General features: G+C 42.8%; 2 protein-coding genes and 2 long non-coding RNA genes across 8 annotated transcripts in view; 2 read left to right on the top strand and 2 right to left on the bottom strand.

Moving 5' to 3' along the window:
- HSBP1 (heat shock factor binding protein 1) overlaps positions 1 to 2885 on the bottom strand; it is a 4223-nt gene extending 1338 nt beyond the window's left edge. The window contains exons 1-4 of the mRNA XM_064386652.1: positions 2760 to 2885; positions 2220 to 2286; positions 852 to 971; positions 1 to 22 (exon numbers count right to left, since the gene is read on the bottom strand). The exon at positions 1 to 22 is cut by the window's left edge and continues 1338 nt beyond it. Coding sequence (XP_064242722.1) covers positions 853 to 971; positions 2220 to 2286; positions 2760 to 2804 — 231 coding nt within the window. The 5' untranslated portion in view covers positions 2805 to 2885 and the 3' untranslated portion in view covers positions 1 to 22; position 852. The remainder of the gene's footprint in view (positions 23 to 851; positions 972 to 2219; positions 2287 to 2759) is intronic.
- A 24685-nt stretch (positions 2886 to 27570) lies between these two features.
- KCNG4 (potassium voltage-gated channel modifier subfamily G member 4) lies at positions 27571 to 42431 on the bottom strand. Of its 4 annotated transcripts, none has more exons than XM_064386539.1 (4): positions 42087 to 42431; positions 41942 to 42005; positions 40444 to 41243; positions 27571 to 28356 (listed from the first exon to the last, which is right to left on the bottom strand). In XM_064386539.1, the coding sequence occupies exons 3-4, from the start codon at positions 41191 to 41193 to the stop codon at positions 27571 to 27573; spliced, it is 1536 nt and encodes a 511-aa protein (XP_064242609.1). In that variant the 5' UTR covers positions 41194 to 41243; positions 41942 to 42005; positions 42087 to 42431. The 4 variants fall into 4 exon arrangements, with proteins under 4 accessions (XP_064242609.1, XP_064242611.1, XP_064242608.1 ...); XM_064386541.1 differs by having other exon boundaries at positions 42121 to 42431; XM_064386538.1 differs by lacking the exon at positions 41942 to 42005.
- On the top strand, positions 28355 to 56153 carry LOC135279290 (uncharacterized). Of its 2 annotated transcripts, XR_010346585.1 has the most exons (3): positions 28355 to 28594; positions 54526 to 54582; positions 55154 to 56153. It is a non-coding gene; the product is annotated as an uncharacterized LOC135279290 (long non-coding RNA). The 2 variants fall into 2 exon arrangements; XR_010346586.1 differs by lacking the exons at positions 54526 to 54582; positions 55154 to 56153 and adding an exon at positions 30923 to 32076.
- Positions 56154 to 59839: 3686 nt separating this feature from the next.
- On the top strand, positions 59840 to 70823 carry LOC135279289 (uncharacterized). Its single transcript, XR_010346584.1, has 3 exons — positions 59840 to 62703; positions 68846 to 69064; positions 70672 to 70823. It is a non-coding gene; the product is annotated as an uncharacterized LOC135279289 (long non-coding RNA).
- The last annotated feature ends 217 nt before the right edge of the window (positions 70824 to 71040 follow it).

The following is a 71040-nucleotide window of genomic DNA, read 5'->3' as shown; positions in this document are numbered from 1 at the left end:
TTCATCTTGAGCTGTTGGCAACCTGTTGGGGGAAAAATAATAAGAAAGGAGATTACTGAGAATTAAGAGAATCATGCTCATCAGAGATTTTTCATTTGTGGGCCTCAGACTAATGGAAATGACACTGAGGGCAACAAAGCCAGTAATAATTTGTACAAGGTAGCACAGAAACAGATACCTTAACAAGCAAGAATGTATCTGTTCCAAACACAGGCCCACTGTAATATAGGGGCAAGTAAGAAAGGCTGCAAGAATAATATATATAAAAGATAAATTATATAAAATATATAATAGAGTGAATTGCATTCCTCCAGGGAGCCCTGCCCTGGGACAGGGATTGCCTCATGCCTGAGTGCCCTCCCAGACAGCCAGCACCTGCATCTTGCCAGCTGTGAGGGAGTCCCTGCTCCCTGCAAGCTCCCAGATGACACACAGGAGGAATTTACAGCTACTCCACCTGGGCAGTGTGCTCCAAAGCCTGAGTGCCTTTCCCATGGAGAAATCCCTCCTGGTCTCCACCCTGACCTCCCCTGACCCATCCTGAGGCCGTTCCCTCTCCTCCTGTTGTTCCCTGGAGCAGAGCCTGTCCCCCCGGCTGTCCCCTCCTGTCAGGGAGTTGTGCAGAGCCACATGGTCCCCCCTGAGCCTCCTTTTCTCCAGGCTGAGCCACCTCAGCAGCTCCTGGTGCTCTGTTCTCATCCTTGGCCATGCTCTCTCTCTCCAGCACAATCTCCCGGAGCAGCTCCCAAACCAAGGAACAGCCCCCAAAACAAGGAACAGCTCCCCCTGTGCTACATCCAGCGATTCCAAACGCCCAGGGGTTGGTTCCAAGGCCAGGAGAGCAGATTTACTTTAACCCTTGTTGGAAGCCGGGGTCTTGTTGTCCCCCTCGAGCTCCTCCACGCCCGCCTGCATCATGAGGTCGGCGATGTTGCGCTCCAGGTCGTCGATGCGGCAGCTCATGTCATCGACTGCCCGGGGGTCAAGGACAGCACGGGGCCCCTCAGCCCCCCCTGCCCAATGCCCCCTGCCCAGGCTGCTCCGAGCCCCCTGCAGCCCCGCCCTGGGCACTGCCAGGGCAGCCACGGCTGTGCCAGGCTCTGAGCACACCCACAGGGACAGCTCCCAATTCCCAAAATCCCATCTCACCCCGTTCTCTTCACAGGGACACTTCCTGATTCCTCATTCCCCAAATCCCCTCTCACCCTGCTCTCTTCACTGGGACAATTCCCAATATCCCATCTCACCCTGCTCCCATCACAGGGACACTTCCTAATTCCTAATACCCAAAATCCCATCTCACTCTGATCCCTTCCAGGGACAATTCCTCATTCCCAAAATCCCATCTCACCCTGTTCCCTTCACAGGGACAGTTCCCAATATCCCATCTCACCCTGCCCTCTTCACAGGACAATTCCTCATTCCCAATATCCCATCTCATCCCGCTCTCTTCACAGGGACACTTCCTGATTCCTCATTCCCCAAATCCCCTCTCACCCTGCTCTCTTCACTGGGACAATTCCCAATATCCCATCTCACTCTGCTCCCTTCCAGGGACAATTCCTCATTCCCAATATCCCATCTCACCCTACTCCCTTCACAGGGACAATTCCTCATTCCCAAATCCCCTCTCACCCTGCTCTCTTCACTGGGACAATTCCCAATATCCCATCTCACCCTGCTCCCTTCATAGGGACAATTCCTCATTCCCAATATCCCAAAATCCCACCTCACCCTGCTCCCTTCACAGAGACAATTCCTAATTCCCAATATCCCATCTCACCCTGCTCTCTTCACAGGGACAATTCCCAAAATCCCATCTCACCCTGCTCTCCTCATTCTGAACCCATTCTCCCCCTCCTGGCACTCCAGGCTCACATAAACAGCCCCATTCCCTCTTTCCTCTGGGCTCCCTCCAAGCCACCATTAAACCACCCTGAAATTTCTCTTTTCCAGATGAACAATCCCAGCCTTTCCTCCAGCAGAGCTGCTCTCTCCTCTGCCCACCCTGGAGCCTGCTCTGGGCTCTCTGCAGCAGCTCCAGGTCCCTTCCCAGCCCAGCACTGGAGTGATCACATTCCCCTGCAAGCGGGTAACACTGCCTTGGTTTAATTCTTTGTATCCTTTCAGCTTTGAGCCACTTCAAATTTATCACACAAACCCACTGGCCAACAGACTTCATTGTGATCCTGCCCCCATCTGAGTTTAGAAAAGGATATTTCTTCCAATTATTTGGTCAGACATGGTTTGAAACTTGTCCTGCATTTGCTGGAGCAATGTCTGCACCTAAGAGAAAGGGATAAAAAAGAAATGGTTTGTTTCCTTCAGAGCTGTTATCTGATCTCATGTCATAAATACACTGTTCTTTCACTGCTGAGCTCAAACCCCTGCAGTACAGGTACACCTAGAGGTAAAAATGCTACTTGACTATATGTGTAACCAGATGTAAATATATGTATAACCAGATGTAAATATATGTATAACCAGGTGAACTGACACTTACAGAAAACAATTGTAAGATCTATAAACCGCTGCCCAGCCAAGACCAAACCCAGGCCAGCAGCCCCATGGCCCCGTTCACCACACGGGTTAATTTTTTGGGGTCACGCATCCCTTTGGGATGAGGGTCCCCTCTCCTTCCACCCCCTGCCACGGCCAGCGGCACGTCCCGCGGAGCAGGCCGCTCCAAGCCCCACCCGGAGGAGGGTTCTCCCTCCTCTCCCGGCTCCCCCAGCCCTGCAGCGCGGCCCGGGGCTCACCACGGCCGTCAGGTCCTGGACGCTCTTGGGGTCGGTCTCGGCCATGGTCGCTCCGGCGGCGGCTCCACTTCCGGGCCGCGCCCCGCCGCTTCCGCCGGCTCTCGCGAGAGCGCCCGCCCCGCGGCATGGTGGGAAATGTAGTCCCGCGCCCATCCCGCGGTAATCCACAGACACAACAATTAAAGCTTTTCACTATTCATGCATTTCGGCTGAAAATTGCGTTGTTCTCTTATTAATTAGCCTTCTGTCTTCTTTTGGTTATTGGTGTATGAGCGGGGTGCTAAATCAGTCTAGCTGATTTAGCTTCTCCACTCTATGGACTGTACATTTTTGTTTGAATGACAGCTGTTGTCTCTGTTTAATATATCTCCATGTTCCTGAAGTCTTCATTTCTTTATACAAAGCAAAATAAATTATTTATTTCCCATTATTATTATTGTTATTATTTTTTAATGCACGATATTAAAATGTTCCTTTATTTTATTTCTTGCTTTCTTCTGGATAAGCAGTTAACTGCTTAGGTAGGTCTTATCTTTTGAGTGCTACCAATCTACCCAGAAATAGATGAAAATTTAAAGGATGACATTTCATGAATAACTCTTATAGAACCCATTGGCATTTCTGCTGCTTTGAATAGACAAAGCTGGATGATTTGATTATAAATACTTCATGTGTGGAGGAGAGCAGGTAATTATTCTCAGTGCCTGCTCCATTAAGATTTTTTTCCCCCTCTGTTATTGAGTTAAAAGAAGTTTGGCAAATCAATCAGGAGTTTCCAGCTCTGGATCTCAGACTGAAATGAAGGCCGGTTGAAATATTTTTCCTCATGGAAATTTGAAACGTGTCCTTCCAGTTCCAGCTCTATAAAGCAGGAAAAGGCTCCGTTTGGAGATGGACAGAGGAGCCATCTGGAAAACAAAAAGTGCGGGAGCCAGCAGGGAAACCAGGCCAGGAAAGGGACAATGACACAGCTGTGAAGCCACTCTGGATAAAGGGCAGCTCCAAAGGCCCCAAAATGAGCAAAGGTGTGACCTGGAGCAGTGACAGCCCGTTCCTGCCCCAGGATCTGCTCTTCAGCTCCCCTGACGCCCTCAGAGCAGCGCTGAGCTCTTCTGCAGAACCCACGCCAAGGTTTCCCCAGGCAGTTCAAAAGCAGATGGGCCCTGACATTGGGTTTGCTGAGATAAAGGCTCTCAGTGCAGGGAAATCAATTCATGCCTGTGAAAAAAGGACCAAATTTCTTCTGCTTCTGATCCCAAGCAAGCATTTCCTACAGAAATCTGTGTCTCCAGCTCCTCATGGAGGACTCAGGGGGTTGTTTTATCCCTCACACAGAAAATGCTGTAGGCCTGTTCCCTTGCCAGATATGGAGAACAGGTTTTATCTCCTTGCTCTCTTTTCCCCTTTTATCAGTGACTGGTCAATGCTGAAAAGAACTTGTTCTTTCTTTGTGTTATGAATTGTAAAAAGATGTTTGGAGCATGTGATGAATGAGAGTTGTACTTGAGGGAGAACATAACCTGGGCCTTAAAGCACTGCCTGTTTTAGGCTGCATTGACAGCACATGATTATTTCCACTTCTGGGACACTGCCGTACTTTGGCAGTGCTTATCTGTGCAGTAAAATGCACAAAAATATACAATATCAAGCCATCAGTGTGTGGGCAGGACCACGGCATGGCTGCAGCTCTGTCCAGCCCTGAGCCAAGCAGGATATTGGAAGGATCCCACAGCCCACTGGGATGAAGCACCCAGCAGGTTTCAGAAGAAATTAAATTAAACTATAACCCTAATTGCATGGCAGGAAAATTCTACTCATCATTCTGGTTACTGTAGCTTCGAAAGGTTTTTAGTGCCTCTTAAGGTGCAGAGTGAATCCATTGGAAGCTCAGGCTGTGTGGAAATTCAGGGCCCTGGGAATATTTCTCTGTCTGCCCTGGGGTGCCCTGACCCTGACTCTGACCCTCATTCATGGAGAAAGTTTCCCAGACTCCAAGGTAGACTAGAATCCACAAAAGTGAAATAGATTGTAGAGAGTGTAGGTGTGTCACTTGGTGAGAAATTTAGGTTTTGGGGTTTTTAGTGTGTTGTGGATGGAAGCAGGATGGAGGGCACAGGGTGTTGTCCTGGGTTTCTTCTTCATGCTTCTTCTTCCTTCTTCTTCCTTCTTCTTCCTTCTTCGTCTTCTTCATGGGTTTGGGTGGCATTTTGTAATTGGGCAGAAAAATCTGCATTGTGGGCTCTTTGGGATCAGTTATTGGGTTAAAAGGGAAAATAATCTAGGTGTCAGTTCTTAACTGGATAGTTTAGTCTTAAAAGACCTTGTAACAAGAGGTTGTTAGCCATTTTGTGCCTTCTAATGAAAGGCTGCAGAACTCATGGTTGTGAGACTGTGTCACTGATAAATAATAAACATCTGATTCCAAATGTGAACTACTGTCTCAAGTGCCTTCAATCCAGACCCAGAAAAACCCACAGCTGGGATCCCCACAAGCCTGGAAGGGACACTGAGGTCATCTTTCATTTCCCTGCTCTGAGGCCACGCAGGCTGACAAATTTCAAGCCGTGTTTCGTGTCAAAAGTTGTGTGTGCATGCATGAGTGCCAGGGGAAGAGTTCAGGTTGATATATTATCAGTTTCCTGCTTTCAGAAGTCAAAACACATCCCTTGGGCAGGGTCAGTAACACACAAATAAGAGAGCGTGGCAACCGAGAGGAATCCCACTGGGAAAATAAACTGGAGGTGGAAAACAACCCTGGGAACAAGGTGATAAATGCTTGTGAATCAACACTTATCACTGTTATTTGTGATTTTGTTATTTGTGATTTTTTTATTTAGCCAGTCATGAGTAAAGCTCCATCTCAAGCTTGCCCTGCACTTGCCACACTCTGATCCTGTTGCTGTGAACCTTGTGCAGAATAATGAGAGATTCTGCTGCTGTAATTATCCCTTCAGACTGCACCAGCAGGGACTGGGCAGCTCACACAGGAGGAGACTCAGCACCTGGAATTATTGCTGCAAATTACTGAATTGACCTTGCCAGAAAGAAAAAAAAAAAGTAAAAATAAAAATGTCTTTATAAATTCATTTTCTGGAGTGGGGATAGGCCAGCTGAAGAAAAGGCAGGCACCAAAGAGGTGAATTGGAGTGTTAAATGGGGATTAAATTCTCTCAGCAATTTGGCCATTGCATTTTTACATCTATTAATTTGCATTTTTACATCTATTAATTTTTACATTGAATTTTTACATCTATCAATTTGAATAATACCACAACTATTGGGTGCCAACATCTTAAGAAAATGAGTAAAAATGTTATTAAAAGGGTTAAAATAGTGGCAATAAAAAGGACTTGTTTCACCATTACAGTTTGCCAGTGAAAGTTCTGCTCTGGTGGCAAGGGGCTCATGGAATATTCTTGGCACTCATTTGCCGCTGCCTTGCAGATTTGAAATCAGCATCTGCAGGTAACTCCTGTTGCCATAAAAATTTGTCAGAAATTAGGCATGCAGAGGGGAACCCAGCCTGGAGCAAGGACATCTCATGAAGCTCTTCACCATCACTGTCCCTCCTGGGGTGTGTTTTCAACCCTCTGTGAATAAAAGCCAGCACAGCTAAATGTGAGGGGACAAAAACCTCACACAGCAAGGGAAGGAAGGGTCACCAGGCTGTGCTTCTGCCCTGCAGAGCTGCACTGCCATGGGCTGCTCTTAATGCAGTTTGCCTTTGATAAACTCTGAAATCAAATTACTGAGAACATCCTGGCTGTGAACAGCCTGGCTCAAAGCATCTCTGGGTAGCAGAAAAAATGGGCAGATGTGACTTAGTTAATTTTTTAATTGGCATTTCTTATAATCCCAAATGCCCACAGTGCTTAGTATTGTAATTTCTGGGGCCAATGGGACCCTTTTGTTGGGCTGTGGATGAGGGAAAAGCTGCTGGTTTGGCTGGATCTGGAAAGGAGAAGGAAAAGGGGGTTTTTTTCATCCTTTAAACCAAAGCCAATGACAGCCACTGATTTCAACAGGAGATCACTTATGGTTGGTGCTTTGTGTGAGTAGAGCCAATCTTGACTCCATGTTTCAAAAGGCTGATTTATTATATTACGATATATATTATATTAAAATGATGTACTAAAACTATACTAAAAGAATAGAGAGGAAAGGATTTATCAGAAGGCTCGAAAGAACAGGAATGGAATGAGTAAAAAAGGCTCCTGAATCCCAGAGAGTGCGAGCCAGCTGACTGTGACTGGCCATTAATTAGAAACAACCAACATGCACCAATCACAGATGTACCTGTTGGTAAACAATGTCCAGACTGCATCTACAGCCATCAGATAGTTCTTTTTTATATTTCTTTTCTGAGGCTTCTCAGCTAGAATAGGAGAAAAATCCTAGCAAAGGGTTTTTAATAAAATATCATGGCTCATGCCATGGAGAGGAACTCTAGGGACATTCCTCCCCAAAAGCTCCTTTGCTCTCAGAGGATGGCAGAGTTTCTTCATCTCACTAAGTTCCTCGAGTTTAATTTTCTGCCTTCATTTATTCAGGGTGGGGAGCCCTGGCAATGCCTGGGGTTCTGGGCAGGATCCCCTGGCACTGCCTGGGCAGAGCTGAGGCAGGAGCTGCTAAAGCTGCTTTTTGCTCCTGTCAGAGCCCCCAAACTGGCACAGTCCTGCTACTTTGTCAGACTGGTGCACCAGTTAAATGCTTGTTGCAAAGTCACATCAGAGCGGTTAAAAAAATCACAATGCTCTTGTTAATTTTCTGCTCTGAACAGTTGAGGAGAGCTTAGTGGTGCTGGGAAAACACAAAAGCAATTTTGCACGGTACCTGCAGCACGCCAGAGCCAGGGTAATCCATCAGGGTGCTCCCAGCACTATTGATGTGGTCTGGGATGGAGTTTGACTTGAAAGATGAAGAGGAAATTAAGTATAACAGAGTGATAATGGAATGATCAATGCTGCTTGCTGCAGAGTGGGTGTGTGCACTGAAAAGGAAGATATTCTGTCCAGTGTGGGAGTGAGGGGATAAGGCTGCTCTGAAATGCAAAGCTGAATGGAAGTCATTAGTGGGGCACGGTTAACACTGGGGCTTTGCTGGCAGAGCAGGGAAAGCAAGAAGGATGGGATGATGTCCCAGACTCTCTCTTTCAAGAGAGCATAAATGGTTCTGGGGTTTGTCATGAAATTCCCTTTTCTCAGTGACCACAGTTCTGTTTTCTCTCACAAAAAATCATTGTAAAGATGGGATTATGGAGAAGTGCTTTTCCTCTTGCATTTGAGTAGCCTGGGCTGTGAACCAGAAACCTCTTGCCATAAAAAACTCTTTTTTTTTTGTTATTAAAAGTCTGATTTCCATGGAAAAAAGTCATAAGTTTGGGACAAGTATTTTCTTTTTAATAGGACTCTGTGTAGGAGAAGTCTTCACTCAATAGGAAAAACTGTGCTGAGTATTATGGGCCTCAGAGTCACCTACCATGAAGCTTTTTGGCCATAAGTGTTCCTGAAACTGATCCTAGCAGAAAACCTGTGTGTCCCACCTTGGGAATCCTCCAGAGCCAGTAGGACTGGTCTCTCTGGCAGACATGGCTGCAAAATTCTCTTTGGGCAATGCCATTTGGAATTTGGGATGATGTTAATGGCTCCCACAAGGGAAAAAGGAGATTTCTGAATGTCTGATTGCCTGTAGGATGTGGCATTTATTATTCATCCTGCGTGCTTTTGTTGCTGCTTGTTGCTAACCATCCTCATCCTTGTGGGTCCTCGTGCTTTTATAGGATGTCAAGTGCTCAGGAAGTCATTATGGGATCTCCATCTTCATTAGGGATCTCCATCTCCTTCCATCCCTCCATGCACAGAGGAGTCTCAGTGTCCCCCTCAGTGTTTTATTTTCACGTGTTGCAAAGCCCAAGGGATGGATTTCTGCCCTCTGGACTTTTCATCACAGCCAGTGGGGTCTTTATTGAAAGCATCTGATCCACCCTCTGAAATGTTTTTAGCTACACTAAGATCAGATTTTGAACCGGATAATGGGATTGCCTTATCCCAATCATATGGTTTAAAATATCTTGTGGGGTCAAAATTTCATTATTTTAATCTTCCATTGACCATTACATGAACCCTTGCAATTCCCTGTGGCTTTTCTACAAAACTAAATTGCTTAGCAGTGGCTTGTACCAAATCTTTTTATAACATCCTTGAAGAGTCAGTAGCTTTTTAAGACAAGATCTCCTTTTAAAATTCCTTTTCCACACAGTAAACTTTTATTCTTAGCATTACTGGCCATTCAGATGCTGTGTCATTTACCTTTGTTTTCTATTTAATGTTAAGCTGAGTTTTAAGCCATTCACAGGGCAAGCAGCATTTTGGCTTTACATTTGTGTAGATAAATGGTATAGAAAGTTTAATTAACTAATTATGTACCCACAGTGAGTCATAACAGCCTGGAAATTCAGAACTGCAGCAGCCTGACCATCACCAGAGTAATTCTGTTTGTGCTTCAGGGGATGCCAATCACTACATTGGTGCTCTGAAATGGGCAGTTTTGGCCAAAACAGGAAGATTTGAGGCAAACAGAGGAGAATTGAATTGATATTTGGGGAATCATTTGAATGTGGAAGCCAGCCACCAGTTTCAGAGCTCATTAGTTTTAAAAGCTTGGGATGAGCAGGAATTTTTCAGAAATTGGGCATTCAGAGAGGAGAACTCTGAGCAAAGGTGTCTCATGAAGCTCCTCACCATCACAGTCCTCCTTGGGTTGTGTTTTCAACCCATTTGAATAAATTTCAGTCCCCCAGCACATGACTGCATGGATCTTTATAATTAGTTGTGTTCAAAATTAAGATTTTCTTCTTTTCCCTCTATTTTTGTGAAAGGTTATTTGTAAGTGTGTGCATTTTCCAACTGGATGCAACCTGAGCCAAAACTCTGGAGTGTGCAGAAATGTGGATTTGGTCAAACACTTTATTTCATATCTGCATACCCCTGATTTTTCCCATCCTTTCCCCTCTTGAAGCATCAATAGCAGTTAGTAAAAATCTCACAGAGCTGGGCTAATGATCCCTTCAAAATGAGCAGGGAATAAATTACAGCAGGAACCGCACTAGGTAGATGACATGATTTAACTGAGCTGAGTCCCTGAAGAATTAGTCTGGTGATTATGGGAAGTGTCTTTTTAAATGAGGTAATTTGAAATTAAGTCTCTTTTCCATATCTGCTTAGCACAGTCTATTGTTCAGAGTCTGTGGCTCAGGTTGCTATCTGATGTTTAAAACAGCTTTGCCCAGAGTGTCTCCTGATGAGTTTAAAGTAATTTGAGACCCTTTCATTCTTGAATGCTGCACTTGCAGGGAGATTAGGCAGCAGAGTGGTTAAAATGAGTTTTTCCATTGCTAAAAAAGATACGGCTGTATAATTCAGAACTTCTCAAAAGAGAAAATAATTTAGAAGACTGGAAGGCTGAAAATAATCCACCTTGAGAGACTGCCTGCTGTCCAGAGCATGGACCTCAGCTCCTGCAAGCTGCAGTTCCCTCTGCTTTCTGATATTCCCCATGGATTCTCCCAGACCAAGAGCTGCTGGTTAAAAACGTGCTGGGGAGCAGAAATTCAGGGAGAGCTTGGACTTTGTGCTCTGTGCAGCTCACCCAGGCAAAGCAGAGCATTACCACTGAAATAGCAAGAGATTGGTGATTCCAGTTTGTCAGCTCTCTGCCTTTTACACTCCCCTGACAGAAATCATTAGGGATCCACTAATATATCCCGTTTATCACAGTAAAATCAGATGGCTGGGACATTAAGTGGGGTCATGGTTGCTGCCAGGCACAGGCATGTTCTGGTTGGGTGAGGGAGCAAAGAGCTGGATGATTATTATTAATATTATTGTTGTTGTTGTTGTTGTTATCTCTCAAGGCTGGTGAATAAGGCCCAGATTTTCCAGCAGCTGGGTGGACAGGAAGGTATCCATGGTAAGTGTTTGCCTCTTGAATCTGAGGATGAATTCAGGATCAAGCCTTCATGCACTTGCTTGGGAAAAATCAGAATTGTCTGAGCTCTGTCAGCCATTCCAAATTGCAATTTTTTGTTTCTGCAGCTGACTGAGGCCAGCTCCTGTTTGTGCACTGGATGTGCCCAAGGAGAGGAGAGAAAGCTGGAGCTACACAGGGATGAGGTTGCAGGGAAATTACATTCCCCACTCCAAACACACAGAATTACCACAAACCATGAAATGGTTTTCCCTTCTGCTGCACACTTTGTGTCCAGCCTGGCATGGCAGTCTTGCTCTGGAGCTCGAGTGAACCCCATCCTCTGACTCCCATCCTCTGCAGGGAGGTTTCCAGCTTGGCAGCCAGGAATCAGGCAGCTCACAACCCAAATCCAGTGCCCTGAGTTCCAAACACTGCCTCCACAAATTGCACTTGTATGTAAAATAAAGCAGTTTATAACCATTGGCAGTGGATATGATGCTTCAGTGATGGGCTGGATGTATCTGGCAGGCTGAAACCAGCTGCCTTCCAAAGGAACAATCCTGCTCCGTGATGCTGTGCCAGATAAGCCTGCTAATCTTCCAGAATCAGGTAGATCAGGTTTAAATTCTGTGTTTAGCCATTTTAATCTGGAATGAAATGCATGCATGGAAACTGTTAATTTGTTTGTCTGGCTCAGGTTTCTCTTGTTATAAGGCTGCTTATCAGAAATAATAAATCCATGCCCTTTTTTTCTTCTGAAACACTGGCAAGGTATAATTATATTATGATTTATTTTACAACATCAAGACCAGGACTTGAAATATTTACTCAGGAAAAAATTAGAAACCACGGAGAGTAATCAATCATTCACAACTGGAGAGCTGAAATTCCTTCTGTGTCCATTTGGTAGAGTGAGTACAGAATAACCCTGTTATTGGGACCTCTGACAGAGGCAAAGAATAAAACTCAGCCTTTTTGATTTCTAATGCCCTTTCAGGCTGAGCCTTATTAATGCACCTCATCCTGAGTAACAGTCACAAACTGTAGTTCAGGTTTTTAATCCCAAAACCACAAGGGATTAGTGGAAACAGTAACAATTTGGGGCCCAAATAATTGAGTTAAATGGCATGTTGTTGGTTTTTGTTTTATTTTTTTTAATAGTCAGATCCACTCCAAAATCTTCCACTTGTGTAAGATTGTGTTTGGGTTCTGGTGGAGGGATGTGCTATTGATTTTTGCCTGTGATATTTCCTTCTCCAGGCCTGCTGGGCACTTCTGATGGATTGCTGTCCTCCTGGGGGTGTTTTCAGACCCCAACCAGTTGCTGCAAAGAGAAAAACTTCTTATGGCATTTAACTGTGTGGGGAGACAAAAGTGCATTACAAATCCTCAATGCTTTCAGGGTAAAAAAATGCCCACCGTGGAGCTGTAATGGATGGGAACCAAGGTGATTCCAGAAAGAACAATCAGTCTGCCTCTGAAAGAATTATCCCTATTTTCAAGCCTGAATTTTCAAGTAACTGTAGATCAGTATGCAGAAAATTATTTTTCATATCTAATTTATGTTCAGTAGAAGGATCATAAAATTCTCCAGATTCAGCTTCTTCCAATTTCCAGCTGTCTCAGGAAGACTAAGAATTGCCACCATAACTCTGACTCTTGATGTATGTTTAGTTATCAAAACACTTTGTTACATCACTCCAGAAGCCTTGACATTAATAGTCCATTCTTCAGCTTCTTCATTCCAGTGAATGGTGAGCTCAAAATTATGAAATACAATGGAATTGGTGTCAAACTAATTGATTATTTAATGAAAATTCAAATAAGTGAGCAGGCAGATGACCAGACCTGAATCACAGAATGAGGTCAGCTGCTGGGATGGAAATCATTCCTGCTCCATAATTTCCTCATTCCAGTGGGGTTTTGGGGTTGGTTTTGTAGCCTGTTAAAAAGGAGATGTGGTTTTGTCACAGTTTTTGTCCCCTCAAAAAGAGCTGCACAGAGCCACCTCTCACAGTTCATTTCAGAAGTTATTCACCAAATCTCAGGTTGGTTTTATTTATTTCAGTGGGGTTATGCTGGTTTACATCAGATGAGGATATAATAGGTATTTCCTTGGATTTTCTAGCAATTCCTGCAAATCCCAGAGTGAATGTGAATAAAACTTTCTGTCTGTGTGGGTTTTGAGATGTGCTGTGCGTGGAAGGACTCTCAGCCCCATCTACCAAATATATGCAGGTGCATTTTGGCCAAAACACCCTGGAAATGGTGCTGTTGATATCTTTGATTTTGAAATGGAACATGCACAGAAATTATAATGTTGCAGTACAATTGAACAGATGTACCTTCTAATTTGGGGTCTGTTAGGAAACTTATTTTGTAATGGAAACAAACCCCAATTCTGCCATTTTATTCAGGCTGCAGAAGATATTCACCTTCCAAACTGGCTGTATGCAAACAGGAATATCTGCTAAGTTCTTCTCACAGCCTTTTCTTTTTTTTTTTCCCTCACTCCAGAGAAACATTTTCCAAATTTCCCTTCCAGCATGGGCTCTGTCATCTCACTGCAGGCCAAATGTAGTCTGTCCTTGCCTCTCTTTCCCTAAGAAATTCATTAGGGAGCCATAGAGGAGCTGATAATTAGCTGTGAGGGACTTGCAGCAGATGTTAAATATTGTAGCACTGATAGTTTTGTACTTTGAGATCTGAAATACTGGAAACCTCATTCATTACTGAACAGTGGTTACTCTCATTTTCAGGGCCTGGCTGGAGGAATTTAGGAGATAAGTTAGGAAGTGAATATATGAGCTGATTAATAAAAATTCCACACCAGCCCTTAGCCTGGAGGATGCTGAATTTAGAGCCACCTCAGACCCTCAGTTGTTTATGCAATGATGCTTCAACACCAACCTGAAAGCGTAAATCCAAGAAGCCTCCCCTGGGCTCCCTGGGCACTGATTTGGGTTGTATTTCTCAAAAAGGCACCAGCAAGTCAGGTACCACCAGGGGATGTGCAGGAGATGGAGAGCAAAGAAAAACACAGATAAAAGGAACAAGGCTTTATTCCTTTTTACCTTGTTTTAAGCCTTTTTCCCCTTGTTTTAAGCCTTTTTCCCCTTGTTTTAAGCCTGTTGGAATTTGCCTGATCCCATTGAGAGGAATGTTTCTCGTGCTTTGTTCTGGATAAGCAGTGTTAGCATTTTTCTCTTGCAGGTTACCGTTGGAACCCTGGCGGCTGAGAATTGTGGACCTTCTGTGCTGATAGGCACTGATCCCCAAGAGAACTCTGCATTTGACCTGAGGCCGTGGAGAAGTTTCCAAAATGGAATGATGGAACTGGGATTGTGGGTGTAGAGTTTGGATAGAAGTGTGTGATATCACAGGGTGGAAAACTCAGAGTTTAAGGGTTTAGAATACAGTAATATATATAAAGCAAGATAAAGGTTTTAGGGCAGAGGCTGGTCCTTCTTTTTTTCTTCTCCTTGGGTTTGGGAGGTTTTGTGTAACTGGATAAAAAAGTCCCCATTGCGGGCACAGGTGGTTGGTTATTGGGTTAAAAGTAGAAATAATTGAAGTGTAATTTCTTAATTAGACAGTTTACCCTTTAAGGGCCTTGTAGAGAGAGAGATACAGCTCCATTTTTACTTTGTTAAAGTAAGGTGCTGTAAAACTCACAGTTTGCGAGATTAGGTAATAATAGAGATATTATAATATTATTTTAGATATATAATTATTGTTATTTATATTATATATTTTAAATTATTAATATTTATATAATTTATATTTATATATGTCAATATAATATATAATATATATTTATATATAAAAATTATTGTTATTTATATTGTATATTTTAAATTATTAATATTTATATAATATATATTTATATGTGTCAATATAATATATAATATATATTTATATATAATAATTATATATTTCTATTATATATTAATTATATATTTCTATTATATTTATATACGTATTTCTATTTTATTATCTATATAATATGTAGATAATATAATATAGATAAGAACTAATAAACATCTGAATCCAAACAATAAATACTGTCTCACACATTAAAATCTTAGAAGAAAAGAAGCAAAGATTCCCTCAGGTTGCCACAACATGGTTTGCCAGCCTGTGCTGAGTCCCAGGCTGCAGGGACAGAGAGCTGTGTGCTGCCAAACTAACAAGGAATAATGAAATTAATTAATTCAGGGACCTGGTTGTGAAGCTGGAGGGGAGGTTCTGTGCAGCCCCATTGCTGCAGCCTCCTCTTCCTCACAGGTCACTGCACTCGGAGCTTCCCTGGGGCACAGAGCACCCAGTGCCAGCTGCTGGGGCAGGCGTTGCCCTGGGCAGGGTCTCAGGTGCCCAGTCCCTTCCCAGTGCCTCCCTTTGATCCCAGGAAGGGCCTGGCCCTATGCACAGCCATTAGCATCCCTAATTTTAGCAGCTGCATCTGTTTAATTGGGACTCTCAGCAGAACAGGGGGCCTGGGGGCAAGGAAGGCATCACTCAGACATGAATTGCAAATGTCTTAAAGCTTCCCTCTCTCCTGGGGGAAACCTTCCAAGGGCTGCGGTGTTTGTGCTGCTCCCATTCCAGGCTGCTCTCCTGCACTTGGGTAGGAAGTTTCTTCCTGTGCAGAGAACATTTAATGGATGTATACAAGAGATCTATGTCATATGTGCTATCTCTTTGTCACACAGCAGGATAACAAACATTTCTCAGAGCTACTATAGAAATTTGTACATTTCAAAGGCTATTTTAGACCATTTTCAGGACTTTCTGAGTGCTAAACTCATGGGATTCTTTTTGTTGCGAGCTGTCAGAAGTCTTTAAATACTAAAATCTCTTTACAAGGTCTGAAACCTAAGTCACCTTCCAAAACCTTAAACATTTTGTAGGAATTTCTCTGTGTTTTATGTTACTAACAACTGTGTTTATCATTGTCTCTTTTACCTGCTTATCAGTCCTGAATGCCACTGATATTTTGTAAGAATTCCTCTGTGCTTTATATTTCTAAGAACTGTATTTATTATTGTCACTTTTACCTGTTTATCAGCCCCGAATGCCACTGATATTGCAATAGAGAACTTGGTGGGAGATACTGCTGAAAATGTACCAAAATTAAAAGGCAAACCTAATGCAGGACTGTGCTGGGAGCTTCACTCTACACTCACCATCTTTCTCATATAACAAACCTTAACATTTTCTAAAAATCTTGCTAAATTATCGCTTCTCACAGCATTTTGTCAGTGGTTTGCTGACAACTCTTCAAACTCTGCAACCCCCTTCAAACAAAGACTTTTCCAGTTGTGCCTGATCCCTGATGCAACCAGAGAGTTGCCTGATTTTTTATTATTATTATTATAATTATTATTATTGCTAAGTTGTCAGAAAAATTAACAACACCAGTGCTTCTTGATCCCTACCATTCTGTACACACAATTTTTAGAAAATTAATTATTCTGGAAGAGGGAGATGGGAAAATATTGCTGTTTAAAAAAATGTCACCTTACCAAGCCAGCTTTGGGAACCTGGGAATCCTTTTTCCTGAAAAAGAAGCAAAGCATCTCGTCCTACTTTCCTAGAGATTAGCTTTTGTTTAATCTTCCAATCTTCTGGCATCCTGAATCACTGACTACTCTAATAACAACATACTACTTAATCCTTATGAAACATGTAGTGATAATTCAGCCTAAGAAACAATTGGTGTTTTACTTTTAGCTGCCAGATAAAAGCTTGAGCTAAACTTCCTGCTTTTACACACACACACAAAAAAAAAAAAAAAAAAAAAAAGAAATGTGAAGGGGTTTTTCCTTTCTTTTTTCCCCCCAATAAATTCACTAATTATATATTCCAGGGTTGTTTTTTTTTTCCAGTATAGTTATTTCAAGCATCTTTATCATAGATGGCCAGCTCTTACTGTGTTTTATTTTATATTCTCTTAGAGCACACCAAAAGTCCACCCTTCCACTTCATCATTAAACAGGTAAGAAAAGAAAACCTGTTAATTTTAGTAGGTCTTCATATATATAAAGTTCTGATCTCACTTCACATAAATCAATATTTGTTGTCCTTGGAAGAAAATGGCTGTTTAGTAAAAAGAAAAAAAAATAGATTGAAATAGGTCTGCAGAATATCATTAATATTTTTCTGATGATATGAGGAAATGTTTTGAGAAAAGAAAGTTCATAATAAATCGCCCTGCCTTCTTCACCTTCCGTGAGCTCTTGTGAGCAGACACCCATCCTCTCTACAGGTAACACACTCGGGAAAATCTGCGTAAGAGCAAGCCCAGGTCAGGCTTTGACTCTGTCATTTCAGCAGAAAAATGAAACAAAAATCTCCAGGCCAGGCTGGGGTGATGATCAAAATTGTGTTTGCTCTGACACGACTGACTTGAATTCTCCTTTGGTTTTGTGGTTGGAGTTTTAATCTGGTTTCATTTCAGCACAGATTTATCTGCAGAGGAAAGGCTGAGGTCTAAAGATCAATTCATTTTCTTCCTTCTCCCTGCCCACCTTTTCAGGAGTAATTTGTTTGCCTTTCTCTCAGCTTGCACACATTGTATTTGCATTTGTAGATGATGAAATACTTGACTGATTTTTAATACTTCTGCAATTTGGTCCACTTGTTCCCATCCATGAAAAGAGAGGTAATTTGTTTCACCAGGAGCTGCCAGGAAGCTTTTCAGCTCTTAGCTGGAGCTTCCACTCTGGAAAGGCACACATCAATAACCAAGTCTATTTGCTGCTGTCAGAGTGAATCCATTGTGAAGGAGCTTTCTCTGCAATGGATGCCTCTGAAGTGTGAAAGGGAACAGTATAAAGTGTGTGACAAACCCTGACTCTTTTAAATAGGGGCAAAACAGCCCCAAGTGTGCCTAGCACAGCACTCTGCTGCTGCACTGTGTCCTGGGAAATTTACTGGGCCATTTTTCCTCCCTGAGGAGATTATCTTCACACAGAGGTTTGGATGAGTGCCAGCCAAAGCTTTTCCCTTTTTCTTCTGCCTCTTGGTTCCCTTTGCAGAGATCCCCAACAAGAGAAGAGACATCTCTGAGTTAATTAATCAGGTTTGAGGTGAGGGACAGCCAGGACTATTATAAATTATTGGGGACAACTTGGCCTTCATGGGGAATTCTGATACCTGGGGCTGAGGGTCTCTGTGCTGGCTGGCAGGAGGGCAAAAAAATTATCTTTTCTGAAGAGAATTCAGGCTGGAGGAAATGAGCTAGATTTTCTCTCAATCTTTAAAGTAAGAACCAGTTTCTCTTGCATTATTTGTTTCAAGTGTTTCTGAGTGCTGCAAGAAAACATTGCATACAAGTTACCTCTGCCCTGAGACACAAAAAGGCTTTCATTAACTTAGGCTTGAATGATCTGAATGGAGAGGAAAAGCAGCCTGAGGTCCAGTGTGCTGAGAGCTGCCCAATATCCTTATCTTGGTAGCTGAACACAATTCCTGTTCCTTCCAATCCTATTTACAACCTTTGTTTCCAACAGGAGCCCTGGGCTAATGAATGTGCCTGATGCCACCTGGGTGGAGCTGGACTGGGTGATGTGTTGGGGCAAGCCATGCTTGGGGTGATGAGTTTTACCCCTGAACTCCGGCAGCCATGTGGGAATTAACCCCTCCATGTGCAGCTGAAGGCAAACACTGCAGGCAGCTGGTGTTCTGTGGGTGATTTATGGAATAAACACACCTGGCTCTGAGGCATGGATAGCTCTGATACATGGAATAAACACACCTGGCTCTGAGGCATGGATAGCTCTGATACATGGAATAAACACACCTGGCTCTGAGGCATGGATAGCTCTGATACATGGAATAAACACACCTGGCTCTGAGGCATGGATAGCTCTGATACATGGAATAAACACACCTGGCTCTGAGGCATGGATAGCTCTGATACATGGAATAAACACACCTGGCTCTGAGGCATGGATAGCTCTGATACATGGAATAAACACACCTGGCTCTGAGGCATGGATAGCTCTGATACATGGAATAAATACACCTGGCTCTGAGGCATGGATAGCTCTGATACATGGAATAAACACACCTGAGATTGAACATGGTGCTAATAATGCCAAGGGTGTGGGTTTTGGTCCCCATTCACTTCAGAGCTGGACTCCTTGTAGATCCCTCTGATACAAATTTTAAACATTTTTTATTTCATCCCTTAACCGTAGGATCCATTCCTGCCCTCTGGGTAAACCTGAATAAAATTTAACATTAATTTGCAATCTTGCCTTCATGCTAAGCTACCCAAAGTCTTTTATTGTTCATTTCACAGCTCTCCGAGCCTCAGCACCTGTGAAATCTCAGCCTGGTGAACGATGTCTCTAGTTAGGAATGAGTGCAATGCTCTGCTGAGCTTGGAAATGTGCTCAGGTTTATTTGGCTTCTGCTACTTTGTCATGCAAAGGAGCTCAGAGATTTGTTCTGGCTCCTGCTGGGGACCATGCAGAGCAACGCTCAGGTGAAGGGAGACTACAGGAGGGGAGAAATGAAGATAAAGGCACCACAAAGGCCTTGAGGTGATTCTGGTGTTGATGCCTGGTGAAGCTGAGCTAGAACAGAGACTAGATGGAGCTAAAGAATAAAGCAGGGATTTATTAAGAGGCCTCAAACAGATCCACCTTGGGCAGCACAACCCAAAATGGACCTTGGGACAATTTCCTTGGGTAGATTTTGGCAGAGTTGAGCCCTGTGCTAAGCTTAGAAGCTACTTGATTTACCCACCACGTTTTACAAGAAGCAAACTTCCCAAATTATTATAGGCTTGATTATTCAGCAGAAAATCAGTTATGAGAAATGAGTGCTGTACCTGCCTTGTTCCGTGTGCTGGTCCAGGGCTTTTTGGCCGTGTTTTCTTGCTCTCTGAATAAAACAGGAGGATCACATAAATATTGGCAGTCCTCAGTGGTGCTTTTTAGCCAGAGCTGAGCCAGCAAACAGCTCTGTGTGTGCCAATTTCTCTCTCAGACTGAGCGTGCCCTTGAGGAGCAGGTTCAGCAGCTCCTTGTAGTTATAAATGGAATATATTGTCTCATACACAGGGCCACAACTATTGCCTAACGCTTTACAGGTTGGGATATTCTTTGCTGCTGGTGGACCCTTTTTCTCTTTGTTGGAAACAGAGCAAATCAGGAATTCCATGGGGTTTTTTACACCTCTTTCCCACCAGAACCAACCATCCTGGAAATCTCTGAAGGCCTTGTGAAATTGCCTCCCTTTTGGAAATGCAAGTGTTTGAGATTGTTCTGTGTAATCATTAGATATATTCAGTCAGTATGGTTTGTAAAATTACACTACAAGATAAAAATGGAATGCAAGGGCTCCAGGCTTGTCTGGGTTTGCAAATCTTGTGAACAGCTTGCAGGACTCTCAGTCTAACAAAACTTGTGAGCCTGGAGAGTTGATCTTGGTGGTAAAAGAAAGGTTGATCTTGATTCAGCTTCCTGACCAACATTTTTTGCATTTCAGAATCCCTCGGGGGAGGATGAGTATGGGAATAAATCACACAGGACTCCATTTTCTTCATGGTGGAAAAATCCCATTCTTTATTCACAAAACTCCTTTTTATGCAGTGTTACAGACCTGGTGTGGGACTCCAGTTGGTCAGGAGCTTTCTTGCCAATGACTTTATTGGTCAGTAACATTTGTTATTCTGAATTGACTGGTCACTCAAACTCTGGGTGTGTGCCTGAAGGGATGGTTGTTTGTGAGAGATCGTTTTCATTTTTTTAATGGTGTAAAACCAGTTTATACAGGTGTAAGTTGTTTTCTACCCAGGAATAGATTGTTATGTTAATGAACTGCTCACACCAGGTTGCTTTCACATGGGAACTTGCACAGTGCCAAGAAGAAATGACAGGCCAGCCAGAGCAGGCCTGATTTTATGAAGTTTTCTTCATGATTTCTCTGCCTTACTGCAGCAGCTGAGGACAGCAGTGAACACAGAGCAGCATGTCAGAGTGCTCACAGCCTCCTTCCTGCTGGGCTGAACCTCTGGATTTCAGGGGGACACAGATTTAGATCACATTTTACACCACATCTGGGCTGCTTTTCCTCCTGTCTCTGCTGCCCCACACTGAGATAGAGGCAGGCAAGGAGAAACATCTGTCACAATCTGCAACCTGGATAAAATGAAGTATAGTCAAGCATAAAATTTAACTACCTTATCATAATATTTAGTTGCACTCTTTAGAGATCTCAGTGCGCTGGGTGATTGAAGCTCTGTAGACTTTCAAAAAGCTGGAAGCACCTAGCACAGGAATTATCCCAGAACCTGCAAAAACGGGCCTTTAATTTGCAGTTATTTCAATAAATAGGATTCAAGCCCAGCAAATTTATCTACTGACATATTTTTGCTCTTTTGTAAAATAATTTCAAATTTATTTTTCTTCTACATAGTGTTCTCTTCAATATCCTTGCCCTAAAGATTCATTTTTGTACATTTGCATTATTGTTTTGTTTTTTTTTTTTAATCCCACTTGTGTAATAACACAGGGAAATGGAACCTTGTTACAGTTTTATTCAGAAATGCATCATTTCTGGAGTTTTAAATTCTGTTGGAACATTTCTCAAACTCTGAATCCCTTATGGGATAAATCTCTTTGACCTTCAGTTTTCCTCAGATATCTTTTTATCAGCATGAAATGAGTTTAATTTGTTTAAGCATGCATACTCACACCCTAATGAGCTGATAGTGTTATCTTGATCATTTCTGGAAATGACTGTTCTAAATCCTGCCAGCCTCATTCAAGGTATGAACCTTGGATCTGGCTTGGAATTACAGATTATTGTGTATTGCTTCACCTCTCTTTCCTATAAATATCCTCTAAAAATCACAGTAATTGTGCTGGAGGAATGTATTCATGTATCTTTGCTGAAGTATGTAATAGTTTTTTTCTTTAATCATGAGCTCGTAGCTTTTTGTCTCTCAGAAGCTTTGAAATTTCCTGGACTTTGTTGTCTTTGAGCTGAGCTGATTTCTGTGAAATTCTCATATAAGAGTCAAAGGTAGAAGAGCTCTGACTAATTTGGTGTGGAACAAGAGAGCTCAGAAAGCTTCGGGACAGTCAGGTGAAAATAAAACATCAGACCAATGAAAAACAAATGATTTGGAAAATCAGATCCTCGAGGCATAAATTTAGGATTGTTACCTGCTTTGTTGCTCTGGTGAAGATAGTTCAAACCCAGGGATTTGCAAATGAAACTTTAATTAGAAAACTTTAGTGTCTATTTTCTTAAAGGAGAGTGTAACACACTTAAAGGGCAGTACAAGAGCTGTTGGTTGGAGAACATAAAAGCACTTTCTTCATTTTATTAATACTCTTTATTCATGAGTGCAACCCAATTATCTTTAGCATTTCTCACACATTACCTTTAAGGCGATGAATTTCAATAAGAAATTTCTTTAACTTTGTAGAGCAAAGGAGCAATTCCTGCTGTGGGCAGGTGAAAACAAGAGAAGCCATGGAACTGGGGAAGGATTGAATCTGTGTGTGTCTGTCTGGGGAGGGATGTGGGCCTGGATGCAGAGTTAAACCAAAGGATGGAACATCAGCAAACGCTCCTGCACTTTGTCTGAAATAAAGCAAAACAACCTTGGGTTCTCACAGAGCCTTCACTGCCCTCAAGTTCAACATTAAATGTTCCTCATCTGCTTGAGCTTCAGGCAGCAGGAAAATTCTGTATTTGGTCCATTTGTTCTGACTGAGAGCAGCTGATGGAATTATTTTGAAGAAACTGAAACAAAACCTGTTGGCTCATCTGACTGGTTAATATCTGGCTGAACATTAGAACTGGAAAGAAAGAAAGGAATTTTGGAAGACATTATGGCTTAATGATATGCATGTCTGGAGTTCTGTGCTAATATATTAAGTCCTAAATGACTTAAAACAAAATTTGCTAGGTATGAAGCAGTAGAGCTTGTCATTAAAATCTGAAGTGTTGTTTCAGGATGATTATGTTTTATTATTAATGGTATAACAGGCTGTAACTTTTAGAGGAGAAACACGTGAAGGGTCTTCTACAGCCCTTCCCTTTTAGATATGTGCTTGATTTTTACAGCTGCTGTAGTTATGGCAGGAATTGAGTAGGAAATTAATGAAATCTGAGTTGGATTTTTATCCCTCTTGCTGAATCTGCTGGAATAATCTGCTGAAATGCTCCTTAGTGCTGGTAATCCATTCTTGGATCGTGCTGAGGGTTCCTGGGATGCTGTTCTGGTTGCAGATCTTTCTTACAGTGCACGAGCTTTGGGTCAGACTTTTCCCTCCCCTGTGAGCACTTCCCTGGCACAAGGGAACTACAGGAACACTCAGCTTTGGGGAAAATAAGTTTTTTGAGAGCTGCCTTCTATCACAAGTGAAATGATAAAGACAGGAGCACAGGAGGAGGGGAAACACCTCAGTTCTTTTCATCTTTTTCCTGTGAGCATCATTTTAGTCATCCAGGAACAAAACAGAGTAACCCAGAGCATTCAGCAATCCTAATATTGCAAATTAAGAACTGCAGCCTGCCCAGCAGATCTGCAGGGCAGTTCCTCAGGGCTTTGCTGGGTGTTGTGCCATGGCTGGGACTCAGGGAAGGGGGAAAAGCCCCACTGCCACCAAAACAAAAACTTCACCGAAGGGATTCAACACTTTTAGTAAAATAGGCTGGAATATCTTCATTTTACCATGCAGAAACTGGATTGCATTTAGGAAATATGACTTTTACATCAGCCCTTTATCAGTTTTAACTTCAACACGTGGCTAATAATTTATTACTTGTAGAAGTAAAAACTGGGAATGTGCTGTACTTCTTCCTCTCCTTGACCTTTTAGGTTTTCATCATTATTTATAGGTTACTGCAATGTATTAAAATAATTTTTTGAACCAAAAAAAGAGGGAGAAAATCTTTCATGGGGAAAAAAAAAAACAGAAGGGACTTGCTGAGTGTAATTTCTGTCAGCAGATGTGCCTAATTGATCAAAATAACTGCACAACAGTGTTTGGGTGTGTTTGAAATAAAATTGTTGACCACTGCAAGTTTTAAATAGTTCTGCTATAATTAATGCATGGCATATGCAGTCCAGTCCTTGAATTCTTTTACAATTTGCTCCTAAAATAAAACACTGTTCCTTCAATGAATTTGTGGCTTAATCAACCTGGTAACTTTATGTTATGAATGCTAGTGGCTGGATGCAAAGACAGGTGAAAAGCAAATTTCAGAAGTTCTAATAGTAGATTGAAGTAATAAAATACAGAACCTATGAAACTAAAGGAAGTTAATTACTGAGATAATAATATGTCCATCTTATGTAATGTTTCTGTCCCAGAGGAACTGGTGAAAGTCACAGAGGAGAAACAGCTGGGGGAGAGCTGGGAGGTACCAAGGCTGCACAGAAACTGGAACAGGCTGCAGAACCCCTGAGGAAAGGAGAGTTAGGTCAGAACAAAGGTCTCAACCCCTCAGTGGGATTTCAACATCACAGAAAATTTGCATTTAGCCCTTGATCAAAAGCCATTCTCTGTGGTTTGGGTCCAGCTCAGACCAGGTGGGAGGGTCTTGTGCTGTGCTCTCACAGGACTCCCACAGGCTGGGCTGCAGAGCAGGATAAATTCCTGATTTCCCCCAAAAAGCAGCAGGGTTGGGGTTTTTGCAGGCTCCTACAACACCAGGAGGTGTTGCTGTGCCAGAGCAGCAATCAGAAGCTTCAAGAGAGGTGCAGTGAGGTGAGGGCTGCACAATGCAGCTCCCCCGGGTGATGGGTGCTGCTGTTCCTCTGCTGTTTCTAGGATGGAGGTCCAGGGAAAAGGCTTTGAAGTCAGGGAATCCGGGTGCCAGGCAGCTCAACTGCTCTTTTAATTAAATCTGGTTAGGAAATGATGCGATCTTGGCAACAACAGTGTCTGCTAATTGTAACTGCTTGTTCTGAATGTGTTACTCAGTTGAGTTACACCAGCACTAAATGTTCCTCCTAACATATTTTTCCCTCCCCTGTAACACGATGAATCATGCAGGACTTATTTTCTGTGAGAGCTGGTGCAGCCCAGACCCAGCTATTAGAGGAGAATTAAGTTAAAATCAGAAATTGGAGTGATGGTCCAAATTCAGCTGGACATGCAAACACTCAGCTCCCTGTCAAGCACTGGTGCTTTGTTTGTTTGTTTGAACTCTGTGATTCAGCACATTCTTGGGTTGTATTTTGGAACTTACACAGGGTTAAACACCAGACTGAGTCAGGGTTTGGATTTGTGTCACTGTCCACAGTCCCAGCTACATCACAGAACCTCTTAGACATGGAGCTGTTACAAGCACTTGAGCAGTAAAACCCCCAATATTTCACCAAATATCTACATTTTTATAGCCATGTGCTGGGCTAAATTTATGTGCAACCATGTTGAACTAACTCCTGATTCAATAAGGAAATTGTTACTTGGAAAAAGCAAATCAGCTGCCCTGATTGCTTGTGTCTCCAAAGTGTGTGTCAGTGGGAGAAGTGGTTTTTTAAAAGCTGCAGAGGGGCAGCTTTTAAAAGGCCAGAGGGGCAGAATTTCCAGACAAATGCAGGTGGCATCACCATGTTCATGGCCCTGGAGAGGTTTGCTTCATAGCCCGGACCAGGATTTTTTCTGATTTATCATCTCACTGGACCTACTGTAGAGAATTTCCAGCCAAAGAAAAACTAAAAATTTGTGAAAAATAAAAAATCAGATGGACGTGTGCATAAACCATCAGAAATTGCATATTTAATGGGGCAAATGTAAATGCCTGTCATCTAAAGTCAACTTGTTCCTCTTGTTGGAACATCCCCGTGAATAATCCGCTGCAGTTTCTCTGGTTTGAATCATCAGGTCAATAGCGAGATAAACCCAAGAGATGAATTCCAGTCACGCCATCCCAGTGGTGCCAACAACTGTGCTTTTCTCCACTTCAGCTGTGCAGGAGGGAGGGGAGCAGCTCAGCTCCCAGATGCCTGCAGGAAGCTGCAGAGCTCTGCAGGTGGCTGGGGCTGGGTGTCCAGGTGGGACATGGGGCAGTGCCTGCAGGTGTCCCCAGGCTCCCAGTGTCCCCAGGCTGGGCAGGAGGGGACATGCTCATCCACTGAGCTTTGCCCCATCACAAGGACAGGGGGACCTTGGCAAGATTGAAGAAATGGAGTCATGAAAGCTGGAAATCTGATTAAAAACTAATTTAGGCCTTGATTAATCTCAGTGCTTAAATACATTCCCAAAATTCAGCGTGTCAGAGCCCTGTGGGGATCAGGAGGGCTCTCACTGTGGGTGGCAGGGGCCATGAACACACAGGTGTGTGACCTGCATGGAACCCCCTGAGCACCTTCACACCATTAAAGGGTCAAGTTGTACAAAACCATCCATTCTGTCCTTAAAGGAGATTGCTGACCTCTGCATGTTGATTCCTTCTGGCTGTACATAGGTATCCCAAAAGAGGCATCTTCCATTTCCATCAGAAAATCACTCCCACTGCCTCTCTGGTAATCATTCCCCTAATTCTTTACTATTTATAGCTTTGGATTCTTCTTAGCTATCATCATATTTTCAAGAAGTCTGGTTTTTATCTTTCTTCCAGAGAAACCATCACCATTCAACAAAAAAATATAACACCAAGGCTGTTTGATATGGTCAGTAAGCTTGGGCTTTTTTTTTTATTCCTCATTTTTATTTTGAATAATTATATGAAAAAGAAGTTTGAAGACTTTTGCTGTCTAGTGTGATATGTTTACAGTCTGCAGACCACAACTGCATTTCAAGCAAATGCTCTTGCAAACAGTATGTGTTTTATGCAAAGCAGTGCAATTTGTTAGGTACAGATTGATCATCTGGCTACAGGCAAACTTTGAAAGCTGTCACATACAGCGGTTTTATTTTAAGCTTGTTACTGGCTTTAAATACAGAATTTGGATTTGTGTCTGTATGCCTGGTGGATGAGCTGTGGATAACCAGACTGGTGTGTAGCCCTGAAAGAATGTGTCCTAACACCTGGCTCAGGATATTCATTGCAAGAACACTGGAAACTCAAAGGCAAATAAAATCACAAGTGTGTTTGTGCCAACAGAAGCTGGTTTGTTTGTCACTCATTCAGCGTTAGGTATTCAGCAAGATGCATGAGTGGTAGAGACAAAGTTTATTCTTAGTAGTCATAGAGAAGAATGAGCACTCATCTCTGAATAAACTCTGACTTTTTTACATTCTCCCAGCCTCCAGCTCCACGGAGATTTTTTGGAGCAGGCTCTGTTGGGTTGGATGCTGTTTATACCTATGCCAGGAGAGAGGATAGCACTGTAACCTGTGTTGTTGCTTTGCTTTGTGTATTTTGCTGACGCACACGTGCACATTTCTGTCAGTGGTTTAGGAATGGCCCGGGCCAGGCCCAGGTCCCTGTGTAGAAGTGTTTGATGGGCAATACCAGGCTCAGTTCCTCATGTAGATGTGTTTGATAGTGTCTCCAGGCTCAGTTCCATGTGTAGATGTGTTTTATGGGGTTTCCAGGCCCAGGTCCCCATGTCGGTGTGTTTGATGGTGTCTCCAGGCCCAGGCCCCTGTGTAGATGTGTTTGATGGGGGAGGCCTGGACCAGCTGCCCATGTAGATGTATTTGATGGGGTTTCCAGGCCCAGTTCCCTGTGTAGAAGTGTTTGATGGGGTCTCCAGGCCCAGTTCCCTGGGTAGGAGTGTTTGATGGGGTCTCCAGGCCCAGTTCCCCATGTAGAAATATTTGATGGGGTCTCCAGGCCCAGTTCCCTGTGTGGAAGTGTTTGATGGTGTCTCCAGGCCCAGTTCCCCATGTAGAAGTGTTTGATGGGATCTCCAAGCTCAGTTCCCAGTGTAGATGTATTTGATGGGGGAGGCCTGCCCCTCCAGGATCAGGCTGTCCGTCTCGTTGAAGGTGTCGCTCTCCCCAGAGCGGTTTGCACTCTTGGCTCGGTTCAGCCGCGACTGCAGCCGCTCGTGCTCCTTGCGCAGCTCGGAGTAGGAGTGGGAGAAGGTGTGGAATATCGAGGTTGCGGGGAAGGACATGATGAGGATCCCGCTGAGGATGCTGCTCAGAGCCACCATCTGGCCCGGCACGCTCCGCGGCACCATGTCCCCGTAGCCCACCGTGGTCATGGAGATGATGGCCCACCAATATGAGGCGGGGATGCTGGTGAATTCCAGCACCCTGCCCGACTCGTTCTCGGCCAGGTACACCAGCGGGGAGAAGAGGGTGACGGCCACGCACAGGAAGAGCAGCAGCAGCCCGAATTCCCGCGTGCACTTGCGCACGGTGAGGCCCAGGGTCTGCAGGCCCAGGGAGTGGCGGGCAAGGCGCATGACGTACAGGATCCTCAAGGCACGTAAAACCCGTAGCACCAAGCCCACCTTCTCCAGGTACGTGTTGCTGCTCGGCCTGTCCTCCTCCTCGCTGGAGTCGTCCTCGGAGAAGATGAGGGAGGCGTAGTAAGGGGAAATGGCCAAGAAGTCAATGATGTTCAGGGGTCCTTTGAAGAACTGACACTTGCTCCTGGCCTGGATGAAGCGGAGGCAGAACTCCAGGGAGAACCAAGCCACGCAGATGGTCTCAATGACGAAGATGTAATAGCACTTCTGGGAACACTCACCCTGCCACAAAACAGAGAGGGAAATAAACAAAAAGAACAGTCTGTGAACCAGCATCCAAAAACACTGAGGGAGAAGCAATATGGATCTGCCTGAGTCACTGGTAGCAGAGATAAACAAACCCCAGCTCTCAGGTAGTGTGGCAGCTGTCCTTCAGTTCCACAGAGAATATTGAGCACACAAGATAGCTGAACAAACAGCTCATTTGCCTCATTGGTCATGGTCAGGCCTCTTTGGTCAGGTAGGCCATGAGGAAATTGAGGCCTACCTGCCTCATTTTACTCTGTCGTTTCTTCCAACCTACTGGAATTAAACCCACCTATGTATAAAGTCCTGGCATGCAGGCTGTAAGTCCTGGATGCTTCAGACAGGTAGAAAAATTATAAAAGAAAGGCCTCATAAAATCAGGCCTGCCCTATTAAATTAATAGCTGGCCTGACACTTCTTCTAAAGGCAGCTAAGTACTTTGCAGGTTCTCATGTGAAAACGTCTTGAAAATGAGAGTTCGTTTACACAACAATCTATTTCTAGGGCGAAACACAAATACACCTGTATAAACAATAAGATCTGTCCCATGAGAATCAGTGAAAAAAATATGCAAACAATTCAATAATAGAGAGATTTGATGGACAGGTTAAATACCTTTTACTAGCCAATAGAGTAATTGACAAGAAAGTTATCAACAAATTAAAGTTGCCCATGAGGTCTGTAAAAACTGTATAAAATTAGTTGTGTGAATAAAAAAATTGGCTTTTCCCACATGAAGAAAACTGAGTCATGGCAGACTTTTTACAACACTCAATATTTCCCACTTTCTGCTGCACTTGGGAGTAACAAGTCTTTTTGTGATACAGAATTGGCCAGTAGAGGTTCCCCCTCAGGAGTGTGTTTACCCTGCCCAACCCTCAGAACAATTTAGCTCTGTAAGCACCATTTGGGGATTTTTTCTTTCTGCACAGTAATCTGCCGAGTCCATATTTTACCCCTAAAATGAAACACCACAGAAGCTGATGAAGGCCTGGCTGATGAAGGCCAGGGCTCTGCATGCAGGGTCAGGCTGTGGCTCCATTTGCAGTCAGGGCTGGAGCACATTGATGTTTGCAGAGCTGCTGACTGGGCTTGATGAGATTGCCTGCAATCAGCAGTTGTGCTGTGCAGTGCTCACTCTTTCTGAGCCCTGAATTATTTGTACAGTGCAGCCTGGACTCTGCACAAACCTGCCTCTGGTCACTCCAGTGATGGGACCTCTGAATTATTCATTGCTCCCATCAAGTTTTACTTAATTTTTTGTTAGCTGGGCTGAATTTCCAGTACATCTGTTATTTATTTGCCTTTAGACATTTGCAGGTGACATTGCTCTCAGATCATCATGGGGTTTTCCCTACTCCTTCCTTAGAAAATAGAAGAAAAGAAATTTTGTTTAACCTGGTTAAACCTTCCTGGTTTGTTAAACTTGGTAGGTTTAACCATTAAGATGTAAGTTGTCTTTTGAACTGAGCATGAAATTTCAAAGTGTAGCAATGTAGAGACTGTTTGAGAGATTTTTAATTCTTGCCACCCTCAGTAACTTCAGTATTCCCTATGGAAATTTATATTTACTTAGTGAAGGCAATTTATGCTGTCAGCATAATGAGAACATGCTCATTGCCTTCACATTGGGAGATGGATTTCATCCCAAGAGTTTGCATGTGAATGTTTTATATATTAGGAACATTTGTATATATTATGGAATGCACCTGACTTGATTTATGTAGAATATCCCTCTTTAATGTCAGTCTCCTCAAACATTCTTCATCCTTTTGAATATCTTGCTCAAAAGCAGCAAATATTGAAATAAGAGGTGGTGGGGGAGGAAATATCAAGCACCAAAGCCAATTTCTGTTTCTCCCAGCAGTTTTGAGGATTTTTACAGCTCAGTGTTTTATGTTGCTCTCAGAACTGTTGTCCAAAGAACAGGCAGAACACACTGACTTCAAAGCTCTGTTCTCACCAAAATACCGATGCCCCCGTGTCAGTGGGAGACTTCAATTTTTTTTACCACTACATTCTCATTAGTTATTTTAACTACAGCCCAAATACTCTGATCCATGCAAGCCTTTTTTTGCCTAAATATCAGATAAAGAAATCTCTGTGCCCCGACAACTTCTGTACAATTCCTCTTTCTGAACAAACCAGACACATTTGGATATTCTAGTGCTCAGCACCTGCTAACACAAACCCCAGCCAACTCCCTCCCTTGACCTCACCATTTACTAGAGTAGAATTCTGGGAGTTTATTTCCAGATCTTTGAATCAAATTTTCACTGAGCTCCTTCTCCTCCTGCTGCAGTTTTGCTCACGGTGGAGTGGGAGCTCTAAAAGCTCCAAGCCAGGGTGGTGCTGACTGTGAGCAAGAGGGGAAGATGAGGTTTTATTTAGAACTGACCACAGCATATTTTGGGAGGGCTTTTTCAACAGAACCATCTTACATCAATCTATACTCAACCTGTCACTGACTTTGATGGGAGAATAGTTATGACAGGCCCAGCAGTGAGTATGTAACTCTTTATACTTTTTATTCATCCTGCAGATTTACTTTTCAACAATGCACGAATTTATCAGGATTTATGGAACTTGCCTCCAGCAGAAATTCTACAACCTATGATATAAATGTAATAAAATGAGTGCCTGGTATTGATCTTCTCTATGAAATGAGCATTTGGCTCAGCAATGAATGAAACAATATTTTGTGTGTAAAGAGATATATACTGAGCCTGGTGTCTGAAATATTGAGTGGTTTCTTAGATTTATAAACTATCTCAAAGAAGCAAAGGAGTTGTGTCAAGCTCCTCTACCACCAGAGACAGTCAAAGATTCAAGCTTCCTTTGGTTATCCCCCTCTGGTGTATAAGAGAGTGGCTTATTTTCCATGTTCTCTTATGTGCCGGAGTTTATGGTGTTACAGTGAAATTGCTCATTTTAGGGTATTTCTGTTAAATTCTCTTTAAACAGGAAAAAAAAAGCAGGTTCATAATAAAATAGAAGCAGAGCAGTACTGAGTCCAGTTAACCCAGTTCCCTCAACAGCCAGAGGAAAGAGGTGCCCAGGGAACTCTCCTGGCTTCTGTTTTCCCCTCACAGAATCCCAGAATGGTTTGGGTAGAAGGGAACTTAAACCCATTTTAAACCCTTAAACCAGGTTGCTCCAAAGCCTGTCCAGCCTGGCCTTGGATACTTCCAGGGATGGAGCAGCAAAAAAGCAATTTATTCACTAATTGTGAATTCCAGCTAAATGTGCTTGAGATATGTGCCATTCACAAGATAAAAAGAGATAAATTTCTCAGCCTCTTAGTTTGTCAGGAAACATTAATTAAAGTGTAATGACATCAAGGATAACAAACAGAATCAGATCCCAGGGTTATGCAGCACTAGCCTAACTTACAACAGGTATAAATCTCATCTAGTGAAAATAATATCTTTACATGCATCAATAATTTTAGTTATGCCCAGGGAGACTGAATCAGAATTTCCCCTGCAGAATATATCTCTCATCTATCCATGCTGGTTTCCAGATGCTGCTCACTTTTATTTATGTAGACAAGGAAAAACTTTATTATTATTAAATAACTGTATGACACCACCAAGGAACTCCTCTTGTTCCTTCAGGGTCTGCTCTGTGCTGATCATTTGTGTCACACCTGTCTGCCCTCTAAGACAACTGACAATTAAAATATGCTTTGGAAAACTTGTTCTGAGTCATTACCTGATCCACCAATGAGTTTCCTGCAGCCAGAGATTTACCTCAATACCTTTTGCAGTGGGTATTTACCCTTTATTCCCTCTTAATCTGAAGTCCAATGAGAAAAGAAATCCTGTTATTCCCATTATGTTGGGAGTGCAGTGCTGCAGCTGTGTGAGGATAAAATTGGATAGGTACCAACTTTCTGCCCTGGGTGTGATTGACTCTAAGTGGAAGTTTATTGGCAGCAGTCTGAGCCTGTTCTCTGCATTGTGTAATTTGGGCTTTCCCACAATCTACAAACAGGTCTAGGAGGTAAAACAAGCAAAACTACAGCATTTCCTGTGATCTCCTTCCTGTGTTTGCCAGGGAGCTTTGCTCAGGGTGGTGTCAGTGATTCCAAGTGTTTCTTGATTATCTATTCCCAAGTTAAATAGCAAATGATCTATTGTATCAAATGATCTATTCCCAAATTAAATAGCAAAAGTTCCTCCAATGCTTGTGGAACACTTTGCTAATAAGCACAGCTTGATCAGTACCTGGATTATTTCAGAATCATGTCATATTTCCAGAGCTTTGGAGTGGAAATCAATATGTACCTCAGCACAAGGTATATGTGTTGCTTACACAGCACATTTGTGAGAAAGGAATCTCATTTTATTTATGAAGCCAAGATGGTAAAAGTCCTTTAATCCAGCTAGAAGTCATAACAGAACCCCTGTATGCAAACACTGTTATTCCCAGGGCATGTTTATGGGAACCAGCTGGCTCATCATCATGATCAAACAAATGAGCAATGGGCTGAAAGGATCTGAGCCCTGCCCGAGCTGCAGCACTGATGGCTCCGAGGAAAGGCTGCCCTGTGCTCAGTGACCCACACCCAGTGGAGCAGAACCAGGCAGGGAAACAGCTCAGAGAGCACATGCTCCATCCTATCAGTCCTAGAGGAGCTTCCCTGAAGAGGACCTGCACCTTCTCATCTCTCTGCAGTGGAGGGACAGGCTGCCAGGATGTCACCGTTCACACCAGGAGCATGCTGGCTCCGTGGCTGATACAAGGTCATGGTTCACATCTGCTAAATTTATCCTGGCAGGGGCAGGTTTTGTTTGGCACAGCCAAGCTGCTGCTCAGATCCTTCCTGTGATGCACACACTGCTCTGTGGACAGAGGCCAGTGTCCACCAGAGAGGCAGCAGATGGGATCAGCCTGTCCTGCAGCTCCCGACCTGCTTTCTGCCAGCCTGTGCTGTCCAGCACTTATCCCAGCAGGACTGCTCTTCCTGCAGCCTGGCCCTTTGGCCAAAATCAGCCAGCCCTCTAGGTGCAGGATTTAGAAGAAAAACTAGCAAGAATTTCCCTCTCTAAGCCAAATGTTGCCATTTCCTGAGTGGGGGCTGTTCTCCAGCTTTTTGCACTTCTCACACCTGGGCAGTGTATCCTGGTCTAAAGCTTCTCCCTGAGCAATTCCCTCTGTCTGAAAAACACAAACTAATGGGATGCTAGAAAACAAGATTTGGTTCTTCCCACAGACCCAAGGCAGTGGGAATATACAGAGGAGGCTGAAGTCTGGAGAAGGGTTAGGATGGAGCAGAGGCAGAGCAAGACCTGGGCATAGGGAACTGAGCTACCCAGCTGGCTCCAAGCTGTTCTTATCCCGTTGGCAGCAGGAAATGAACAATACAGGGCAGAAATCCCTTTTGGCTGTGAAGTGGTTAGGAAATGTGGTGCCAGTGTGTGTTCCCTGCATACCTGAGCTCTGGGATCCAGCTGCAGTGCTGCAGGTAGTGCTGAATCACTGCGGCCGCATTGACGCTGTTATTTGAATAATTAAACCACGCTCTGCTGAATCAAATGATGGGGAGGGAGAGCTTGAAAACCCTGTGTTATGGATCACATCAGCACTTGGATTTATGGTTTCAGCCTGGTGCAATAAAATCAGAAGGTTACAGCCTGCTGAGAAAGAGACTCTAACCTGATTTAGGGAATGATGAGCTTGTTAAAGCAGTGCTGTGTACTCTGAGAACACAATGAGTTCCCACTTGTTCTACTTGATGGGAAAGAAGCCTGGACTTAGGAAAACAATTACTAGAACTACAGCATTTGAGGAAACTGAACTTATATTGGTATTGTATTAATGTAGACATTAGAAAAAACAGAGAAAGAAATTAATGCTCTGTGTCCAACAAATAATTATCCCCTCTGGGGCAGAACAGTACCTAAAATAAAATGCTAAAATTAACTTTTAAACTTTAGTCTGCAGACACAGGTAGAGTCAATCTGAAGAATCTGCTTTTGATTTAAACCAGTTGGTGACTCCAAAGTGTTGGTGTTAGCAGAAAGATGTGAAAGAGTAAACTTTTTCTTGTTTTTCTAGTAAGGAATCTAACAGACAATTTTGTAACTGTGCAGAGCAGTACAGTCAAAATGACAAGGAATTTATCTGAACTTGGGAGAATGACCTTCAACTGACAGTTTTGCTGTTGGTCAAAGCATTTTGCCTGTCACAGTTTCTTTGTTTCTTTTCTCACTGCATTGCAAATCCTTCGGAGCAGAAATTCCTTCTTATTGTAACTCTGGAGTGCAGGGGTTCCCAAGATGGTTAAATCTGTTTTAAGGGGAGATACTGGTGCTAGTCAGAGGTGCTGACACTGTGAGAAGGAACTTGGGCGATAAATTAGTTTCAAACAGAGTTTTCCAGAGATGGAATGCCTCCATGAAAGGCAACACCCATCTTCCCAAAGAAGGCATTTACTAAACACTCACCTGCCAGGCAAGGACAGTGAACAGGCTTTTGTAACTATTGCAGCCCTGAAAGCAGCAGGAGGGGAAAGAAATCCTGACTCCCAGCGAGGGACACGTGCTGGCACACTGCACAGCTGTTGGTGCAGCGCTCAGTGCAGAACAGCTGGAACAGCTGGAACAGCTGGGGGTCCCCCAGGATGGCGTGCAAAGCTCAGAGCCTGAGCGCTGCTGGGACTCAGCCAAGAGGGGATGAACATAAGGCAAACTATTAATGTCTAATTGTGCTTCCTGAGCACTGGACACTGGCTTTGGGAAGCCAGGCAGGACCCATTCCCTCCCTGGAGGGTCAGAGTTTGTGCAGACACTGATTTTGGGTGGCCTGAGGGTGAGCTGGGGCACAGATGGTCAGCACTGAGCACCCCCTCTGTGCCCCTTTGGCTGTGCAGAGCAGAGCTTCAGTAAAATGAATTTTATCAGAGCTGTACATAACAGACTCAGTGCTGAATTGGGCAGCTCTGGGTGTGGATGCCTGGGAAATGGTCACTGATAATGTGGGACTCTGAAATCAGGGTCTTCATGTGACAGTGCAATTTCAAGGTCAAAGCTCCCAGTGTTTCTGGCCTCAAAAAAATGCAGATCCCATAAAGCAATCATTCATAAATATATATCAAAATGTCCCAGGCTTCGATATTCTGATTTCTGTTGTTTAATTGCTTTTTATTTAACCTTTCTTCAATCATTATTAATTTAACTAATTCAGTCAGTGAAGCACATAAATAGCTGGGTTTCACTGTGCCGAGTACACCCAGACCAGGAGGGTTTTGGTGCTCCAGTGAAGCACATTTTCCTACTTTCCTTGCTAATCAAAATGGTCAGAAAAAAAATCAGAATTGCACTGGATGCTTGGACAATTTAAGAGAGGGATTGTCTGCAGAAAGTGACCTGATAAGAACCCAGAATAAAGTGCTTGAGCAGATGCAATAAAGCCAAAGCACGTCCAGCTTTATTTTGTTCCAAGTAATTTCAAGTCATATGTTTATAGCAGTATATTTATAGATAGGCATGTACACATATGCCTTTATAGTATTAAACTTTAAATGAACATTACATTTTCTTTCTCTTCACAGTAAGGCAAATAAATTGGGTTTTTCCCTCTGTAAAGTAAAATTATTCCAGTTTTAAAGAAAACCCGTTTCTTGGCAGTTTCCCCCAGTGTGCAAGCTAAATATTCTTTAGTATCATACAGAAAGCTTCAGCAACATTGAATATTAAAAAACTAATCAGGGCCTCCAGAATAAGGGTGTAGAATATAAAAAATAATTTTAAAGTGGTTAGATTTGTTAAATATTGGCTTCTCCTCATCTGTTCTGTGTTCTGGATTCTAAGTGGAACCAGAGACAAGAAACTTACTCTTTTAAAAGGAACTTGATTTGCACATAATCAAGTGATCCCAGGAAAAGAAGCTTTTAAAAAAATGAGTATTCTGTGTTTCAGGATAAAACCTTCACATGAAACAACAGTGGTTGCAGCTTATGATGATTTTGTTTCATTAGGTCCTATAAAACACCTGAAGCAATTCCAAGCTTCTCAAGCTAAGAGCAAACACAAGAATTAGTAGTAACAAGGTCAGGGAATGGAAATATCTGGGGGTTTTCTCCCCCCTGAATTTAATTTGCTGCCTTGAAGGACAGACCTTGGTGTAGCCTTTCTGCTGAGTCACTTCTCCAGAGGATGCCAATTTTAGGGACTCATTAAATGGAATACCTCATCCCAAGGAAAGTCCCAAGAGTACTTCAAAGTGTTCTCCCTCTCCAGGCCCCTCTGCAGTGGTTTTATCCCAGAGTTTTCTGGTGTAATGATGTTTTTTTCCCTTTGGGTTGGATGTGCTGAGCAGTGGCTGTTTCAGTGACCCCTCTTAGATCCTGATTGTAACTCTTATATGGGATTGGGACTTCTGGGGGGCTCTGATGGGACTTCTGTCCTGTCTCTAGTGGGATGATCTGAATTTCTTCATTATATGGTAAGTATTAGCATATAATGATAACACTGGTGAATTTTGTCACTTCAGCTTTCCTACCCTGTCTCCAGTTCCAATTTGCAGTTCTCTCAGGCTGCCTGTTCAGATCAATAACAGATTTCCTCACCTCTAAATATGCCCTTTTTTTTCTGTCTCTACATGCCTTGATTACTGTACATTGATGACATTAAATCTGTGTTTTACCAAAGACAGTTTGAGCTCCATAAAGAACTGATACAAATATCATGGACAAGGATATATTGCTATTAGAGAATGTTGTAATTCTGTCATTTTATTCCTAACTAACATAACCTTGTTACTAATGACTCCTCCCTCCTCAGCCTCACAAATAATAAAACCTTTTGTATATTTATTTCATGGTCAGACTCAAACTTGAGCTCACCAGAGCTGTTCCTTTGCTACTCCACATTTTTTGCTGAACTTTTTGCTCACCCTTCACCTGGGACTGTTCTCTGGGTTGGCATTCACATCATGTCCATGTATAATATAAACTCACAGAAATGTTTGCCCAGATCTGGGTGGGTTTTTGTTCATGAGGAGGTTCCTAAATGGCATTTGGCACATTCTGGAGTGTGTCAGTTATAACAACTCCTCCTTTATTTCGCTGTCATTGCATCCCCGAGTCCAGGCTCCCTCTCCACCCCCTCTGCTGCCCCTGGCGCTGGCTCCTTCCCTCCCCTCTGGTTGCCAGGGTGACTGGGTTTCCCTGATGCAGATGCTCTCTCCTGGCTCCCTGCCATCCCTCTCCCGGAGACAGACCCGGGTTTTCACTTTCCCTCGCATGCTGAGGACTCCTGGCTGCTCTTCTGCCTGCTCTTTCCTCCCTTCTGAGCAGACCTGGCTCAGCAGCTGCCCAAAGGACCAGGGCTCTGCTGTGCCTGCAGGGTGGGATCAGCAGCTCTGAGCCGAGTGAGCCAAGTGGAAGGCACCTTTTATTATTTTTCCTTTTTTTTTCCTTTTTTTTTAACTCTGAACCTTCTTGAGCTGGAGTCCAGCCAGTTTTCACTCTCTCAATGTGGCTGTGGTGAGGAGGAGCAGGACCCTAGAGTGGTACATATGCAGCAGAGGTAAAGCCTTTTTTGTCTGTTTTTCAGAATGGGTCATATGGATAAATTCAATTTCCAGTGTTAGTGAGACTGGAAAATGGATCCTTGCAGTACTTTTAAGGATATTTACCTCAGAGCTTTTGCCAAGCTTTAACTCAGAATTGACTAAACCTCAAAACAGAGCATCTTTGAATTCAGGTGTGGAATTTTGGGTTGTTCAGAAACTTTGTGAAGGAATTTGAGTGTTTTCTGTCACTGAGCAAAGAGATAGTGAATCATCTTTGTGTTCAGTCCTAAAAGCAAAAATTTCAGGTCCTGCATGCTTGTTTCAGGTTGCTGGTAAATGTGGCCCCACCTTGGAATCTGAGGTCAGTTCTGAGACACAAATGAACAGAGAGTTGATTTTGCGAAGTATGACTCAGCTGCAGCCAAGAAATCCTAATTTTAGTCAATTAACTTCATGGAGCTATTTGTCCAGCTCTAGTTAAAATGCTCTTTTGAGATTCCAGTAAGGAAATTATAGTTGTTGCAGACTAAGAATTTAGGGATGGAAATTTAGGGATGCCAAAACTGCTTGTTAGTAGTTCAGATTCTCTGCTTTTCCACAAGGCAAGAGTATTTTGTCTCATATATTTCCCTATGTTTCCTAACATCACATAATTCATAGAAAGGGACTTTTAATACTCTGTATTCTGGGGCAGAATGACAAAGTGCATTAGGCTGGTGCTGTAAGTGTAAATTACAGAATGTTTACAAATATTTGGACAAATGTGGTCCTTTCCTCAAGTTCATCCTTCATCCTCTCCCCTGCACTTTCAATCCATCTTTTGAGCTTGTTTCAATGCAGTTTGCTTGTTTTGAAAGTACTGATATATATGCAAATCTCTAAGTAGTAATGTCATCCTTGTTTTATAGGAAATCCAGGAACAGCAGCTTCACTGCAGCTCCCAGGCACACTTATAACCCTCAGCATGCTTTTCTTTCTAATTTAGTAATTTATTTTTTAAACACACAACCCCTTACATCCAGCAGAGCTCTGCTCATATGCTGGGTCTTTTGCATGGGACTTATTTATCAAAGCTTTTTGTGCAGTGGTTGGGAAATGAAGATAAAAAGCATTGAGCCACTTCCATTAACAAAGTTAGTGGGAAGCACTTGCTGGAGCAGAGTTTGTAATGTTTGTACATCGAGCTGGAAGAAGGATGTTCTATATTTAAAGTACTTCCTTGGAAGAAGCATTGGAACAGTGTTAACAGCTTTTCCTGTGAAAACAGTTTTTCCTTTTTTCAGCCAAAAAGGAATAGAATAGCTGGGGAAGGCTGCAAGAGCACCAGGCTTATTCCTGACAGGTTGGAGCCTTCCTTAGCAAATGGAAGTTAATATTCAAGGGGTTAAAAAGGAATAGGGAATTATCTTAAATTTCAGCCTCCTGTGCAGTCCTCAGCACTATCCAAAGACATCAAATATCAGGATGTATTTTAACCATGACAAGGCTGCTTTGACCAGTGAAATAAATACAGATTTTTGTCTTGTGCACACCAGGCTGTGCTGTAAATGTAAAAATGACTTTATTCATCAATATGTGACACTCTGAGGAGAGTCTTGTCTTACAGCAGGGGGTGGGACAGGGGGTTTATTTGACACAGATTTCCTCAGCACTTTTGGAAGGGCAATCTGCAAATGAAGTGCAGGATTCATTACAGAGATTAGTCAAGGTTATTTGATGAATTTGGACATTACCACATCTGAAATAACTTTGGATTCTTATTTTTCCTCTGGTCTATTATTACAAAAATAAATCTTTTAAATGTTAAAATATTTACAGCAATGTTATAGAGAAGATCTTTTATGTGTGGTACAGGCTTGATTTACTTGCCCTGAATTAATGTGGATGAGTTCTTTGAGAAGGGTTTAAAGGTAGTTAGCAGTTCAGATAGTGCTTGGTATTGCTCCTACAAAATGTACATATATATGGGGCAAATACAGAATTCTCTTCGCATGGAATGATGATTTTTTTGGAGGCACAGCTTTTATGTATCAGTATGTGCAAAAATACTTCATCTGCCTCTCATCCTTCAATCTTTATCCAACTACTGAAATGTAACATATAAAAATTAATGAATATTTCTCCCTCTTTAAGCATCTGAAAGTTTTATCACAAGGGAAGATGCACAGCTGTTTTAAAAGTAAAGACGTCAGAGGAAAATATTTCTGTAGCTGATGTGTCCAGGGGAGAGATTGCCTGTAAATAGAGAGTGAAGCACCTTGAAAACTCCACTATGTCAGTTTGAGAGTCAGTGCTAACAAGTTAATCTTACACTGGCAGCTGCTTCTCAAGAAGGAAAAACCACCCTATATTGGGGAGCTGAAATATTGCTCTGTCCAAAACTTTCTTGTATTCTAGCTAAAAATCAGTATATTTGTTCCCATTATCCTTAACATGGTATCACTTGAAAATGATAGAACTAATTGGAGCCATAGCTGCATTTTCTGTCCCAGACTGTGCCATTAGTTCTGGGGTTAGAGCAGTTAAGAAGGACTGACTTACCCTGTCTTCTTCAGCTCTTAAATCTGGCATTGTGCTCACACAAAGGCTGACAGCCGTGGTGGCCACAAAGAGGATGGAGAGACAAGCAAAGACTTTGCCTGGCAGTCCTGACTGGGGGTTTTCCACCATATCTCTGAGTCTGTTCATGAACTGCCCAAATCTGGTTTTCTCATCCAAGACACACGAAGCTTCCTTGCTCCTCCGGAGCTCCTCTTCTTTGCGGATCTCGGCCAGCTCCTGCAGCTTCTGGAAGAGTTTCCGAAAGCAGCAGTTCTCCAGGTTGGATTCCTCAATGCCCCAGTACCTCAGCTCCTCCTGGAAAGACAAGGCACACATGTCTCTCAAGAGCATCAGCTTCCCTGCTGCTAGGAAGCTGACAATCATCCCGAAAGCGTTGGGGTTCCTGTCGAAGAAGAACTCGTGGGTGTCCTCATCGTAATCGTCACACAGCTGGATGATTTCTTCATAGCTGCTGCAAAGCTTTAGTTTGCTCAGTCTGGTCAGGGGAAACTCGTCCAAAGTACTCCAAGGCAGCAGGTACTTGATGCCCCCAACGTTGATCATGATCTCTGTCTTCAGATCGACTGCAGACACTTGGTCAGGGCGGTAAATCCTCCTGGCTCTCTGGTAATGGACCCCCTTGACAGAAGGGGTTTCCACGCAGATGGGAAGGAAGTGGCTCAAGGAATTGCAGGAGTTGTAGCTAATGTTGCTATAGTCTTGGTCACTGCCTCTGGAGAGAATAGGCATCTCTAAGAGTTCTCACCGGGACATCCAGAACGGCATCAGAGCAGGGGGATCTGTCAGCCAGAGAACAGGGAGGAGGAGAAAACATAGCAGAGGTTACGGCTAGAGAAAAGGTGTCTTCAGCCACTTTCCTCAATCAGGAAATCAATGAGTGCCTGTTTGGTAAGTAAAAGTCACCTCTGTGCCTCCTCCTGAAGCCTGCAGCCCGTGAATGAGCTTTGCTTTGCTGCCTCATTGGTTGTCTGGCAACACAGGCACGGAGCAGGGCTCCAGCCTCATTCATAATTATCACCGGGGCTCGGCTGCCTGCAAATCCACACGGGAACACCTCGGGCTCTTCTCCGAGCAGGTTGGGCACCGTTAGATGTTATTTTATCCTTATTTTCCGGTCGTTGTCGCTTCGCTTTGTTGTTTCTATAAACCCCTAACCACGGGCTAACTTAACTAAGCTGCTTAATAGTTATTAGCGGCAGAGTGGTCAATTACCTGCCATCAGCTGGATGCGAAGTTCTAATGGCTTTAACCGGACTGCTCAGATCGAGATTCCTCTGCTCTCGCTGCAAGCCCGTTCTGCCTCTCGGGGGGATTGCAAGGATTAGCTGGGAGAGGTTTAAAAATGCTTTAAATTCTGTCTAAATGATGACTGCTCTGATCAACCCCACCTCGTGCCAAATTACTGAGGAGTTAGAGGGGAACCTTTGCCCACCGCGGAGAAAACTTTGTTATAAGCAGGCAGAAAGTGTTTTCTCACCTCGGAGAATTTAAACACTCCCCTTCTCCTTTCAGGGACAAAACCCTGGTTTTACCCGTAGTCCCTAGAGATGAAAAAAAAAACCCTTTTTTACCCTAAATCAGCCAAGTGCAAACTGGAAGGAAAGTTTCCCGAAGTGACTTACCGGCGGAGCGGGGCTGCCCCCAGGTGATGCTCACCTGCCGCGCACGGCAGCAGCTCCCGGGGGCATCGTCCGCCCTGGGTTACATGGAAAATCCCTGGAGCACTCCGCAGCTCTCTCCTCTTCCTCCTTCTCCTCTTTCCTGCAAGGGGAAAGCAGCCGGGTGTGTTGATGTAACATATGTTGTGCTAAGGGATCCTCCCAAAGGTGTCCTGAGCCGCAGCTCCTTCCTCTCCTGGGCTTTCCTGGTGGGAGATGCTGAGGGAGAGCTGGTGGATCCCTGTCCCTCCTCTCTTTCCTGCCCTCTCCCTGTCCCTCCTCTCTTTCCCCCGGGACTGTCGATGTGGTCCTGGAAGAGGAGGGGAGAGGGAAGGGGGAAGGGCTTAGGAATAATCTCTCCAGTATCCCTCCGTGCATCCAGCAGGCAGCAGGCAGCAACTGGGGAAGAACATGGAGTACAAGTCCCCGGCTAATGAGGTTTGATAATCAGTAAATTCTGGCAAATCTACTTAATAAAACAATTTCAGTGTCTATTAACTCCTTCCATCATAGTCATGCTACAGTCGCTTGGTCTGGAGAAACCACTTCAATTTCTCAGCAGCAGTTTCCATGACCTGCATCCCTCCCAAACGGGGATTTGCTCTTTAATATCCCTAGATGGAAAGGGGAATTTGTAGGGTCCATGGATGCTGTGCCTCAGCATTCCTTTGGCTGTTAGGGAAGTGCTTTCTTTCCATAAAAAAAAGGACCTCTGGTTTGTAAAGCAGAGGTCTCTTCTCCAGACCTGCAGTGCTTTTGCAACAGCCAAGAACTTTTTCCTTTGCTCTTTACAGATGATGGGAAATCAAACCTTATCATTATCTCTTATCAAACCTTATCATTATGCTCTGCTCATGCATGGCTGTAGGGGGCTGGGCTTGCTGTAATGCTTTTGGGTTCTGCAGCTGGGATGGCACAGATTTCACACAAATTCTCTTTTCTTTCACACAAATTCTGTTGGCTTGACCTCAGTCAGAGGGTCCAAGAAAGCTGGGTCAGGTTCTGTGGACAGGTACCCCTGTGGGGCTCCCCAGAAAGCCTTGGCTCGTGGCTGGAGACCCTGAGGTGAATCTGTGGGGTCTAAATGCCACACTGGGAGCGTGAAGGTCACCAGGAGAAGTGAGATGGGGACAAAGTGCAGGTGCTCCTCACCCCTGTGAGGTGTGAGGGGCTGCTGCAGCCCCGAGCTGCTGCTCCTCAGCTTTTGTCAGCGCTGAGCACGGCTGTGGCACAGCCTAGGACAGGAAAACTTTGCTAATTGGGCTTTTGGGGCACATCTCTCCAGGCCCACGAGGTACCCACCAGATTAACTTCTTATCAGGCCTCACCACTTGGGTTTTCACTCAAACCCTAATTATGCCATCCACAGAGAAAGACCAGATAGATGCCTGAAGGCTACGGAGTTCTGAGAGCACAGCTCAGAATCACTTAAATCCTGCACCTTTGTGCAGGACTCAGCTTGCTCTGCCCATCAGTCTTTCCTATGGATTATTTCTGCTAAGAAAAAGTAAACCTATTCTAATTAACTTTGGATGGATTGTTTCACAAAAGGATAAAACCAATTAGCATCTCCTTCCTACCTTGTGAAGCCCTTGTGTGGTGTTGTTAAAGGTTATTTTTCTGAAACCAGCTGACAAGAAGGTGAATAAATCCAAAGCAATAAGCAAATGCTGTGTGCAATTGAGCGATTTAAATACTACATTTATTTATCAAGAAATAAATGTATTTTAAGTTTTCTAAGACTGGGTACTCTAATACTTGTTTTATTGGAAAATGCAGCTGTGTCTGTAGCTAAATCAGGACCTTCTTGCTGGCTAGAATCATACAAATATCTGTCAGAGAATAGTCAAATTCTGAATTTGATTAATGGGAGATGAATGCACACAAAAGAAAAATACCTGATTTGGTGTCCGAGGAAGCCAGGTCTGAAGGACTTAAACATGCACCTCACCCCAGAGGTGTCCTGTCCTGGCCAGGCTGTTTCTGCCCTCCTGGACCCTTCTGCCACATCTGTGGGAGATCCTCCTCAGCACTGATATCTCTCTGCAGGTGAGAAAGGCAAATTCCTGCCTCAGTCCTAACAACTGCTGATGTGTTTTTTCACTTCTTAAAAATTTTTCATCACTACTGCTGTAGTTTTCCTTTTAAATTCTCCGTGCCCTTTTTGGTATGAAGTTGATAATCCTTAATTTCTTTCTCTGTTCCCTGTTTCCCTCACAATTTCTGGAATTGCTCCCTCCTTGCTCTTTAGCCATCTGGTTATATCAGCTCCTTACACACCCTTTATGCCTTAAATGCAGTTTCCATATGCTTTGCTGATTTGTGGGCATGGATGACATTCCTCTCTCCTCCTTGCTTCCCTCCTTTTCCATTCTCCTGTGATTTGGTTTAGTCCTTTGCTGGAATCCTGGATGATGAGAATTTTAAACTTCCTGTGCTGAAGGGCACAGACCCACAAGAAAATTCTGTATTTGACCTGAGACCGTGGAGAAGGCTTCTGAAATTGAATGATAGCACTGGGATTGTGGGTGTGGAGTTTGATTAGAAGTGTGTAATATCACAGGGTGGAAAACTTAGAGTTTGGAGTTTTAGAATATAATAATATATATGGGGCAAGATGGAGGTTTTGTGGTGGAGGCAGGTTGTTCTTCTTCCTCTCTATGGGTTTGGGTGGTGTTTTGTAATTGGACAGAAAAGTCCACATTGTCGACTTTGAGTGATCAGTTATTGGGTTCAAAGTGAAAATAATTGAGGTGTCATTGCTTAATTGGACAGTTTAGCCTTAAAAGACCTGGTATAGGAAGATGTTAATTTTGTAGCTTGTTAGTGGAATGCTGTAGGACTCAGGACTTGTAATATAGATAAGAAATAATAAACACCTGAGTCTGAACACAAAATATGGTCTGGAGAGCTACAATGCTGAGGCCGAGATAGAAAAAAGAAGCCAAGAACTGGCAGCCCTTCCCCTGCAGATTTCAGTAATGAAAGCCCTCACAGGACTTTTATTCAGGTGTTGATAAGAGTTGATGCTGTAGGAGATGGCAAAGCTGGTGGTGTTCACTGTCACTTGCTCACCCGTGATTTCATCTCTGCTGTTTTGCTTTCTGCAGCTGTGCCAGCATTCTGTATGAAGAGCAGATACAGACAGAAAATTTCAGAAAACAGAGATGGTTTTCAGAAAACAGAGATGGTTTTCTTTTTCCCACAGAGCACATAATAAAACTGTAAAATTTATGGGCACATGCTGCTGCAGTGGCCAAAAGTGTAAAGTATTTAGAAAAGAACTGAGAAATTTATGCAATGAAGGTTCCCCAGGCAGATCCAATGGCTGGCACAGAAAGTCAGCAACCCACCTATTCCTGGGCACCAGGGAGATGTTTTAGCACAATCTGGATGCTTTTCCTGTTCTTTTTTTCCCAAGATTGTTGATGGATGATGTACAGGGGGCTGCTGGTGTCACCTTGTGTTTGTGCTGAGACACCTGAGGGCAGCCTGGGCTCTCTGAGGTTGGTGTTTTGCCTTTGGGTTGATCATGCAATATTTACCTGACAATATTTCTGTGTCATAAGAGCCAAGAAGATCTGAATTATCTGGTTATATCCATATGTGCATGTATAGAATCTCCAGACCAACGATGCCTGTATATAATGGGCAATCTCACGCAGAAATGCTCAGTGCTTCCAGCCTCCCAACCATTCTGCAGGGAGCAGCTTGTAATTTAATAAAAGCACTGTTGTCAATCCTCCTCCCTCCCCAAACAGGCTTTTTGTGATGCTTAAATATAATACCAAGATAATTGCTTTGCCTGGCATCTCTAACACAAGATGCATTTCAGGCTTTTAAAGTCAGAGGGAAAACAAAAGTGTAAATCAAAATAATTATTTAAGGAAATATGAATGCACTGGAAAAGGGGAGGGAACACAATGAGGGAAAAAAAATCATTTTCAAAGTCTGCACTGTCCTCATTCATTGGCTTAGAAATCAGCCCAGTGCTGCATCTTCAGTGGGTGCAACTTCATCACAAAATTATTTGATGCTGTTTATTTTACTGATTGAGTGCCCAGCCTGTTGTCTGTGAGCTCTGAATCTCCTTTAGGCCTCAGCCAAGATAAAAGCCTGGCCTTTCTCAGGTTCTTTATGTTTGTGCCATGTGAATGCTGATGATAAATTAAACAATTTTTCGGTTATTTGGAAAAAAAAAATACCTAACAAATTACATGTGGTTGAAAAGAGCATTTAAACAACCCAAAATTCATTTAAATGCTTCCATTGTGTTCACTGGTGGTTAGCACTTCTGGAATTAATTGGATTTAGATAGCCTTGTTACATGGAAATTCAGCCTCTTTTCAAATCCCTCTGCTACTCACTGGCCATAAAGAATAGCTTGGCCTCCTTTTCTCCATTTAATTATGACATTACACATTGCAAGGTAAACTTTAAGGATTGATGCCAACATTTTATTCAGTCCAGCAATGTTTGCCTCATATTCCTGTTTATTCCCCCATAATTTGTCTTTATAAAGCAATAGAAATCCCCTCTCTTGCCAAATGCCTCGTTTGTATGAATAATTAAATTGACAGTAAAGCACTCGATCCACCTCTTCATTATTCAAGTCTTCCCAAGTTGCAGCATTATTGATTCCAGTAAAATAATGCTGCAGTGGCCCAGGAACATGTGGTAAATCAGGCTGTGGGTACCCAGGGTTTGTTAAGCATTTTATAAAATATTGCTGGTTCATCCCTGTCCTTGGAAACCCCAGCCATGATCCACGGTCCTGTTGTGCCACAAATTGTCTTGGAAGGCTGGGTCGCATATCACTGGCAGTGTTTTTATTCCTTATTTCCTTCCTTGCCTTTGTAAAAGTTTCTTTTTTCTCTGTCAAATCTGATGAAAGCTGGAAAGGGTCACATCTGAATTACCATGAACCATTTCGGGCATTTCTTTGCTATGTAAATGTAAAATAATGTTCATGGCATGTAACACACACATTTCTGTTTTGTTTCTCTCCTCTCCATGCATGAAGACTGAACCTGTGCCAACTTTTCTAAGTTCCTGAAGTTTCCTGTGCTCTTTTCCTCTGGGCTATCTAGAAAATTATGCCTCTTAAGAAACAGTGGCTGAGGAAAGGAATCCTAAAGGGATAATCATTCCTACATGGACCCCAATGAATTTTGCATAAGGGATGAATCACTTCGGTTTAAAAGGGTTTAAGGAATTAAAATGTTGTGTGGCATGGGCAGAGGAAATGCTGAATGCCAGGCTTGGGGCTGAGTGCTGTTTCCTGTCCACACGGTGGGAGATGGATCAGGAGGGAATGCCCAGGTGCTGTGGGGTCAGGATTTAGACAGAGGCAGTCCCAGCTCTGCCCTGACTGGAGAACAGGACCCAGAAAATCTGAAATCTCCTGATTCCAGCTCTGGTGAGCAGTCTCACCCTGAGCAGCACACACAATCTGGGTGTTCAGCCTGGAGAAAAGAAGACTCAGGGGTGACCTTACCACTCCCTACAACTCCTGAAAGGTGGCTGTGCTCAGCTGGGGCTGGGCTCTTTCTCCAGGCAGCACTGACAGAACCAGAGCACACAGTCTCAAGCTGTGCCAAGGGAAATACAGGCTGAATATCAGGAAAAAGTTTTTCACAGAAAGGGTGATAAAGTTCTGGAATGGCTGCCCAGGGAGGTGGTGGAGTCCCCATCCCTGGGTGTGTTTAACAAAGCCTGGATATGGCACTGGGTGCCAGGGTGGAGTTGAGGTGCTGGGGCTGGGCTGGACTCGATGATCTTGAAGGTCTCTTCCAGCCTTGTCACTCTGTGAATTCTGTTTGAGGAAGGTTTTCTGCCATCTCTGGAGGTCCAAATCAAAAGGCACATCTGTCTGAGCACATGCACATCAGGAAACAAGTTTGGTCAGCATTTTTGACCTCACTGAGAGCTTAGCAACCAAGTGGTTTGCAAGAGAGGCCTGGTGATAATCAGCAGGAGGCTGTTGCTGATAAATGAAGTTTTCCCTCCATTTTCTCTCCGACTCTGCAGGCACATTTTGGACGGTGCATTTTGATGTTTCTCTCAGAGCTGAAAACATCTTGACAACATAAACTGTGAGAAAAACTACATAAATGCTTGTCTTACCAAGTGCTTTTTATTTCAGTTCCAGAGCATTTCTGAATCACCATTTTCATCACTGATATCAGGGGAGTCATTTCAGTGGTGCAGCTCAGGATCACTGAAAACCACAAATATCCAATATAGACCACAGGATTCAGCCCCAGAGATAATAACTTCTCTTTCTGATGACCCTCTAAAACCTGACACTTGACTGCTTTGAGTGCCAAGATTGGGGTTTTTTACCATTTTCATGAATTTCCACAGCCAGGAGCAGCAGACATGATTAAAAGAAAAAGGTTTGATCCAAAGAGAAGCTGTCTGAAGGGTGTCTGCACAGGGCCAGGTGACACAGGGACTGTCCTTGTGCCACCATGAGTTAGAGAAAATTACACTCATTTCAGGATTTGAAGAGGCAAATGGACAGAAAAAGGTGTTAATTTTCTAGGAACAAAACCCGAAGATTTTAACCAGATATTGCAAGTGCTCTGTTATGGATATGTCTGCCTACCAGTGCTGTTATTTTTTCAGCTCTGCCTGTACACACAGACACACACTCGACTTAGAATTCACACTAAAGGATCTGCCATTGGCTGGTGTAGAATTAAAAGGGAAAAGGTAATATTGTCACAATCCAGTTGCCATTGTAAAATTCTCTCTTTATCATCCCAGCCATATCACTCAATATCTCTGTGCCTCACTTTCCTAGCCGTAAACCAAATAAATACAATTAATGTGGTCTTGTAAGAACTGTGATTGTAATACTGAAACATGACAACAGACTCCCATTCAGGGAGAAGGACAGCAGGTATTAAAAAGTTGATCTTCAACCAAATCTGCTAGAGAAGACAGCTTTTTAACAGGTGGGTAAGTTACTAGAAAGATTGATTATTTAAAGCTATCTAGCTCAAGAATAAAACACAGAGGTGCTTTCAGCTTTCAAACAGAAAGAGAAATAGTGTTAAAATTCCATTAGCTACTGTGACAAACTGCCAGATTAAAACATGAATTGCTAAGCAGGTGAGGTGGGTTTGAATACTGAATGCTGTTGATTTTCTTTCCCCACTCCTGTTATAATTTATTTCTTAAATCATTTAAAACTAGTGAAGGAAGGTCTGAGAATATTTATTTTTCTTTAGTTTTTACTGGTGAGATTGATTTCTTCCTCTTGTTTTTCGTAATACCGTACTTTTTTAAATTACCATACAAATCCAGTTCTCCATTTATGATGCATTAAATGTAAAAAAAAAAAAAAGAAATCATTCCAATTATGTTTCTTCCCAAGCCTTGAGACCTTGTGTTAAAAGCAATATGCATAAAACTCATTGTTGTGTACTTAGTAGCACACAGTTGTTAAAAAGTACCCTTGAGCTCTTCATAATAACTTGGCTGGCTCTCCTTGGGATCTGCATTTTAATCCATGAAACGTTAGCCTTGTTGAGGCTGAAATATAAAGATATTATCTGATCATGTAAGAACTCTTCGAAGGAGAAGCTGTGCTTGCAGTGCAGTCCCTGCAGAGCTGGGAGAGCTGCCCAGGCTCTGCCCCTGCAGGGTGCTGCACTTTCCCCTGGGACAGGGAAGGAGAGAGCTTTTCCCCCCGGTGTGAGTCCCTGTGTCTGCTTTGGGGATGAATTCATGAGGCTGACACTGAGCATCTTTTAAAATCCCATCACCAGGGGAGGAATCAAGCCCTTCCTCCATCCCCTCATCAGACCTCCAGCCCATCTGACAGCCCTGGTGCTTGGCAGCTTTGTGTTTTTGGGAGCCCTTGGTTTGCCTCCAAAGCCTCCCTCCAAAGCCTGCCCCAGTTTGTTTGGAATTCCCATTCCCCATGTGGGGACAGTCCCCTCCCAGCACCCAGGGCTGCCAGCAGCAAAACCCTGCAGCACTGCATGCCCCAAAGGGTGGCTCCAGTTCCTGTCCTGCTGCCAATAATCCCACTTCTCCCTGATCTCTGGCTGCTCCATCACCCCTCCATTCACAGGAGCTTTTGCACTGATGGAAGGCACTCTAGAGCTGGCTTGGCACGAGGATCAGGAACTTTAGGAAGGTCTAAGTGCTCCTTGTGAGCTCCCCTGCCCAAAGCTGGCATTGCCTCCTGCAAAGTGATCATTCTGCTCTCTCCATCTGGATTCTCCACCTCCTCTTATCCTACAAAGTCATGAGGGCTTATCAGCTGTGGCTGCTAAAAGGGCAGGGAGGAAAAATAGCCAGCAAATGTTTCATTCACCATAATCTAAAAATTGCCATCGCACTGAGTCAGCAAAGGTGGGACTGGGCAAGGAATGGATCTGTGAGTCATGTTTATAACCCAGCTTTTGTTGTAAACACTACAAAGATGCATTAATTAACGATAAAATCAAGGGCAATGCGTGGCAGGATAGAAACAGAGACAGAGCTAGAGAGATTAGAGAAGATGGAAGGCACTTGTAAACTCAGGCTGAACCTGAGGAAATTACTGTGTGTCCACTGTGGGGGATTAATCTAAAGCAAACCAGGCATGAAGTAGGAAGAGGGATGAATGCAATGAAAAGCAAGAGTCAGGAAAGCAGAAATGCTGGTTGGTTTTACAGCATGTTAGGCTAGCATACAGCAAAACATAAAGTGACTCCATTTGTTCAGTTTATCCACCAAACAAATCAAAATATGTTTGTGGAGATTTTTGCAAAGAAGATGCAATGGATCATGGATTAAATGGGAATACTGCTAAATTCTCACCTCCCGTGGCTTTGGATTTCATTGTTTGGAAGAGATTTGCAGAATTTGAAATGAATGGGGTTTACAAAGTCATTTAAAGATGTGAAAGTTTTGTCTTCTGAAGAAAAGGTAAAAGAACTAAAAGATTATGAGTGACACCACACACCAACAGCTGTCCAGTGGCTGCTAGCATGAGGTGAAAGGAAATCCTTCTCTCAATGTCTCAGGGAAGACTTCAAATTTCATATGAACTAGACAACAGAAAATGTCCTAAATAAAATATCCTAAATAAAAAGCCATGTAGGCTCCTGAAGGAAAAGGAGTTTTTCCAGTGAAGTTGTTCTTCTCCCCAGAAGTTTTGTCCTCCTCCAGTGCTGTTTTGGATGAGTGTAAGCAGGAGAGGACGGGGTTTGAGAGGATGGCTTTCCCCTTGGCTCGAGTGAGGACAAGACACTCTGCTGAAAACTAAAAGCAACAGCCCCTACTCCCTATTAAGCAGCACAAACAGCACTCAGAGCACTTTCACGTTCACTTCTCTCATTTAAGCTCTCTTACCTGGAGCTTAAATGACAGATCCTCCTGTTTCTGCAGCGCTTTCTTCCTAGTCCCTTTCAATAATTCATATTCATCTACACCTCATTCCCAGGCTCCTTTTCCTTGCTCCTTTGATAAACAACCAGACATGAAAGGTGCAGGAGATGCTGAGATATGACCGTGGCTCCAAACACTCCGGGCGTTGCAGGGAAATAACTTCATTACCACTTGGGCTCTTACTGCTTGCCTGGGAAATATCCAGGCAGTGCCTGACATGGAAATGTGTGCCAGCAAGAGAGGGAGAAAAGGGCTCCTAGTGTCTGCAGCATTTCCTCATGCATTCAAAGCAGAGTTTTCACAGTTCATTTTAACCATTTCTCATGGAAAAAAACACAATAAATGTGTCCAGGAACCCCTTTTTCTTGAACAAGCAGAAATTATCACATTATTTGTTTTTACCCTCAGCAGTGTTTAGACATGGGCTGCAGAAACTCCAAGTCCCTGGGAATTTTACATTCGTGCATACATTTTGTTAGCAGTCTGTGCCCAGAACAAATTCTGTCTCCAAGATGTCACTGTTTAGAACTTTCCTTTTTAGCAGAGATGTGGAAGGACTTCAGTAAATGGCAGCACTTGGCACAGCTCCATCTCACTGAACAGAGACTAATTTGAATTTTATTCATTCCAGACTCTTTATTTCCATAGCAGAGAATGAGAAACTACTTAGAGGGTGATAGAGATCTCTCCTGTTGCTTGTCCTTCCCTTGTGGGTATTTAGCTGGCCAAAAGGGCCTGTCTTTCAACCCTAATGACCTCCAATAAATAACTGCACTCAGTGGTCCAGCCCAGGCTTTGTGTGTGGGTGTCGATTTTCCTTCTGGTAATATTTAATCTGCTGAAGGGATTAGAAATAGGAAAAGATTTTGATTAGAATGAAATCACCCAAATTGCCCTAAGCTCCTAAAGTAATAGAGGCAGCAGAAGTAGCAGGGAGCTTTCCCTGATTCCATTCTTGGTGGAGTCCTTCAAGACAGCCCTGGTTTCCAACCATGTCCTGGATGAGTGTCCATAATCCTCCTCACTCTGATTGCTGCTGGGGTTTGCTAGAATAGATTTTCACTGTTTCTGCAGAAATTGTCCTGTTCAGAGGAACTTTCCCCAGGAGTCATCTCAGTGTATTGGGCCATGGAGATGGAACCAAGCAATAAAATGTATTTTTTCTTTGTTGGGTGACAGCACAGGGTGCTATTGCTTGTACTCTCCTCTTTTAGTGCAAAACCTTGTGAAATCAATGCAGGTGCTTCCTTCTCTCACCTGTAAATTCCTCAGCAGGCAAAACCAGGGAGAGTGGTTGAGGTGATCTCCACATCAGATTGGCAGAGGGTGTCACTTGGGCCCTCAGCTCACCCTGACCAGTGACTGAGGAAAATGCACTTTGCTGCTCCACTCAGCACCCTCTGCTTGGACTCAGGGGCAGAGCTGCTGTGGTCCTGAGGCTGCTGCTCTCCTCCAGCCTTGGGGAAGCAGAAGAAGCAGCTAAATCATCTATTTCTGCCTTGTCAACAGAATTGATCAAAAGGTTCAGGCAGAGTTCAGGGAGGAACTGAGGGACCCAAGGGCAAGGAGGGCGAAGCTTGGTCTGTGAGTTCCTCATTACTGATGATAGGAGAAGGAAAGAACTAAAGCTGATTAGAAAAATAAGAAATGCTATAATGTTTTCCTGGGTTTAGGATGAGATCTTAATTTTAAGAAAAGGCTTTGTGTGGCTTGGGATCCTAACTTATTTTTTGTTGGCTGCAGAGACTCGTGGATTCTAGATCCATATTCTGGTGGTGCTCTTAACTATTGTCCTGTTACAGAAGTGGTTTTGTTTTCATGGGAGGTGGTATTAGCTTGTAACTTAAATTACAGCTCAGAGGAAGAAGTGTTTCAGGACTTTGGGATAAAAACACCTCTGTAGCACATCTACCTTGCTGGGGACTTTCTGGGATGTTTTTGATCATGAATTCCAGCAAAACCCAACGTTTTCTTACTCTGATATTTCCCAGAGATCAATGCTGGCTCTCTGGGGTCTGAGACAAGATTGTTTTCCCTTCAATTTTTTGTTTTCCCTTCAATTGGTCATTAGTGGTGTTGCAGCAGAGCTTTATAATCCAAGGACTGGACTGGAACAGCCTCTTGTTTGGTGCACACACAGCACAAACAGATGGTTGCTGTCTTGGGAAGTTCACCCTGCAAATAGATGCAGCAGTCTAAGTCAGGCTCTGTGGGTTTATGCCACATGAAAATATTTCCCATTTTCAAGGCAAAACTTGGTCTCTGGTTTCACTGAGAGGCTCTGGAGTGAATCCCCATAATTGTCATTAATTGGCCAATTGCCTGATACAGGTAATGGAAGGGCCAAATCCTGTTTTCCTCCATCCCAGGGTTATTCTTTTTGTTCCAAATCCCCTGGAAAGGAATTTTAAATGAGTTAGAGACAGGACTTCTGAGTTTTTTAGATGATGCAAAATTAAATTTAGTTTATTGTTTTTACCTTCTACATGGACAGGAAGGGTGAGTTCAGCTCACATCTTTACTGTATGTTTGAGAAGGTTACACAACCTCTAGTTACAAGACTTTTTAAGGATTTATTGAGTAATAAAACACTGCTAATAAGGATATTTATGTTTTCGACTAAATTTTAAAATATTTTGTCTTTTAGACTCATGCTACAGTGTCAGCTTTTTTAGTTAATTATGTATGACACACAAACTTACAGAACTGCATTCGAAACTTCTTGCTTACTTCTGTAATTAATTTTTTTCCTATATCTTAAATTCTAATCCTTTAAACTTTCCTCTTCTTAATGTGTCTCTGCTTTGAACTATAAATTCACATTCTCATTTCTAGCACTTAAGTTTGGAAGCCATTTCTAAGGTCTTAGATCAAATCCTCATTTTAATTATATCAAATCCTCATTGTTTAATTAGACAATATACAATATTTAATTGTTAACTATTAATATAACAATATTTAATTGTTTCTCAGATCAAATCCTAAATGTTTAATTCTAAACTTTGGCTTACAGGCCCAAAGTTCTGAGAATTCCCTGCATTTCATATTCCAACCCCCTGGCTGGTGTCCTGTAAGTGTGAGCAGAAAATGGGGACATGAGCAAGGCAAGCAGGATCTGCCAGCACTGGCTGGAGGAGGGGAAGGCATCAAGGAGGGGTGGTGCAGGCTCCAGGCCTCCAAGGAGGGATGGTGCAGGCTCCAGGGCTCCAAGGAGGGATGATCCAGGCTCCAGGCCTCCAAGGAGGGATGGTGCAGGCTCCAGAGCACCAAGGGGAGATGACCCAGGCTCCAGGGATCCAAGGAGGGATGGTGCAGGCTCCAGGCCTCCAAGGAGGGATGGTGCAGGCTCCAGGGCTCCAAGGAGGGATGGTCCAGGCTCCAGGGAAGCAGTGCTGAGCTGCACCTCACCTGCAGAAAATTCTGCAAGAGGAAGTGTCAGCATCAGTCACATCTTCAGCTCTGAATTCACTCCAGGCACTAAAACCCTTTGGCTGCTATTAACACATCTTAGGCTAATGAGTCCCTGGAATTGTAATTCCTTCCAGAAGCTATTTGCAATGGACTTAGCTGGCTAATGGGTATATGTTTGAACTTCATCTTTTCATAATAAGTTCCTCTGCTAATTCCTGGCTTTCCTGAAGCTTTGTTCTGCCAGATTCACACCGTGGATCTCTCCTGGGATGCCTTCAGAGCAAGAGCAGGCTGCTGATTTGTAGTGAGAAGCCACACACCTTTATAAAAGATTCAAAATACCTTGTTTTAAAAAGATTTTAATTTCATTACACTTTCAGCTCTAATAAAAAGCTGGGTGAGACACTTACTGTTTGTTCAATAACTGTTCTGATTTTCTGTGCCAGTCGACAGAACCCGGAGTGAATTTGTTATGAGGGGCGAGCTCCTCTACTTGGAGATGCAATCTGGAGCTACAGGCACTCCCATATCCTTTCATTTCCATTAAATTCAAGTTTTTTTAATTGCAATTTTAACCAGCTGATGCCAGGCATGCAGAATGCTGATTTCCTACTGGCCCTTTTGAGGTGTTGGCAGAGCAAAGTGTTTGTGAGCCGCTCCCCAGCCCCCCTGCCCCTGAACTGAGACTGTCCTTCATCACACCCTGCTGAGGATGAGCAAGATGTGCCACAACAGCAGCAAATGTTACTTCTCCAGATATATTTGGCTATAGTTTAGTTTGTTTAGGCTGACTCAAAGACAAAAATAGGCCTTGTCCATCCCTTTGATTTCCCTGAGGGTTATCTTTTAGTGTGAGCATGGATTCCTCAGAAGCACAGTCCCATGAGTGACCCACTAAAGAGGCAGAAATCATAAGAAAGCCCTAAAAAGTTCCAGTTGGTTTGTGATTAGCATTTTTTAATCACTGTTTGATCATTTTTATGCAGAAGCCATAACCACCTCCGTTATCTGCCTCACAGTTCATAATTGACAGCAAAGTGATTTTATCAGCTCTCCTTGTAACATCTGTTTCAGATAAAGACAAGAGGAACAAAATCTGAATTAATTTGTGGATAGATTCACTTTGAAAATACATGAGACTATTCCCACAGTTCCATTTTCTTACAGCAGTTCCCTGCTGTGCTGTTTATTACTCCTGTATTTCTGATATTTAAATTTTTAGGTTTTTTAAGGGAGAGAAGTGCTTTGGTACCTGTGTCAGTAAGGAATAAGTCCATTTGAGTGCTTGAAGTTGCAGAATGTCTGGTCCATGCTGGAGGTAAAATGAAGACACATATTAAAGGATCTTCAGCCTTCTATGAGTTTGGGTTTTTTTGTACTTCTGGTTTTTAGATGTTAATTTCTTGGTCGTATCTATCTGGGACTATTCAGATGGTGTTGTTTAATACTCATTAACAATTGACCTTCAAATTTTTTCTACTCATTTGTCTTTTTACCTAGACAAAAATAAGATTTCTGGCAGTGTCCAACTCTGACACACTGCCCAGGAGAGTAAGTTGTGACTTTTTGGCATCATTTCCATTTGTAACTTCATTTCTGCCTCTGATTTTATCCCCTGAAGAACAAAGCTATTATATTCCATGGGACTATACCAGCAAAAAGAGATTGAAGTGAGTAGAAAATCAGGCCAGGGATGTGGAAACATTTTTATTGCATTGACACTTTTTGATTTAATTTTCTTTTTTTAAACCATTCACTTGTGCAAAATATCATTATTGCAAAAGAAATGGAGCCATCACATTTATGAATGGAAGAAGACACTGCTGTCAATCTTAATATTCTTCATTGCTTCATCCTTTTCCAGTCTTGTCCCACTGTTGTTAATTTAGTTATTTTTAAGGAAAAGTTCTTTTTCTTTATCTATTATTCAAGTTGATTCTGGGCAATTTTAACCCATGTCAGATACCCCACTGTGTCAGAGGAGGAAAGTTGGGCTCCTAAAATGGTTTAATCCAGTGAGTTATCCCAGAGGATAACTGTGGGAATGTTTCCAGAGGGATAGGGAAGCAAGCAGCACTGAGCCACAGCAGTTATCCCCACTTGGGTCACCCATGGCTGGCACGTCCTCTGGCAGGAGAGACCCCTCTCTCTTTGGAAAACCAAAAAAAAAGGGGTCAGAAATGTGAGGTCACCTCAAATCCCTGTTAAACCCCCTCTTATTTAGTGCATTTCCCATTTTTCTTTGGAGGCAGCAGAATTATGGTGACAAGAACAGTTTTACTCACTGCCAAATCTTGGTTTTGCTCAGTTTTTGGAACTTTTCTCCTCTGACATTTAACAAAGGAAAACACCTCTCCTGCCAAAGACGGTTTATCCTCCCTCTAATACACATCCCTGCTGCTGTAAAATATATTATTAATGCTTTAATCAAGCAGCAGTGCTTTGATTAATGTCTTCTCCTGGGTCACGAGCAGCGAGGGAGCATCATTAAAACCCGAAGTTGAGTCATGGAAAGAGACATGGCAGGAGAGGAGCTTCAGAGTCTGTCATCAAGGAGCTCATCTCCTCGCTGGTGTCGTGTTTGGAGTCACCTGGCCGGTGTTGTTTGCTCCCTTCCTCCCCCTGGCATCCCTCCTGCCCGGCTTTGTGCCCCTGGCAAAGCTGAAACCCGAGCCCGGGGCTCCCCTCCTGCGGGCATCCATCACTGATCACAGCCCTGCACCTGCAGGAGAGCAGCACTGCGGCTCCAGAGCCAAAAAACAGCCCAAAAACACACCCAAAAACCCCATCCTGTTAGCAATCAAAGTGGTTTTCCTGCACTGGCAAAGATCATTTTTATACCAAGTAAGGAATTTGATAAACACTCGTATTTATGTCTTTTCAAAAGCTTTTTATTTTCATGCAGAGGGTGATATATAAAGAACATTTCCTCGCTGCCATTTGTGTATGGCTCACTTTCATGCATGTTTGACAAGTTTTCTTTGCCTCTACTATTTAACACTATATAACTTAATTTTCTTAATTCTTCTTGCTTGTATTGGACATCTTTATGTGCAGAAATAAATACACTTGTGCATACCTACTCTAGGATATAGATATGTCACAGATGGTGAATGAAGAATGATTTTGAGAAATATGAGGGGGGGGAAATCATTGCTGCGGTTCCTTTAAGAAATTTCTGGACTCTCACTAGGCAGGAATGGGGAGTTTTCTCTTTAACGCTGATTTTCAAACTGCAGAAATCATTTTCTGCATCACATTTCAGTGTTAGAATTTCCTTTAAAGGGATGCCCCGTGCTCCACGTTATTTTCTGTTTCACGACAGTTATTTTGAGAGAATTCATGCCCTTTTATTAACGAGAGAAATCAGGGGGCAGCAATTCCACTGGTGGATTATTCACAGCAGAGAACCCAAAGGGTTTTTCAGGATGTGGGCTCAGAGCTCACAAGCAGCAAATTTCAGGCTCAGCCCTAATTTTTGTCCTTCAGTGCAGAGTTCCAGGTTCCGTGCAAACTGATGTGTGAACCGGGCTGGTTTAGAGGTGTTAACAAAAGCCCAGTGATTATGGGCAATATTAGTGGCCCCTGCAGTAATTATCTTATGAAAGAGGCAGATTAAGCTCTCAGATGGGCAGGCAGATGCAGAGCTCTGGCGTGTGGGTGCCACTGGCAGATTGGGCTCCGATGAAGCATTTTTGAAACGTGAGCAAGGAGAGTTGTGTAACACAGCTTCTCACCCCTCTGGCTTTCCACAGATCACCTTCCTAGAAAATCCTAAAAAGGAAATTATTTCAGGAATTTCACAGCTTGGGGTGACCTGCTCCTGGTGGGTTCAGATCCCATGAACTGTATTTTTCAGCCTTTCTGGAGAATAATTTACTCTTGATCGCTTCTTTTCTCTGAGCTCTGAATTCTTGTTGTTGATCACAGCACAATGAGTAACCACACCAATTTTGGGGATTGCAGTGAAGTGACCTGCTGCTGTGGCTGCAGCTGGATCGAGGGGAATAAAACCTTGAAGGGCTAAAGGGTTAAAGTCCCTCACATACAAAAGAGAAAAGGAGAAAGAAATAAGGAACAAAACCTTGTATTTAAAGGCCTAATACTGGAGCAAAGTCCCTCAAATGTGCCCCATATATTAATTCAGCATCACTCATGTGGCTGGAAATGAAAGAAATGCTCCATTTGTTCTGAATGCTTTGGGTTTGCATTTAAAAGTAAAATTGCCAAGGCTCTACAGGCGTGTCATTTGTTGGGATTTTTCCTGCCTTTGTGTTTGCAGAGTTGGATAAACTTTATCACTTTAGTTTAACAGCAGATCTGGAAGATGTTTGCTCATGTGTTTTCTATATTCAGTATATCAACATCAACATTTTTTCATGGATTTTTCATGGATTTGTGGATAATTCTCTCTCTGGCTGGAAAACATAAATGCCAACTGGTAAAAATCAAGTGTGAGAGAAGATCTGGCTGTCTCAGTAAATAGATATCTATAGAGGTGATTTTTAACTCAATCCAGTGGTTCTTAAGACACATTTCATAAAGTGTTTCCTGTTAAAAGGCCAGACCAAAAAGATTTGAGAACTTTTTTTTTTTTTTTGAGAGAGGTGCATTTCCCTTCTTGAGCAAGCATTCCCTCACCTGAGACCCTGGGAGTTACCTGTGCAATAAATTCCTTTGCAATAAATTCATCACTGTTTCAGTGGTAATGCTTTAACTAAAGCTGTAATTTCCTAAACACTCACCTGTGTTTGCCGAACACACATTTTTTTCTGTTTCACTGTGTTTCTGTTTTCAGTTTGTTAAAACCTTCTTTTTTTTCCTTTCTTTTTTTCTTTCTTTTTTTGTGAGTGTAGAAGTACCCAGGCCAGCGGGGTAGAAGAATTTAAATATTTAGTATAATGAATATTTTATTATCTTCAGGATTATATTTGCACCTAAAAAGAGAGAAAAAGGAACATGTACTTCTCTCCATGTCTCAGACTGCCTGCAGCCTGGGCCCAGCAGCAACAGACTGTCTGAGAAAAATAACCACATTTTTGAGATTATACTGTGGGGTGGTGTTTGTGTAAGTGGCAGGAGTTTTGAAGACAATGTAACAAAGTTTGTGTCCCATTTGTGAAGGTGTTTTTGTATTTTTTAAAGTGTACACCCAGTAAAACCAATGGGAATTGTTATTGAGAAACAGGAGGTGACTTTGTGGTGCTGCTTGCATAGATTTCCTCAACCAGGAAATTCTGAATTTGTTGTTTTGCTCCAAATATTTGGAAAACCACCCACTCCCAGCACAGCTGGCAGCAGCCATGCCCCCAGGTTGGAGGAAAGTTTTTGGTGTGTTCCTCCTGCTCCATCCCTGCCAGGACCTCTCTGGAGAGCTCTGAGCTCCTTGTGCTCCCCAGAGGTGTGAGCCAGCACCTCCAGGACCCTGCATGATCCAGCACTGAAAAAAAACAAAACAAAACATTTTTTGAGGAATTTTTAAACATTCTCAGTGCTTATTTATTATATAGCTTTTGTAGCTGTCTCTCTTTAAGACTCAGGGCAAATTGTTCACAGGTTTTAAATTTATAAATCCAGCAACTTCTTTATTTAACCATAACATTTTTAAAAGGTCACCTGTGTATTTTGAAAAGCAAGAATAAAGCTAATTGCTGTGTAGTCCTCTAAAAAACCCTTTTTTTATCTGAAGATTTTGCCCAGCCCTGGCAGGACTGCAATAATTGAGACACCTGAGGGACAGGTTTTTATTCCAAACACAGGCATTAGTCAGGCTGCCACGCTCTGAAGTGGGGCTTTCCAAGGGTCTAGAGAAGAGGAAAACTTTCCTGGTGCACTTATTCTGATTTCCAGAATAAATGCTTGCAGAAATCAGAGATTTCCAATGCTGCTGTCAGTCCCAGGAGCAGCACAATTGTAGAATCACAGGATTGGGGAGGTTGGGAAAGAGCTCCAAGCCCAGCTGTGAGCCCAGCACCCCTGAGCCCTGGCCTCAGGTGCCACCTCCACAGGGTTCTGAACATTTTCAGGAATGGTGACTCCACCACTGCCATGGGCAGCCTGCTCCAATGCTTGGTAACCCTTTCTAGGTATAATTTTTTCAACTATTTCAAGTATTGTCAAATCTAAACCTCCTCTGGCTCAACCTGAGGCAGTTTCCTCCAGCCTTTGGGAGAAGAGTGAGCAAGGCAGAAGTAAATTAATCAAAATAATCTCTTTGACAAGTTCAGCAAGCTGGCACCACTGTCATCTCCCTTCTACACAAAGTGTCAGAATGAAACCCAGTTTCTGGGCTGAACTGAGAGCTCTGAGTGTTGCAGTACATTTAAGTGGCAGCTATTACACCTAGCCTGTGCAATGCCTTTATAACATATTTTATTTCTCCCTGCTAGCTTTTGTTTTAAACCAAGAGAAGGGCTTATATTAGAAACCATTCCTGTACACTTCTAAAACATCTGTAAAGGAGCAGGGAAAAGCAGATTGCTTCAGCAATGGGAGCAGGGAACAAGAATTGCAGTGGTGAGGACTAGAGCTGCCATTTGAGGTGCTCTCAGGTTCCCTCTGCCCCAGTTTGGGGCTGGGCTCCAGCTGGGCTCCCTGACACTGGAGCTCATCAAGCAAAAGGAAACTGATCCCTGCCTCTGCCTTGTCTGACACGTCCAGCCGACAGTTCCCTGCCATAATTAAATGGCAGAGCATTTGTTCCTGTGCCAAGGGGTGACAAAGGTGCCCCTTGGCAGTGCAGTTTATCCTCAGGCAACGCTTGCTGTGGGTTTTGAAGGGAGCTGTGTGACTCCAGCTGCTCTAAGATGTAAAATTACATCTGATATGTGGTTATGGCCCTCTCTTACCTCTCAGCAGGCTGCTTAGAGAGCACTGAGCAATTTCCTCTCCAACAAACAGCAAACTGGAGCTCAGGCACTTGGAGTACAGGCTGTAGGGGTGTGTCCCAGGTTTAGGAATATTTTATCCATCCGTGCTGCTCTGTCCTTAAAAACTCTCCATCCTGAAAGACCAGCTCAGAAATTCCAGATTGTTCTATTGCCTTCTCTAGTCCTCAGTGTGTATATAAATATAAATAAATACCAGAACCTTTTATCAGCCAAGGGATCCTCAGCACCTGCTCTGATCTGTGTGAGGGGTTACAAACCTGATTTCAGCAGCCTTGTGGCCACCCAGAGCATCCACTCCTCTCACTGTGAGCTTGCTCAATGATGAATTTTCTCACTGTTCTAAAACTCCCACTGGATTTTGTTGTGTCTATCCATATTAAGTAATGGAATTGTAAAATGGAAAAAAAAAAGCAGGTAGATCAGGAGTACATTGTTTGCTCTGGTGATGTGATCCAAATTTTTTTTTTAAAGTTTCTTTTTTCCCCCTTCTTCTTTAGACATCCTTCTAAAATAAATGACATAATGGAGCAGAACTAAAATACCTAGATTTTCATTTCAGCCTGATGTGAGCACCTCAGAGGGACAGAACAAGGGGAATGGGATGAATTTTGAAATGCCAGCAGCCTGGCTAATAGCCACATCATAAGCTACACACTGGCAAAAAAATGCATGTGCTGGGAGCCATGTGCATGTGTTGTGGTTGTTTTCATGAGGATGGAGCACAACGTGACTGTGGGGGTTTATAAACAGCAGAGGGACTGGAAATTGTTTGTGGGTTGGCGTAAGTAGGAGAAAAATCAAACTGCAAAGCATTTTGGTTCAGACTGTCCCACAGACCTCTGGGTACCTGAGAGATCATCACCAAGATTTTCATGAAACTGCAGGAGGAGGTACTTAAAGCTTGACTTTGCATTAATGGCTTGCTTGAGGAGCATGGGAGTAGCTGACACAGCCCTCTGTGCCCTGTGGCTGGGGAGGCTCTCCTTGGCAGGAACTCTGCTGCCTTTGGGCAGCCCCAGGGCCTGGGGGGGCTGCAGAAATCCTCCAGCTGCTTCCAGCACAGAGCAGTGTTTAGAGTGTGTGAATGATCCAAATGTGTGTGCTTCGAGTAAGGGAGAGAATGGAGAACTCTGCTGAAAACAGATATTTTTATTTAAATGTGGAATAAACCAGTGCAACTACGACTTCAGGTTTTCTTTCTGCAGAGATGTTGAAAGGCTTTGTGGAAAACCTTTCAAAAGGTCAAAGGTGCTAAATCACAAAGCTAAGGAATTTATTTTCCTGAATTTATTTTCCTGTTATTTTTACTTCAATGAAATAATGGTTAATTTCAATATGAAAATAAGGAGAAAATGTAGCTGTATTTAATGAGAGGAACCAAGAGACTAAAACCTTGACAACTGATTGTCTATCTAGATATTTTTTCTTTATATGTAAATCTATCTGCAACCTTTCATCTATGCATTTAAATGCAAGAAGTCCATAATATCTCTTTATATATTTATTATCATTTATTTCTGCTTGTATAATCCCACTTCTTTGTGTAGAATTGCTGCAATAATTGGTTATTTTCTCACAAGAGCAGAATGTGTCCACTGATAGCTGGTGCTGATAGAAGTGTCCTTCAATACTAAATTAAAAATATGTGATTCTATCATCATCTGTCTAGACCAGGGACTTTTACCCTCCTGCTGTCTGCTGCATCACGACAGTTTCCACATCTTTCCACAACTTCACCTCCAATTTAGGGACGAGCAGCAGCACACATGGCAACCAGAAATAGCCTGGCTTCCAGCAAAATGTCACTCACCCCATAAAGTTAATAAAAAAAGGTCCAATACCTTATTTTTTGCTGCCCTGCAGTTGCCATCTCACACGTCAGGAGGATTCACGTCCAAGGCTGTGGGAACGGCCATCTGTTCTGCCTGCACTCTGCTGATGCTTGGGAGTGCTGAATTACTCAGATGCTCTCATTTTTAGAGACATCTGGAAATGGTGGCCAGCAATTAAAAAAAAATAAAATAAAATACAGCAGCACAGAAAAAATTAAATTGGGCTGAGTGCCTTCTCCTTGGGATCATGAGAAATTTCAGCACATTTGTAGAATCAGGGAATGGTTTGGGTTGGAAAGGAACTTTAAAGCCCATCCAGTCTCACCTCAGCCATGGCAGGGACACCTCCCACTGTCCCAGGCTGCTCCAAGCCCCATCCAGCCTGGCCTTGGGCACTGCCAGGGATCCAGGGGCAGCCACAGCTGCTCTGGGCACCTGTGCCAGGGCCTGCCCACCCTCACAGGGAGGATTTTTTCCCTAATATCTCAACTAAATCTACTCAGAAAAATGTAATGAAGCAAGAGGGGATGATATCTTTAGTAAGTTTTACTGGTTTGTTTTCTTAACGACACCACAAAGCACATGGAGAAGTAGAAGAAGACAGTCAGGAGTGCAGAAAGGTGGAAAAATCAAACTGGATGAACTCAGTTGTGTACAGACAAATGGGGCACATTGTCCAAGCCTTTAGAATGAAAGTACTGTAATTATATCTTAGCATTGCAGTGTTAACTGGTGCAGGGGAATCCCAAAGGTGCACAAGCCAGTCCTGGATTCCAAGTGGGTTTTTAGCGCCAAGGTGACTTTGGCCCACACCAGGAGCCAAAGGAACATTTCCTGTGCTGTGTGATGGGACAATCCAGCTGGCAGCCCTGGGATCAGCTGTGCCTGGGCTGGAACACACATGGGTGATGGAAAATATGGAAATACCCTCCCAGAGAGAGGAGGAGAGGTTGTTCCCTGGTGAGGACAGCAGGCAGCTGCTGAGGGCTCACTTGGAGCACCTCCAGAGCCATCGAGCTGCTGCTTCACCTGCAGGGACAGGGAGCCTTTGGTGCAAGTGCAGAGTCAGGAGGAGGAGTGGGGAGAGCAGAACATGATTAATTATGGTTGTGTTCGAGGGTCCCAGGATGAGGGAGGAGATGAGAATCTTGATTCCATGCTTCAGAAGGCTGATTTAATGTAATATATGTAATATGATATTATATTATATTAAAATACTGTACTAAAACTATACTAAAAAGAATAGAGAGAAAAGCTCCATCAGAAAGCAGGAAAGGGAAAGGGAAAGGGAAAGGGAAAGGGAAAGGGAAAGGGAAAGGGAAAGGGAAAGGGAAAGGGAAAGGGAAAGGGAAAGGGAAAGGGAAAGGGAAAGGGAAAGGGAAAGGGAAAGGGAAAGGGAAAGGGAAAGGGAAAGGGAAAGGGAAAGGGAAAGGGAAAGGGAAAGGGAAAGGGAAAGGGAAAGGAAAGGAAAGGAAAGGAAAGGAAAGGAAAGGAAAGGAAAGGAAAGGAAAGGAAAGGAAAGGAAAGGAAAGGAAAGGAAAGGAAAGGAAAGGAAAGGAAAGATAATAAAATCTTGTGACTGCTCACAGCCTCAACATGGGTGGCTGCCATTGGTCATCAAGCAAAAACAATTTCACATGCTGGGTAAACAATTCTCCAAATCACATTTCAAAGCAGCAAAACATGGAGAAGCTGGAGCTTCCCAGCTTCTCAGGAGAAAAGATCCCGGGAAAAGGATTTTTCATAAAATTTGTCTGTGACAATTAATAACTCTGCATTAATTGCAGCCTCAATAAGCACGGCGTGGTGCCACCCAGGCAGTGAGGAACCAGCCCAGTCCCCAGGGATGGCAGCATCTGCCATGGGCAGCTTCTCCCTGCCAGGCTGTGCCACCTCACCTCTGTGCCTCCCCAAGGCATTTTCCCTTAAAACCAACTCTGTTTGGAAAGTAAATGAACATTCTAACAACATAATTTTTTTTTTTCCAGTACTGAAACAACCAGAAGATTTTTGCAATTCATTCTTTATTGCCTGAAATGACCAAAGTCTTCTGGAATTGCTTTTCTCTCTGATTTGTGTCAGAATTTGTGTCAGTATCTTTCTGACACGGGGTTTATGTCAGAGCACAGAGTTTTGATGGAGAAGTTTGGAGATCAATTAATTTAAACTTGAGCCTTGCTGTGAAGTCTCCTCCCAGCAGCTCTTGTTCAGGAACACAGTTTTTCATGTACTTAAATTTGAGTCAAACACACCAACAGGATTTCATATGGATGGAGCAGGTGCTTAACAGCACTATTGCCAACACCTGCAGCTAAATCACAAATTAATCTTTGCAAATTTTGTTTATAAAAAACCCAAAGATGTTATCCCACTTGTACCTCCTGCTTGGCTCTGAAAGGTATGTTTAGATTAGATTTTTAATCTTTTCACAGCAATAATGAAGTCTGAATGTTGAATTTCTTTTTTATTATTCTTTTTTATTTCCTATGGGCTAGAACTCTTGGAGTCACCAACTTGCTGGACCTGCAATTAAAAAGAAGAGGGGAAAGAACCAAAGAATGGGAAATGAAATTGAAAATATTGGCTATTGGCTTAAATTGTGTATTGCTGCTGCGAAACCTAAAAGTAAATATTTTGTACAAGGAAATGCTGCTCACAGCCTGGGCAGGTGTTTTGCACCTGTGGCCCTGTCAAGTTCTGGCTTTTACCTTTATTTAGCAGCAATCTTTGCAGGTGAAATATTTTCACACAAATCTTCCTCTCGTGCAAAGGTCTTGAACACCTGGACAGCGAGCTGTGAGACCACAAAAAGTGGGATTTTATGTGTCAGAATTGATATTTCTTCACCTGCTTGGCTGTGCAGAGCAAACTTTTACACTGGAACTTGTGAATTTCAGAGACACAAATTCACCTTTTAGAGGAAACATGGCTTGTGGGGGCTGCTAAAAGCATAATGTCAGAAATGAATGTCCAATCTTTTCTCTTGTTTACCATCATTTGATTGCTTCAGGATTAAATACGAAGTGTTGTGCAGTAATACACAGGCTGTCTGTGTCTGCTGCAGGACATTATTCCTTACAGAACAAATTGGAATTGACTCATTTTACTTGAGCATGTGTTTGTTCACATATATATTAATTATATGTATTAATTCACATTAATATGATATATAATATTACATTAATATATATGTCATATAATTCTATAATAATAATGTATGTAAGATTTAATAATTATAAATTATATATTATAAATTATAGGTTATATAACATATAGTATATAATATATGTTATAGTATATGTTATATAATATATATTGTGTAACATATGTTATATAAAATATAATATAGGTTATATAACATGATATAACACATACTCTATCATATTTTTATATGTTATAATATATAAAATAATATATAATATATAAATGTATTATTTTATAATATATATTATACAATATAGAATAATAATTTGTATAATAATATGTTCACATATATGTTAAATATTCATATATATATATATATTGAATTTTGAAGTGGATTTTCTGCCTTTATTGCAGCAAAAGAATTAAATACAAGGCTTAGTGCTCATTTTATGGGGGTTTTTTTGGGTTTTGCTGCTGCCCCATGGGTTTGGAGGCAGCCCCTCACTCAGTCACATGTTTTACTGCATCCAGGTTCCTTTGGAGCCTGAATCCTCAGTGAGCAGCCCACAGATGGCAGCTTGTGCCAGCACTCCTGGGTTCATTACTCCCCGTTTCAGATGGCTATTTAATTTGTTATCACTTTTGGCTGGAAAACTGGCTGCTCACGCAATCAAATGCCTGCTTTCTGTCAGGCCCCGGGCATTTATTTTCATTACTGGGGTTGCCTCAAAAAATAAAAAAAAGGAAAAAACCCAACCTGGAGGCTGGGTGTTGGAGTGGAGCTCGTTGGAGAGCTGGGTGTCCATCTGCTGTGTGAGTTTGGAATAAACAGAGATCCTCAGGAGGTGTGAGAGCAGGATCTTAACCACAGCCACAGGGAACGGTGCCTGCCTGAGATTTAACTCAATTTGGGAGACCTTAAAGGAGGGGAGAGCCCAGGAGGCATGAAAATAAAGTGGAAATTTTCACCCTCAGCGCCCCTCAGTTGCTCTGCTTGCAATTTCAGCAGAGTTTCCAATTCCATTCCCGGCTCCTTAAATTACACGGCATCCCTGCTACCTCAAAAACCTTTCTGCAACACTTGTGCCAACTTTGCATTTCCTCACTCTCTGACCACCAAGCTGAGGGATTAGAGCAGAGCTGGGCAAGCCAAGCCCTGAGCTGGCACAGGGACCATTCTGGGCCACAGTTCACTCATTATTGCCGTTTGTTGACATGTTCTCTGTAATTTAAGGAGCTGTCTGCTTTCCCTGGCACTAAAGTCAGATGGGTGGCTGGGATTTTCTGCCCTGCACTTGATTATTTCTTCTGTCTCCACACTAAGAGCCCAATCTGTCACTGGATTATGTACATTGACTTAGCAGTGAGGTTTTAAGGCTGAAATGAGTGTAAGAGAATTGGCTGCTGAAATCCTGAGGCCCTTGGGTCTGCGAGAGTGAAATATTGGGAGGGGAGGACTGAACAGAAATAATATTCTGCACAACCCAGCCAATATATGGAAGCCAAAGAGCAAAGGCAAGCAAATAATTCCTTTATATTCCCAACACAAAATTTTTAATTTTTAATTTGGTATATAGGTAACAGGGGGTCTTAAAAGGCCATTAGCCAAGGATTTCCTCTTGGCTGATTTTTTCTTACAACAGAATCCCCCTGATTCTTAAATTCATTAAAATAAAATAACATAGCAGCATTTCCCTTAATTAACCATGAGAAATATTTAATATTTTTAAGGTTTCTGGGCAGAAATGTGTGTATTTTAGTAACCAGATATCAGCCAGCTGCCTTCCCCCAGGTCCTGCCCTGGTAACACCACACCAAGGTCCAGCAGTTCTCTCTGGCTCCTGCTCAATGGTCCATTTTCATTTGGACCCTCTAATCCAGGTACTTGAGTCCACAAAGCTACTGATTCCTAAAGAAACAGTCACCATGAACAATTCTTTCTAGAAATTATTCAGATTTTGCCTTTAATAAATGAGAAATTTAAAAAAAAAATTAAAATTCTATCAAAATAAGACAATTGGTGGGTTTTTAGAAAGTGACCATTTTTCCATTTCAGTATTCCAGGTATCTCCATCTCAAAAATGAGATGCTTCACATGGGAACAAAATGTTTTGGGCCGCACAGAACCGATGACAAGAAATCTGAATTTCTCTTCCTCGAGGAGTTTCAAAGTGTTGATGGATTGTCCTGATGCTCCACATGAAACACTTCCAAAATCCTACAGCTCTTCGGGGAAGAGGAAAAATCTTCCCACTCAGTTCTTGCGGCAACGGAGGTATTTCATACTGAACTTTAAAAACATTGACAGATTTCTCCCCGCAGCCAAAGGAAGGCAGAGAGAGTTTATGTGTTTCAAAGAAAATTGAGATGCTGGCAGACAACATCAATGTCTGTGTGTGTGTCTTTCAAAATGCAGTTGTCACCCAATGCAGTTGTAATATGAATCATACCCTGAAGAGTTATATAAGGTTTGGGCTGTGAGTAAAAGCTGGGGTTTATTTTCCCCCAGGGAGAATTTGAATCTACAGAAAAATTTTGAATCTAGTGAAAAATAAAAAAATAAAATCTTAATATACTATAAGAAAAATAAACAATAAAATATTAAAATAAAATATCATTGAGATAGTATTATATATTATATATGTTATGTGTGTTATATACTATATATATATCATATATAACATATCTGTTATATATTATATGTTATATGTTGTATATATTGTATGTTATATATTATATATTATATATTATAAATTATATATTGTGTATTATATGTTATATATTTTATGTTATGTATTATGTACTATAAAGAGATGTGTTATATATTAGTAATATATTTTATATATTATATATATTATATAATATATATTTTATACACATAAATATATTTTCTATATTATATATATATATTATATTTTATATAATATATATATTTTTTTTGTTAATTGTAACAATAACTGAAAAGCTGGAAGCCCCAGAATTAGGAGCCTATTTAAGTGAGTTCAGTATATTGTATTTATAAATGGATAAATATCAGTGCACAGAGGGTCAGTTTAGAGAACAGCTTTTGTGGCCTGAATTTAGCAACCACTCCATTCTGATGATAAATAAGAAAGGTCCCCTTGGTTATGTAAAAAGGAGAGGGAAGCATCTCAGTGAATAATCCCCAGGGATTACAGGGTGCCAGTGAAAGTCCAGTATTAGCCAGCAGCCAATGGCTTCACATCTGGAACTGGGAGCCCAGAGGCAGCTGGGGGGTGACACTCATTAAAAATAGATCTGCCGCAGGGCTAAGATGATTATTGGTGCTGATTTGCAGGATTAGACACGGGCAGCAGTCTGTCAGGCTATTTCTTCACTTGAGCGCACAAAACCTCCTCCAGGGCCGGTGCAAAGAGGGGTTTGTGGCTGGGGAAGGGAGGATTTGGGATTTGGGAGGGGACAGGGAGGATTTGGGAGGGGAGAGGGAGGACACTTCCCTCTGCTCCTCTGCCGTGGTGCTTGGAGCAGAGCTGAGCTCACCCCAGACCTGCAGAGATTTGTGTGGCTGGAACGCTGGAGATGGGAATGATGAACGGGATCTCCCTGCCCGTGCTGTGGAGCCTTTGCAGCTGGATTGATGTCCAGTGCAAGGAAATTGCAGGGGAGCACGAAGGTACAAAGATCATAAAGAAAAGCTTCATAAAGTCAGGCCTGCTCTCCTAAAATCAGTGGCTGGCCTTGTCAAGCTGGCACTGTGCAGGTTCCCATGTGAAAGAATCCTGGTGTGAGCAGTTCACTAACATGACAATCTATTCCTGGGTGAAAAACAACTGACCCCTCTATAAACTGGTTTTACACCGTTAGAAAAATGAAAACTATCACAAACAACTTTTCCTGCAGGTACACTCTGAGAGTTTGAGTGACCAATCAATACAGAACAACAATTTGTTACTGACCAATAAAGTAATTGGCAAGGAAGCTCCTGACCAACTGGAGTCCCACACCAGGTCTGTAACACTGCATAAAAAGGAGTTTTGTGAATAAAGAATGGGCTTTTTGCACCATGAAGAAAATGGAGTCCTGTGTGATTTATTCCCATAAACAGGGAGTTACAGGTTCATTTCTTTGAAGGGAATCTGGATACATGGGATGGACTGAGAGTGGAGGATGCAATTCATAGTTTTATTTTACAATAAACAAATCAGAAATAACAGTGTGCAAAAACCTGACTGGGAAACCTTTGTGTTCCTTGTTACTAATTCCTCTTTA

Source organism: Passer domesticus, chromosome 12 (assembly GCF_036417665.1).
Source record: "Passer domesticus isolate bPasDom1 chromosome 12, bPasDom1.hap1, whole genome shotgun sequence".
Lineage (NCBI taxonomy): Eukaryota > Metazoa > Chordata > Aves > Passeriformes > Passeridae > Passer > Passer domesticus.
The sequence above is the reverse complement of the archived record's forward strand: the minus strand, read 5'-3'. Positions and strand labels throughout refer to the sequence as shown.

Bases quoted from the DNA above. Each gene is read 5' to 3' on its own strand.
- KCNG4 (XM_064386539.1), bottom strand. From the start codon at position 41,193: ATGCCTATTCTCTCCAGAGGCAGTGACCAAGACTATAGCAACATTAGC. The intron at 28,357-40,443 runs GTAAGTCAGTCC...GTTTTGTGGCAG, and splicing joins TAAGAGCTGAAGAAGACAGG to GGTGAGTGTTCCCAGAAGTG.